The sequence below is a fragment of the Mya arenaria genome, chromosome 15 (genome assembly GCF_026914265.1).
Source record: "Mya arenaria isolate MELC-2E11 chromosome 15, ASM2691426v1".
NCBI lineage: Eukaryota > Metazoa > Mollusca > Bivalvia > Myida > Myidae > Mya > Mya arenaria.
Window position 1 is genome coordinate 56,848,252 of NC_069136.1, and position 72,089 is coordinate 56,920,340.

At 34.0% G+C, this 72,089-nt stretch overlaps 2 protein-coding genes and 1 non-coding gene across 4 annotated transcripts; 1 reads left to right on the forward strand and 2 right to left on the reverse strand.

Annotated features, from left to right (window-relative positions):
• The first annotated feature begins 2,070 nt into the window (after positions 1 to 2,070).
• Trnal-aag (transfer RNA leucine (anticodon AAG)) lies at positions 2,071 to 2,152 on the forward strand. The gene has a single exon. It is a non-coding gene; the product is annotated as a tRNA-Leu (tRNA).
• A 5,608-nt stretch (positions 2,153 to 7,760) lies between these two features.
• Positions 7,761 to 17,707, reverse strand: LOC128219508 (guanylate-binding protein 2-like). Its single transcript, XM_052927317.1, has 8 exons — positions 17,650 to 17,707; positions 14,242 to 14,369; positions 10,826 to 10,935; positions 10,260 to 10,693; positions 9,877 to 10,151; positions 9,476 to 9,700; positions 9,174 to 9,270; positions 7,761 to 8,177 (listed from the first exon to the last, which is right to left on the reverse strand). Exons 1-8 carry the CDS (start codon positions 17,705 to 17,707, stop codon positions 7,879 to 7,881), a joined length of 1,626 nt encoding a protein of 541 aa, XP_052783277.1. The 3' UTR covers positions 7,761 to 7,878.
• Positions 17,708 to 47,962: 30,255 nt separating this feature from the next.
• LOC128219980 (guanylate-binding protein 2-like) lies at positions 47,963 to 53,794 on the reverse strand. 2 transcript variants are annotated; one of them, XM_052928190.1, is made up of 8 exons: positions 53,369 to 53,794; positions 53,165 to 53,292; positions 51,019 to 51,128; positions 50,452 to 50,885; positions 50,069 to 50,343; positions 49,662 to 49,886; positions 49,360 to 49,456; positions 47,963 to 48,272 (listed from the first exon to the last, which is right to left on the reverse strand). In XM_052928190.1, the coding sequence occupies exons 1-8, from the start codon at positions 53,589 to 53,591 to the stop codon at positions 47,968 to 47,970; spliced, it is 1,797 nt and encodes a 598-aa protein (XP_052784150.1). In that variant the 5' UTR covers positions 53,592 to 53,794; the 3' UTR covers positions 47,963 to 47,967. The 2 variants fall into 2 exon arrangements, with proteins under 2 accessions (XP_052784150.1, XP_052784149.1); XM_052928189.1 differs by having other exon boundaries at positions 49,360 to 49,477.
• Between the last annotated feature and the right edge of the window lie 18,295 nt (positions 53,795 to 72,089).

Consider the following 72,089-nt stretch of genomic DNA (forward strand, 5'->3'; position numbering starts at 1 on the left):
TTGTCCAGTATCACATTTACAAATTGCTTTGTTTTTCTCAGCAGTTAAAAAATATTTGTTTTGAAAAATACAGGAAACTTGTATTGCTGTGTTGAGGTAGTTTATAGATACAACTAGAATGTAATGATTCGAGAATATGAGAGATAGCTTGCAAAGTAGTCATAGTAAGTGATTGATTAACCTAGATTATATATTTAGGTAACGCAGTATATAGGTATGGTATTGTTTTAGTAGTTGTCTTTATTTCTGGAATTGTTCTGTTATGTATGGTATTGTCGAGGACGACAATATTCCAGAGGAGGGAAATATGTCACAGGGTGTTTTATTTGAGTGTATTGAGATTCATGTAACCCTTATTTCCCTCATTCATAATCAACATTTAATACGTTATAATGTTCTGAACAGCATTGTGTTCACTGGGGTGTTAAGCTACGATAATACAGTATAGTTTCATTTAAGGTAGTATAGTACTTACTTTGTCACTTAATACCTGCATGCAAATACCATTGTTATTAACAGTATTATACCCTATACCTTATCACCTTAATACTACAGTGAACACAATGCTGTTCAGAACATTATAACGTATTAAATGTTGATTATGAATGAGGGAAATATTAACTCAAGAGACAATAAAATAGTTGTTTCTTTATTTCAACAAGTACAAATAAGGGTTACATGAATCTCAATACACTCAAATAAAACACCATGTGACACACTTGGTAAGTAAAACGTGTTAATCGATTAAAAAGTAAAGCATTAGACAAGGCTATGCATAATTAGTGAGTAAATTTAAAATGCTGATCTGAAAACCTCCACTATAGAAGTCGAAATAAGAAGAAGTCGTGTCAAACATATTGGCCGGCAGCCAATCAACATCCGTTTAACACTACAAGTCAAAACGGTTAGTTGCAGTAATGAAGTTCTGTACACGTGTGGACGGAAGTTTGCTTTCCTCAGAAGAATGCTCGTATATTGTACAGCTGAATGTTGGGTGTTGTTGCACAGGGCTCGTCCGAAAAGTTAAGAAGACGGCTTTGTCGGTATCTCAAACATTGGATAAGGTAGCGAGTCGGCCCCTCATGTACATAGTGGTGATTAAGTGAGATTGCGACGATGATGTTCAAATAGCAAAGTGCTTCCTCTAGGTAGAAGGCGAGTGTTATGCATCTGACTTATTCTGCTGCTGATGATCAAGTGGTGTGTTGATTATGGAACCATTCTGTTTTGAAGTTGTCGTTTAAAACCTTGCGTGTGGGAGTAGGTTGTCCGCTGAGAGCAAGTTTGTTCCAATCCCGAATGGTACAGGGTAGGAAATAGGAACCGTAGATATCGTTTAGAGTATGAAGTGTTGGAACATCGTAAGAAGAACGCAATAGTTAAGCCTGGTTGTTTTTAATTGGAATAAGATCAGAGAGGTATGCTGGGGTATTTTTTATATTGTAGAAGAGTAGAAATCTATGTTGGCCACTTCTTTGAGTCATGGCAGCCAAGTATAATCTTTTTAGAAGTCTTTAAATATTACAAAACTTGGTGGCTCCTGTGACTCTTCATACTGCTTTGTTCTGAGCGGATTCTATGACATTGTTAAGGTCAGTGGAACAGTTATCCCATGTCATATCACTGTATTCATATGATATGCATTACAGACTTTAGCGAGATAAATATTCAAAGATTTTAGGATTCTGATTCGCTTTTCAGGCATTGGTTACTGAAGACGATTCATGTGATGTCCATTTGACGTCGCCCAATAGGGTAAGACCAATGTGTTTTCGTGCTTCGATTGACTCACTGGTACTTGATCTATATCGATTTCTTAACGGGCTTGCCTACTGCGTTTTCGTGAATGTATGTGTTATAACTAACTGCTTGGCAACGCGACCATACCTTGTTTGGTAATGAGTATATATGTACTATGTGTACAATACGGACCGTTTAAAATCGCAGTATCACATATCAGAACCAAACTCCTGCATAGATGAAGGTAGCAGTATCACAAATAACAATGAAACTCATGCAAATATGAAGGTAGCAGTATTACATATAACAATAAAACTCACGCACATATGAGGTAGCGTGGCCGAGCGGTCTAAGGCGCTGGTTTAAGGCACCAGTCTCTTCGGAGGCGTGGGTTCGAATCCCACCGCTGCCATTTATTTTTTTGTGTTTGCTTGTAGGCTTTTAACGTGCTCGTGATCTTGCATCTTGCATTTTACGTTGTACATATCATGTGATTTTGTCACATGTAAACATTATGATATTTCGGACATCTTTAAGGCGCGCAATTGCTTTCAACTGATCATTACTTCCAATGAATATGCAATGCTAAAAACTAAGCGTATGATGGTTACATACGGCATACGGCATGCGTACGAAAAAGCACATTAGGTACTATTCAGAAGTTTAACCGAGGGAGTTCGTCAAGGAATTATTTTTTTATTTCAACCTATTTGTCACACGTTCACACGTTGAATTATGTTAATATGTGCCCGATGATACCAAAAATATATGCGGTTGTCTTGCATTTATCGTTGTCGCAATAAACATCTTTGGAAAAATGTTAAATAGAGCAAATAGATTTTGTCCGGCAGTATCCGAAAAATCTAAATATTACTTTGTAACAAATGGCATGTACACCGTGATAAGCCGGATTTAGTATGGGAATTTAATACATTTAAAGGTAAAAGACCAAGAGCATATTCTATTGCTTTAGAGTTTCCTGTGCATTTCTATGTAAAGATATTATCATTGACCAAATGTAGACTTTGAATACTATACATATTCTTTATCAAATCATCTAAGGTCTTTTGTATACATAATTAATTTTCATTATGTTGTCAACATACCATATATTGGTTAGTTTTCTATTTAAAATTATTTGATTTGTTAATACCATTCATTCGAAAACTATTTACCAATCAATTAACAGTTTGGTTTTCTCTGACCAAACCAAAGAAATAACCATTTGTGTACAATTGGCTGCTGACCTTTACTTAAAGCAGATAAAAGGGGGTCATATTATAAAATCACAACGAACGGAAATAGCTATAACGTAATAGTAAAGTCAATTCTATGTACTCTGTTATCTGTAAAACTGACGCGAAGATTTACCAGTATCATGTTTTTGCTGCCAACAGCACTATAGCGTGATTACGTTTCAATAGATGTCCTTGCATTGGTATCAAGGCTAGTTATTTTATAAGTGATTAATACCAGTTTCGATTGAATGTACAAACGTCTGCGCGTAGTTATACACTTTTTTAAATAAATTTCAAATCCATTGAAATATCTTTTGCTAGCCGTTTGACTTCCAACTTCAAAGAAACTGTGTGGCACTGAGTGGCACTGTGTGGTAGCACTGTGTAGCGGTATGACTTCAGCTTTACTTTGTTTTTTTAGTACTAAATAAGCATGTCATTGGACAAGACAATGTGTACAGTTTTGCAAACAAATTTGGTGTCCTTGGTTAAACTTTGTCAAGATTGTTTGAAATACGTTCTCATCATAAAAGCTAGCTACAGCAATCAGCAGCAACATATTTTCAACTGATAATAAGAAACAACATTGCACCAGGCGTACATTCCTTACAAAATATTTTACCAGTGATACATTTGAGAAATATGTTGGTGTCATTGGGGGATGTAGGATTATTCTATAATATCACTTGCCTTTAATTCATTTCGTTGACATTAATTGTGAGTATCAGTCCTCCCGGGAAACGATTGTGTATTAGTTGTGAGGCTGCAGTTCATGTTGTTTATACATCAATACTGATATTTGTCAGTAATCAATCAATGCGATTTTAATGCTCTGTTTTGTAGACATAAATTACATATACTCAAAACCAAGCTGAATATTATATCAGGTAGCGTGGCCGAGCGAATCTTTGGTTTAATGCAACATATTCGCAGCGGTTCGAATCCCACCGATGCCACCAAAATCAACGGATATCCTTATCGTTATCGTTACTCGTCAAGTGTAAGGAGAACGGATTGAAAGAAAACGAGGACGCAGATGAAATCATTGATGACCATGTAACGACCAGTTCAACATAACTAGTATATGTTCTTATTGACAGAGGTTTTGTCCAAATGTTCATAATTATAATTCTTTGTGAAAAGGGGCATACTAACATGAGATATATTGTTTGTTATACCTATTCATGGACACCATCAATGTGTCTTATATTCTCTCCTTAAGCTGAAAATTTAGTCAAATGAATGTACTCAATTGTAGACATATCAAAGGGACTAAATCTTGATTTGTAAACTGCACGTACGGATGGCAAATCATTTGGAGTGTTAAGACTAAGATACTGACGACTGGAACCCCTTTATGATGGAAGCGTTGTCAGATGCATTACCGGGAAAACACCTTTTCGATCACAGAACACGAGCGTTGAACTTTAAAGGTAGTAATTTGTTTAAAGTTATTTTTTTTAAAAAACACGTTAAACAGCATAACGTTAAACAAGCGTATGTAGGTAATTACTGTTATAAGCTGAAGAAAGAAATGTACAAGTATCAAGAACCTTGGTTGTCCAGAACTCTGAACAACTAGAGAACCTCGAGCACTTTCATTCATTAAAAACCTTTGATATTGATGGCAACTGTCAAACGTTAAACATGGATAAATTAACACTTGTGTTTAATGTCATATTGAAAAGCTATGCAAACTATTTCCAATTGTACAACCAGTACCATCATATTGCGTTAAAAGATGTCATAATTCACTAAAATGTGTCATATTGCAAAATATCAATTAATATTATAATGTACTATTCAGTTGAATACTTATATGTATGGGAAATTTATCAGTATTGTCAGTGTCTCCGCCAAGAATTTCCAAAATTTCATTTTATACTAACTTTTTTTTATTTATTTGATACCCTCATAAATCTATTTTACTGTGTGCTTTGTCATGCTTTTGCGATTGAATATCGCCAACATATAAAAGGTTCTTGTTATTATTGGTAAAAACGATAATTTAACAGTAAAACATAAAGTGAAGGTATTGCTTAAGAAAAAAATTCTTATCCTTAATAGGGTTTAAACTTGGATGTTCTACTACTTGGGATGTCCCTGTAGTGTTCCTTTTTATTTTAAGAAACTGCATTTTTTTTTCCTGTAGAATAATTTTGTTTTGGAATAATGACCATTTTGAAAGTTAATAATGAACATTCTTATATTGGTTGGATAATATTCTTTAAGAAGTGCGCTTCTAAATAAAGAAAACACGTACAACGTGTTCAATCTCTTTTGAATACGTTAAGCTTTAAATGGATTGATATTGAAATTGAGAATGGCTTAAATATTGTGAACTTCAGACACTTGATAAGAAGTTGGCGACTACCATGCACAATAACAGTATGTTCGTCAGTATCGTCATATCGCATTTCTTCAAACATAGGCTAGTAGGGTAGGTCAGTTTTTATACCATTTACCCCCTAAATTCTTTCATTTTACTTAGCTTCCTGCTTCCTGTATTTAAGCCCAAAAGACTACATGAAAGCATTATTCAAAACCATAAAAAAATATTTGTTTTCATTTTAAAACCAAATAATGGTCATGAGCATGACTATGGTATGTATTTATTTTATCGTTTCCGCGGAATTTGGGTTATGGTACTAAACTGCTCATATTTCTATTACTGTTCATTAAAATTACTTACAATTATAATAATTTCGGATACTGTCAGTGGTGGCTTTAACCTTTAATGTATTAACGAAAAACATACATTCATTTATGGCACGAACCTTTATTTGATTACATGTTATAATTATTCCGAATATATTTATTACTTTATCATCCCTTTAACCTATCATTAAGTGCTATAATCAAACAACACAACTAGAATAAAACATACACAATCACAAACAATAACACGCACAACCATAACATATACTGTACTGCAATAGCTAATCAAAGAAGTGGTAGGAATGTGCATTCCTGTTGGTTGAAAAGTGAATTAAACAATACCTTTCAGTTAAATATATTTCTAATTATTCAGTCCAAGCAGTTCTTAAATCCCCTTCTTTGACAAAAAACATCATGTTGAATATCATTAAAAAAGTTGTACCTGTTCTGCACCATCTTTAAAATATCGTTTAACCAACCAAACAATATACAATTTTTATGTACAGTTTAAAAGAATACAGGTTATGTCAGTGCTTTTCAATTCTAATTAGATAAGTTTTAGAACAAAATGTGGAACATAATATAAAGACGTGCAGACGCATGTATATCTTTGTTAAAACTTCTTTAAAAGGTAGAAATAGTCAAATCTAAACAGAAATGATATATATTGTAAATATGTATTCAATCAAAGTTTATGCAAAAAGCTACAGAAACAAGCCCAGTAGCAAAAAGTTAACACATAAACACTTTAAATATCATATTCTGATTATATAAACAACAGCAAACTTTATGTAGTAATAAGTAAGTAAAACAAAACAATGAGTTCTAAACAAGAATTAAATCAACACCTATCTTACATCAAATATTTAATTTCCGACTATATTTTTTTTAAACGCAATCCAATATGATTAAATTCTGATTAAATGATAACAGCAAACTAAGTATTGATAAGTAAATATAATAAATAATAGATTATAAACATGCATTAAATCAAAGAACTGATAAAATCAAACAATTGAATTCCGATTATATAAATGAAAGCTAATTTTAAGTAGCAATACTTATGTTAAATAAAATCAAAAGTCATTCAAGTTTATATATTCATGCAAATGACGGCTGATATGGTACATCATGTATGTATAATAAGCGCATTGGTAACACTGAGAATTGGTTTTATAACGAATTCAATTTTGCAACAATGCTTTTAAATGGTCATATAATTGAAAGTATACTCGTGATACAAAGTGCAATATATCAGAAAAATATGCTTTATTAAAATTGTTGGATTAACTTGGATTGTACATTTGTGTTAACAATCACTCTTTACCTAAGGAATTTGAAAACTATTTTATTGATAAACATAGTACATACGCTTCACAGAGCTAACAGTTACGTAATAAATAAGCAAATATCTTTGTGATATCTTGAATGGCATTTAAAACTTCCATTGCAAGGGTCATTATCAAAAAGCCACTGAACATTAATGCAGATTGATTTTGAAAAATACCATTATCATCCTAGCCCATATTCACATTTACTGATTAATTATTACCTTTGTATAGCCTCATCGTTAAACTTGATCAATTTAAAAGAATCTTCCATCAACAATTGGAAATACATCCCAAAAATTGCAAAAACTTAACAAAATAGGCCAAAACAAACACTAATCAAGAAACACAACTCTACCAGAATGTAACAATACATTGTTATGTAACAACAACTTGCACTATTGGTAAATAGTTGGCTTTGAACACTTTGCAAGGGTTACACATTATGTTTTGTTATAAATGCGTTTGCGTGTTTAAAACTTAAGCACATGTTCACAATAAATAGTTAAACAGCTAACAAAAGGATTTCCCTGACCTTTGGATAATTCAAACGTTCCACATGCCCTATCGTACAGACTGTATATAACGAAATATATTTTTTAACATGAGATAGGAAGTCATTTACAGCATTTTCTTTTGCAGTCTTATCATTTCTTTCGAATTAGTATAACGATACTATTCAGTTGATTGAACATTTGTTATTAAATAAATTATAAAAACAAGAACATATCATTAGCGTTACTTACCAATTTCTTCATCATGATGCGAAGAAAGCTCAAAATTCCCTCAAAAATAAGTAAAAAATGAAATGCGATCAAGTGGTAACAATTCAAAAGATGATCGTCTTCATTATAATCATTACAATTTCTTATGAATGTTGATCAAGTCTGAACTTGAGTCCGCCCTTCAATATCTTATTGAACAACACAATCACGTTTGTGGTGTATAACTTCATGTACAACAGGTGGTCTATTTTTGAGCTCTTCTATTTGCCTCCCCTGCTCTCTGATCATATTCTCGAGATCAATGTTACGGTCTGTCAAAAACTTTCTCATTTCCGCTTCATGAGCTGCATTTTCTTCTTCTCGTTGTTCGTTCAGCTTTTCTTGTTGTTGTCTGAATGTCGCCTCTTGTGCGCATAAGGCGTTTGCAGCATCCTCTTTCATCTTATTAGACATCGCTTGAAATCTGTCTTCCTGTTTTTGTTTCTCCTCTGGAAGTGAAGAGATAAACATCATTGCTATGTCTACCAGTCCCTATATTATATGGTTGTGCAGCATTATTTACTCCAGTTATCCACCATACAGGGACTAATATCACCCAACCGTTGTATTGTTATTCGGAATAGAACGGTTAAGTATCCATACGTACAGGCATTCATATCGATAGTTTCTCTATTATATGTGTCGCTCGTTTAGAATGCCTTTTTAAACGTTCATGGAAGTTATTTTCGAGGTAATTATGAACAAAATAATCATAAATAAACATTAAATGGTTTTGTCCAAAAGGAATGATATTTCTTTTATTGAAAACAGCTTAAACGATAGTTTTATGTATTTTATGCTGCATGATTTCGCTATAATGCTCTCTTAATCTCATGAAATATTTGTCGGACGTTTTAAGCTCAATGTCTGCATAAACTGATCCCAAGCCGTTATATGTTACACGAAAAGGGCAAAGAAGAGAGTCTTAGAAAAAACAACAGCATTTGTTCTAGTTGCTTCTCCTTCTAAAGAGTGTTTACTATTAATATCAGTTTTGTTTCTATTATATTTAAATTTACTACACATCATTTTCTATCGTTAATCATTATTTCAAACGCTAATGATTTATGTACTACTTTCTCAATTGAATACTGGTGAACCCATAAAAGCAAATAGCTTTAAGAAAGACCAAGTAGTAACCTCACAAAATTAAGAAAAGGCTATGATAACACACATCATATATTACCTTTCTGTTTGTATGATACAGTGTTCATATATAGAACGTTAAAGTCAAGAAGATTTAAAATCGTTATCATTTCTCAAGCAATCAATAACATTATCTCGTGAAAATCTATTCCAATATATCATGTTTATAATAGTATAACACATAAAGTTTTATTATAATGTGTGATATATATGTTTATTTAGATATGTTTAAATTTAATGTATTATTTTTGTCCTTACATAATTAAAGCAACATTGCAAGACATAAAATGAGCATTTACTTTTTCTTTCCTCTTCACTCAAAGATTCGTCTTTGCCCATGATAAACACTTCTTTTGATTGGATACTCTCCAAGAACTCACTCCAGGCGACCATGTACTTCAACACATTAAATTATATCTGGTATACACATGTACATCCTATTATTTCAAAAAATATATGAAGTAAGTTGTACGACTTGTTGTAATAGATTTTTAGTGACTACCAGAAACAAAGTCGAAACCCGGGAATTAGTTATATTTAAAATTACTTCAATAAAATGCAACAAAATAAAAACGACCATTCCAACAGCCATACATTTTACCTCATGTTCATCGTATCCAGCAAATGTACGTTTGAATTCTATTTCCACAAGCTGCAAACTCTGTCTAAACTTCGAATAACCACCCGCTACTTCAAACTCTTTTTTGTCTAACTGTGTTTTAAAATCTACCACCCAATTTGATGTTTCGAGTGCTGCCTTGCATTTTTCACGTATTAAACGCAAGTTTTTGTCTTTCATCGACGCCCAGAAAATATCCATATTCATCTGCAACATAGATAGTTTACACCTACTAACTGCCTTAAGTTGAATCAGCATAAACTATGAACCGATACTAGATAGAGACATTGCGTTATTTATAAACTTTAAATGACCATAACCGGTGTATGGCGAACCAGTAAAAATAACGAGAAACAATTGTAATTTCGAAAAAGATCTCAAACCTGAACTTCCTTTTCCACAATGTTACCGTCATCAAACACGGCGTTTTTCCTAAAGTGCGCCAATGACGCAAGTTCCGCCTCTCGATACTGCGCCTCAAGCTGCTTAATTGGAGCAGGAACATTGTATTTCGACATTAAAACTTCAAACATGTCAAGTGTTCCCCTTTTCACTTTCTCATTTTCGGATTTCGCCACAACCGCAAATGCATCCGCAACATCTGGTACTCCACCCCTGCTGATAGCTTCAACATATGTTCTTGTTAATTCCGCAAACACTACAAAGAATAAATTGAATTACTGCCATAACTTTATTAATGGGTTTCTCGATAAAAATATTCAAAAGATTAAGTACAGCTGAGGTTTTCAATAAAATGGAAACTTACTAGAACCATTGACAGGTTTGCTGACAACGAGCTGTTTTGGAGGTTGTGCGTAGATATATGACACGAAATATGTTGTTTGCTCCTGGAACCTTCTCGGTAAATCTTTGAATTTCAACATCTCAAGTTTTTCAATGGTTTCCAGGTCCCCAGGAGGAGGCAACAAAAAACATTTGCGTCTTGAATTCGGGAAGTAATTTCGAATAGACGCTCTTGCGCGATTGTTTATCTCATTCTTGGACTTTTCCTTGTAGTCAACATCTTGAAGGGATTCTTCTAAATATTCGTCCGCCGTAATGTTTTTGCCGCCTTTGATCAGTTTCAAAGCAAAGTCTCTAACGACTAAGACGAAACCTGGCATAATGCATTGAAGAGCTGCCATTTCATCCACAACCCTCGTTCCAAGTGATATATTTTTCGATAGTTCTGTCACAAAACTGAAGAATACATGTACATTATGAATTAATAATTCCTTAAAATTGATTGAATTAAATATGTAAACTATTGAATATACTTCCGGGTATCAATTGCAGGCCAAGTCTAAGAAAGGGTTTGATAAACGATATTACGTGAGCTTATTTACAGCATCCTGGTCAAAAACCCCTTTCATGTTATAAACAAGTGTGCTGCTCAACAGGGTCGCTAGCGTAAAGAGTTTGTTGTCATGAGTTGGATCTCCCTGTTTGAATATAAATATAAAGAGTGTTTTGTTTCATTTTATAAAAATGGGAATATATGTAGTAATACATCTGTTGTATCGTCACGACCTTATTTTTGACTTATGTCGTCATACAGAGCGTTTAAACACGTTATAAATCACCAACAAAGGTCGAGAATTGAAAGAGAAATATCTGGACAGAATGGCTATCAATATATAGGCCTATGATACTTTACGAGTATGTACGAGTGTCTTCGACAGTAATAAGGGACTCCTTCGATATTTCTTTTCTATCGACATCAACATGCAAAACACGAGATGGTCCAACATGTTTATCATAAGGTATCAGCTACTACGACTTTAGCTAGGTAGCCACAATTGTATTTATTTGTACGATATGGTACCCTGTGTCATAAGTTCGTAAGAAAGGCTACTTTATAAGTTATAATGAAAGTTCTGTTAAAATGCTGATCATTTGCACATAAAGACGTAAACATGATTAATACTGACAAATCGAATGTGAAATTTAAATGACAAATTCGCTATTATTATTTAAAGAAAGAACGTGATGAATCGGTCATTGTCTCTCTCTGTCGTTAGAGTCTTCTTTTCACCCTTTGAATTGTCAATTATAAAGCATATATTTTGTTGAAATCTTGCTATTTGTTCATATTACATACAGTCATGAAAGAAATTAAATACTTAATCGAAATGCAGAATTCCTGCTCAAATCGGTCTCAAAATTCGTTATAAATGCAGCCATGAAGAACCAATGTAGTATTTTGGTAATTTTATATACTCATTTTATTTGCAATCTTTCAAACAATTTAGTTTTCAAAATTCGATGCTCTGTATTACGTTTGGTCCCAAGTAAATGTTTTAGATTTTAACACATCTGAATGAAAACTGGAACCGGAAGCTAAGGGGTCTCATGAAAAATGATTGCATTTATAAAAAAGAGGGCCATGATGGTCCTAAACTGCTCACCTAAGCAAAGGGCCATAATTCTGTGATAAAGCATTAATAAAAATGTTGCAATTTAAACATATCTTTACTGATGAGCATGCCTTGTTTATATTTGTAAAGGGTCATGCAATGAGGCTGCCTGTAAAGTTTCATTGAATTTGGCCTTGTAGTTTCCAAAGTTTTTTTTTAAAGCAAAACAGTAAGTCGGCCATTTTTGTTGTTGTTGAGAATCAGTCTCAATGCCTTGTTGTATTTTTGTATAGGGTCAGGCAATGAAGCATCCTGTAAAGTTTCAGTGAATTTGGTCTAGTAGTTTCAGAGGAGATGTTTTTATGGCAAAACAAGAAGTTAGCCAGATTTTTTTTGATCAATTGCGACCCCTTGTTGTATTTTTGTGAAAGGTTACCCAAGGAAGCTTCCTGTAAATTTTCATTCAATTTGGACTGGTAGTTTTTGAGGAGAATTTGTTTTAAAGTAATACAGGAAGTTGGCCATTTTGTTGTTGTTGTTAATTAATCGTGACCCCTTGTTTTTTATGTAGAGGGTCACCCACGTAAGCTTCCTGTAAAGTTTCATTGAATTTAGAGTGGTAGTTTCAGAGAAGATTTTTTTAAAGCAAAACAGGAAGTCAGCCATTTCGTTGTTGTTGCTGTTGATCAATCGTGACCACTTGTTGAATTTCTGTAGAGGGTCACCCAAGGAAGCTTCTTGAAAAGTTTCGTTGAATTTGGACTGGTAGTTTCAGAGGAGATGTTTTTAAAGCAAAATAGGAAGTCTGCCATTTTGTTGTTGTTGTTGTTGATCAAACAGGACCCCTTGTTGTATTTTAGTAGAGGGTCACCCAAGAACGTTTCCTGTAAAGTTCAATTGAATTTAGACTGGTAGTTTTAGAGAAGATGTTTCTTTAAAGCAAAACAGGAAGTTGGCCATTTTGCTGTTGTTGTTGATCAATCTTGATCCCTTGTTGTTTGGTACAGGGTCACCCAAGGAAGCTTCCTATAAAGTTTCATTGAATTTGCAGTGGTAATTTCAGAAGAGATGCTTTTTAAAGCAAAACAGGAAGTCACCCATTTGGTTGTTGTTGTTGTTGTTGTGGTTGATAAATCGTGACTCCTTGTTTTATTTTTGTAGAGGGACACCCAAGGAAGCTTCCTGTGAAGTTTCATTGAATTTAGCCAGGCAATTTCAGAGGAGAAGTTATTTGAGCAATTGTTGACAGACGGACGGACTTACTGACGGACAAAGACCGATTACAAAAGCTCACCTTGAGCTCTTCGTGCTCTGGTGAGCTAAAACGCATAGCTATATGATCTTGTAGAATGCATCCTCAGCACCCCAGCTTATTATATACTATATGATAATCTGGGCAAAACAGCTGTAAAAATCTGGTACTCATGTATGAGAAATAAGGTGAAAGGGGTAAAATTAGCAGTTCAATGTATTAATTCTAGTTTATTCAAGTTATAAAAATGTCACTGACCCGAAAACTACAGTTGCAACATAAGACTTACAGATTTATCATGTTCAACAGATTGTATAAGTATGTTGGTAATTTCAATATTGTTTTATTATTTTCAGTCGAAATAAGAGTGTTTATCATCTGAATTATTACCAGAAGAATATCAATTAATAATAAATTGTCTTAGAATAAAATTGAATTTAGGACATTGAGAGAATGCACGTAATTCACAATCAAAACCTGTAAACATAGATTGAGACAAAACATACAAGGTACCTTATCTAGTGAGAGATGTTGAGAGATGTAATACTCTTCCAAGTTCCATGCACAGTGCATGATTTGATCATCGAAAAAAAAAATCAAATTTTAATTGGATTTCCGGATGTATGTATATTTATGCATATAATAATGCTGTTTAAGGTTATTCAGAATTTCAAGCATCGTTTTTTTCCATTTCAGTAAGCAACACATACCCAAAGTATAAATAAATATACCTTTATTTCCAACATAGTGTGCAATCCGAATCAATCTAAAACCGTATGTAAATAATAATAATTGTATGTTTGTAAACTAACCATTTCGTCTATTTTTGCGATATTTGTCGCAGTGTTCAGGTTATGTATGATTCGACAGAGTTTGTAGCTTACACTGTTATTGAATTAAATTAATAAAGTAAGTAGCACTTAGAAGAAGAGGTCGACCTAGAGTTGTACATGTATTCGTAGTTGTTCAAACATACAAAAGGCTCTCGCAAACTTTGTTTGATCTAACTCTAAAAATTTTAACCACAAATCTGCGATCTATAACACAACCCTGGCTTAGAAAATTTCTAGACGAGTTGTGCAGCCAATTACGATTACAGCGGCGGAGCTAAATGTAAACAAAGTCGCATAAACAACTACCTTAGCAACGTCGCCAAGTCCTTCTGTGTCCAGAAGAATCAGAACTGTGTTTTTCTGCTCAGGGTGAACACGGCACCAGACCCATACACCTTTTGTTTTTGACTCTATTGTGTCTCCAAGAGCAAAACCTGTTGATAAAATACAAATGAGTAATATATCATTAATTGCCAAGTTTTCGAATGCATGTAAAATCAATATGTTTACCTTTGTTTTGGTCAGCGAGGCAATTCATCAAAAATGATTTCCCTGTTCTGTAAAGCCCGGCAATTGCAACAACTACACACGGTAAATCAATTTTGGAAAGCTGCTCAATGGTGTCCACCTCTAACTTCAGTTCATTTCTTGGGCCAGTACTGATTAAGCAAAGTGGTCTTTTAAAGACTTCAAGGTCGTGGGGAGACACATATCTGTTATGAAAATCGTATACATGTAAGTTCATTTGGTAAGCTGATAATCAAAGCAAATTTAGGTTTTTAGAACAATATTTTATGAATCAAGTTCATGTATACCATCAGGATGATTAGTAAATACTACAGAAGCGAACGGCATAGTGTAACCATTCAACGGTTGTTTTTCCTTACTTAATGCACATCTCCAACCAATTTTGCTTCTTAATACTTCTGGTAGTATCGACTATTATTAAGTTAAGCAATACCAATTGAATTATCAGCTAAATACCATCACAAAGACATAGTTAAACACAGTTGAGTTTAACAATTAACCTAGTTAAATGCTCAAATAATTTCTACAAAATATCCCCTTTAGAGGGGTCAGGTATAAAATATTAAAAAAAAGAAAATCAGTGGAAGGATATTGAGCGTTTTCGGACAATATTTATGTGAAAAACTACAGAAACAGTAGCAGAAAGTTTAAACATAAACCCCGATTAATGGCACAGCGTAAACGCCAACAACATAGAACACAAAACAAAACAAAATTATAAACAAGAAACATGGAACAACAGCACAAAACTTCACAAACAACACAGAGAATGTATACTATTAATGAAATAGGTATGTTTATCGAGTTTACCGCCTTGGAACGGTCAGTAAAATATCAATTTGGGGGTTATACCAGTATACGTGCATTAACCTCACTCTTATCGCAACAATCCTGAATAAAGTTAAAACGTAAAAGGTAAGTCTTATTAAAGTATGCATTAACTTGAGGAGCTTTATGATAGAAAATATAATAATAAACTTATAGGTAAACGCAAAGTGCTTCAATTATTAGGGATCCCAACTTTATCTGCAGACGGAGGAATGCAATTCAGAGTACCTAATGCAAACAAACTTTTAAATGATACGATGCAGTTATTGTTTGAAACTATGAGCATCACACACAGTCTGCGTTAGCAAATAAAAGGTTAAAGACTGGGAACAAATAAAGACAATATTATCGAAAAATTAAAACGACATGCATTAGCTGAACTTTGCTTCCAAATTTTACCTATGTAAAAATATTTTAAGAAAAATACGTCACATGCCGGAACATTTCTAGCCAGCAAAAGACGGTTTAAGCGTTAAAGATAACTTGAATTTGCAAAACTTTTCATAAAATCAGAGCACTTAAAGTTTAGTTATGTAAGGACGCTATATTCAACCTTATATTTTATTTGAGAAATTCAACTTCAAGAATCCGGTGGCAAGTACTATAAGGTATTGCCCCCGTTATATCCACGGTTTAATTAAAATCCAAGTAATTCATTTATTTAATCTGCTCAACTACCTGCTGGAAACTTTTTAATTTTACGAAATTTCTTTAAGACATCACCATAAAAATCGGGGTGATCACTACAATTAGCAATCACCGATTTAAGACGACTATTGTACTTTGTATATAATATTAAAACGACCATTAAAGAATTTTGAGAATGTTTTTCTTAATATAGGATATCTGAAACCCTGTTTTAGAAAGTTTTTCCGTCATAAGTTTTCTGCGTAATGCTAGGATTTCATTTTAATTGTTGTTGAGTTGTTTTCCAAAACACAATAATCAATTTGAAGTAAATACTCATAATTAAAACGTAGGTACTTGGAAAAATGAAGGCAACTAAATAACGTTATAAATATTGACAACTGTTGTAGTCGATTTCAAGAAGTCACACACCAATTGCATGAACGCACTTACCATTTAAACGAGTATATTTGCAAATAAATAAGTCAATTTTGTCATTAGAATTATTTTGGTTGTAGCAAAACTACATGGATAAACTAAGCAAAGTGAAAAATTAAATCGGTAAATGCCGGCGTGCATGACAGATCGTAGAGAAGCGATGCCAATGGATGGCCATTGCAAAAGCTGTCAGACCCTACTTTGTCTTTTGCAAATAGCTGCACGTTTGTCACAATTCAAATTGTTTCACTAGAAGTCGTTGAAATAATGAAACGGGTGATGGTGGTTAAGTGGTATAGAATTTGTGGCTCTGATCCCAATCAGGGAAAATTACACATGGCTTTTCAGATCAGTATTGGATTTTACCTATGGAACGGACTCCAGGGTTAATCGTGTCAGCTTTTTTCGGTCTTTACAAACGAGCTGACATATATTTGTATAAATTTAAGAAATAACGTTATATGACCAACATTCTAATTAGTCGTGGTTGCCGGTAGAATAGAAATAATTAAATAATAGTCTGTTATAGAACTTCGGGTGACTCTTTACTGAAATACATGATGAAAGCGTTTTGCTATATTGAAAACAATCTATGAATACTCGTAAATGTCGTTAGTAAGAGACGTTTCCGATATGAAATAATATAAAGTGTACATTTTGCTGTCTCATTGAAAAGCAATGTATTTCAGGTCATTTGGTGTGTGCAAAGATAAACGAGTGCGTCATGTAAAGTTAACTCGTGATAGACTAGTGATATAATACATTCAATAGAAAAAGTTTCATAATTCAAACTAGTGCATCTACGTTATCTCATTCTGAATTTGATGTGCGCGACCACTTGATATGTATTTGGTTTATTGGAACAAACGACATACTTTGATAATAAAATATTTTAAACAACTAGCCAAGTTATCTTATTTTCCCCTACATTCTAAATAAACACATGATTATATAAATTGCCTAACTTTTTTATCAATGAATGACAACACTTATTGTTACATATACACTAAATTGTCGGGGATGGGGAGCTTCACGCCCTAAAAGTGTCAAAGTACACCATTTTAGACTAACATCAGCCAAATTGTTCAAACTTATTATGCTTGCTGTTCGTATGGAAGGAGTGTACCCACTTCTAACGTCTAATCCTTGATCAAACTGTTATATCGGACAATAACAATACAAGATGTACCTTTCATTTTCAGAACTTTCCACAGAAGATTGTTCACCTATCTATGTTACTTACACTTTAAACCTACGGAATTTAGGTAAATTTACTCAAAATTATTGTATTACCCATCTGATTTGGATTCTTGACCACGCTTAACGTCCGTTCCTTTTTCCAATGAGACATTCTGTTAATAACGAAAATAAACAGTATAATCAGGATGTATTTAGATAGCCTTGTAAGAAATCGTACTAAGACATCTGCGTTTAAAGCTTGAATAAACTTGTTCGTTCCTGTTCAGACATTTTTAATCAAACATATTTAAACTAGTTTGTATCATCAGTTCCAGGCTTGATTATACGTACAGTTTCAGACTTGTCTATAAATACAATTTTCAACTTGTTTATACATGCAGTTTAAGACTTGTTCATACGTACCGTTTCGGGTGTGTCTATTGTTGTCCCTGTCTTGACATCCCGTAAGGCAGCAGAATCAACTGGGACGTTGTTTTCAGCCATGCTCTGTTTTTAAATAATAGTTCTACTTTTGCATTTAAATGTATTGATTCTAATTTATCAATTGATATTTTGATGCTTGTGTTTTGCTTAGGTCTTTCACACTGTTTTCCCGTAGAGTTGGTATATTTCTTAATTTATGTCACAAATAAATAATGCCATTCAATATATATATATCTAATAAGCGATAAACATCGTTGTAAAAGGAAAATTTTCAATTCAAAACTTTCAATAAATATTTTAAGATGTTACACTTTTTAAAATGCCTTTAACGTTTTTGCCGAAAACCATTTTCATAGTATTTTAGCTAAACACATTTTGAAGTTCCTGCACAACGCGGACTTTTAGAAACAGCTATCAGAAATAGCGCATGTTTATAAACAACTATCAGAAATAGTGTACACTTTTAGAAACAAGTAACATAAATGGTGCATGATTATGAACAACTTTCAGAAATAACGCACACTTTAAGAAAAAATATCAGAAATAGCGCACTTTTAGAAACAACTATTAGAAATAGCACACGTTTAGAAACAACTATTAAACAAAGCGCGCACTTTAAGAATCAACTATCAGAAATAGCAAGCACTTTTAAAAACAAATATCAGACATAGCGCACACTTTTAGGAACAACTATCAGAAATGGCGCACACTTTAAGAAATAACTATCAAGAATGGCACCCACTCGTAGAAACAACTATCCGAAATAGCATGCACTTTTAGAATCTACTATCAGAAATTGCACGCACTTTTAAGAACAATTTTAAGAATAATAGAAAACGAAAAGCAAAATAATATTGCTTATTATATATATCATATTTACAGACGGTTTACAACTCTGAATTAGCACATATAATGAAATAAATGAAGTTTGTATACATACCATTTATGTCCTCCTTTTTTGAATCTTGTCTAAACCATCGTTTTAGCAAACTGAGCGAGTGCATCCAATACGATAAAATATGACTTAATCGCAAGCCATGTGTCGTAATCTCGCATTCGTATGCTCGTATGATGTACAAACAGTGTGTTACGTGATTTTCGACTTGTATTGTGACTTTTCAACTATCCCTTGAGCCTGCTACTCATATGCCTACCAACTTTAAATAATATATAATAAATGTATCAAGTATGGGCCTTTACACCAATAAACCTGACACTTGAAACTTTCTGCTCATTTCTGATCAAATTTAATATTAAAAACGGTATTAAAACAGTAACTAACAATTATACAACATTCATGTATGTGTGTTTAAAATAAGGACTACTTTCTTTGACTAGTGACCCTGCCATTTGCCTGGAAAAGACGAGTTTGTGATTGGACAACTAGTTTTCGATTAACATGTCAAATTTCACCAGAACGTGACCAAACGGTGTTCGCTAGTCTTTTTTATAGCCAAATTGGACGTTTCCATAAAAAACATACATAAAAATAAAAACTAAGAGATGCGCAATACTGTCTTAGTAGTCCTTTAAATATTTCAAAGAATGAACATTTTACGTATTCTATGGTTTATTCTGTATTCATTGTTTTCTCCTTATCCGACGATGGACTTATAATAACCCCTTCTATCTTTATAAGTGATCAAACTTCTGATTATTTTATGTGTAAGATCACAAGACATAGATTTATTGTTGATTAAACAAAGTTCACCATAAGCCAGCCATCGCCTGATCAGAAGTGAATTCATGGTATTTTAAGACCAAAGCCTGACCGTTTAGTGTAAACTCAAACCATATAAGCTTCCCTAAATGGTAGATATTATCCTTCAACATAGTTATAAGTCGTTAAATGATGTGTTGAAAGTCCAAGAAACGAGAGTGTTGTTATCGTTATCATACATATATTTGATTATACAAGATAACTAATGTTAATACATTGTGGTGAGCTATCACAATAGGTCACTAATTAAACCGTTATGAAATACCAACGACCGTCTCATTTCACTCAGTTTTATCCTTATGATCACCTTCTTGTAATCATCACCTTGAAAGAAGTAATCTGAAACCCTTATTTATCTCATAACTAAATAAAAAAATAAATCGCCTTTTTGAAGATATAACAGTCTTGTTACACAAGTTGAAGCTGTGCGTCAAGTAGATCCCTGTCTCAATGATATTTTGTCCTGGATGCACCACAATATGCTAAAATTGAATGCAAACAAAACAGAACGAACTTACACTGTTTAGCTCAAAGCGCAGTGCAGATTGTATCCTGGACCTGACTAAAAAGATTCCGAGATAAATCCAACATCTTGCGTAAAAAACTAGGGTTTTTTCTGGATTCCAAAATTGACATGAAACAACACGTGAATGCTATTTTTTAGATCGATCTTGCCATGTTCAATTACGACAAGTAGACCACATCAGACAATATCTGACCAGTAATGCAACGAAAACCTACAGCTCGTATCAATATCGTGACTCTTCGATTCAACCACATCACATCAGTGCTAAACGAACTTCACTGGCTTCCTGTGCATAACCGGTTTGAATTTAAAATATTGACACTTACCTATTATGCCCTTAATGATCAATCGACTTGCTACATCAAAAATATGTTAAAGATACAAAGACCACAGCGTGTTTTTAGATCCCAAAGTGTCACTTTAACTCTTTTGATACCAAGATCCCGTACTTTTACAAATGTTGATCGTTGCTATGCAAATGCTACTCCAAAGGTGTTGAATGCGCTTTCACTGGGAATACGGAACTCAAACACGTTTTGACTCTTTTAAAACACCTCTGAAAACTCATTTCCTTTTGAAAATATAAGATAACTGATGATTTCAATTATCTGACATATCCATGCCCAAGCTTGCCCTTGTTTTATTTTCTTATGAAGATTTTACTTGGTTTGTGTGTTTAAATATGTTGGATCTTATGTGCAATATGAATATTTTTTTTTTTAAATTTCCTATGATAGTTTTATGTTTAACGTATGTATTACACTTGATGGTGTTTTTAAGCTATATGCCTGTATGTTTAAAAATGTATAGACGTTTTACTTGTTAAGCACTTTTGAACGCATGTGCCATATGAAAAGAGTGCTATTTGAATGTGGAATAATAATAATAATTATAATAATAATAATATTAGTATTATTTGTAAGAGTAATAATAATTGTTATTCAATATTTCTATGAGTTTTACTATTTTAATGAAATCAACAAAGGGTTCAAACAAATTTTCATCAGCTAACCCTATACCTTTAAGGTGACGATGTTATTGCCAGAATAAACATTTATTCCGAGGACATTTCCGTTGTCGAAAGCGAGAACTATTGGCAGGAAGCAGTAGTCTTTCGCAAATGAATCGGCAAGGCAGAGTTTGAGCAGGAGCGGATGTGGGTGTGGCGCAAGTGGGACGTCCGGCACTATGGTAACACCAGGGATGACAACGATTGTCAACGTCACCACGGCAACAACCATGATCAGTCTCAAGGAGGCTCCTTCAATGACGATTGATACGACCGTGGTTACAACCGGGACGAAAAGGACGAATTGGACTCAGCCAGGGACGAGTATTAGTTCGATAGTGTTCATTACCTGACCGCATCTAGTTCATATATTAACTTACAATTACCATGATCAGTGTTAACACAATACTAGTAACAATTATGATTTTAAACATTGCATGTTGGAACTGTAGAGGCATTATGTCATCTGCTTTCGCGTTAAACACTATTTTATATACGTATAAGGTGGACATAGCACTTATTAGCGAACACAAATTGCTTCACAGATCTCTAAACTTCTTTGATTCTATTACAACTAATAATATTTCATACGTGAATATGGACGATTCACTAGATCCCTTAAGTATGTCACCTTGCGGAAAAGCTGGTAACGCGATTATAAGCACATATGCAAGTATGTAACAAAACTAGATAATATTAACAGCAGCCGAATTCTCGGAATTGAACTTAAGATAAGTATTCACCTGCCTTTATTTATAATTTGTATTTATATGCCTGCTTGTAACGATATTGATCGTACAAAGAAACTTTAAACATTGTAAACGCCCTGTATGCATTCTATTCTAGAATAGGCACCGTTATTCTAGCAGGTGATTGGAGCTGGCAAATAGGTGTCATGTCACCTAAATCTGTACTGCTAAAAAGATTTGTGCATCACAATAATCTGAAATCTGCTCAGTGTTTGGATGAATCAAACGCTGACTTTACGTTTATTCCTAATCGTACTCGACCATGTATTTATTGAGAAGTCAACGATCAACGACGTGTGCTTATACAAAACTCTATCGCATACAGTAAAACTGCGGTTTTTCGAACAGGCGGTTGTTCGAGATCCGGCAGTCCCTCGAGGTCGGAGCTTGGTCCCAAACATTGTCCTTCTAATTTCATTTAGAATATACTGACGCTGCAGTCGAAACCAAAATAAGTCGAGGAGTCGAGCACTATAACCGGTCCCAAATACACAAATCATGCACAAAACCTTATTGCTCCCTCGAGTTCATAATTTCACACTTTATCTCGAACGCGTGTTCCAAAATAAGCAAACAATTGCTAGGTATTTTTGCAAGTTGTAAAAATTGCAATGACAGTTAAAAGGAAATTTTATACGGTGTGAACAACCGTTTATAACTGTTTACGCATGACCGATGATAGTTGATCAGGGCATTTGAGAAGATACTTATGAGTTTAAACAATTCGCGAGACAGACAAGATGCGCCAATCATCAACCTTGATTTTGCGAAACATAAATCTGATTAATGCCATAATATGCACTGTCATATCACAATTTTGCTTGTTTAGAAGAAGTGCTTTTTGTAAAAATAAACATAACTTTTTATTCATTCATAATTGTTTTTTGTTTTTTTTGTATACGACAGCCTTTGAACATATAAGCGATTTCCACAACGCAACACAGTCGATTTAATTTAAAAAACACTGAAAGATATTTCATAACAGACTGGAAAATTGAATCATCGGTTCCATGAAGGTTTCAGTCCGGACCCCGGCGTCCTCGAGCGATCGCAGTGTTACTGTAATCAAATCTTAACGTCAGACCATCTGGTTATATGAATTTCTTTTGAAATGCAAGCGTCAATAAATAAATCAGATAAGATCAGTAAAAGACAGTGTATATCATGAGCGAAGAGCACAGACGCTCCTTTGGTAAATTACAAATAATTTATAGCCCATACCCTTATTGACATACTCTGTAACAGTACCGTAACGTGCGATCCGGGCGAGTTAAACGAGAGACTCGTCAGTGCGCCACATTCAGCCTCGGCACACCTTCCCGTAGACACCTTTAACGAGCACGTGAAACCATATTCGTCTGCGGAGGTAAAGCATTTCTATGCGCATGCCCGGTGTGCAAAGAAAGAATGGTATGATCAAACTGAACCCCGCGACATCAATTTGCAGAATTCCGGGGCACACAGCTACAACATCGTGATATGTACGATAGGAAAGTGTTTGATGACCTTAATAAAGCTGCTGAATTGGATCATAGAACATGTGGGAATTATTGCGAGCAAGAAGTGGCAAAAACCTCGAAAAGGGTAATTGTATTTCCGTTGTAAATCTTACAAACACGAAGAGGTCGTCGAGGGATTCAATCACCATTTCTAGAAAGTATTTCGTACGATACCATCGGCTAATAAACTAGATACAAGGCAACAATACGAATTAAATCACTATTTGCAAGAAGATAAGTATGCCACGAACATTATTACTAAAATAATTACATTCACAGAGATGAATAATGTCATAAAAGGCCTTGCACGAAGAAAAAGCCCAGGTTTAGACAACGTATTAAATGAACACGTAATTAACGCAGGCGCTGAGTTCACTTCGGGATTGACCTTAATCTTCAATAGCATTATCGCGAAAGAGCGCGTCCCGTTATCGTGGCAACGAGTGTTGTCATTCCCGTCTACAAGGGAAAGGGTAAGGATAAATCAGATTCCGCTAGTTATCGGCCAATTTCTTTGAAACCCTGTTTCTCTAAAATATTTGAAAGTGATATCCTCAATTGGCTAAACACATTCACAAAACTAATAAACATTTACTTCCCTTGCCAACTACAACACGGATTCCAGAAAAACTTAAGTTGCATAACAACGTCCTTTAACTTTCAAGAGAAGGTTCTGTACAATATCAAACTTTCGGTACCTAACAATCTTTGATAAACATACAAAGGTTTTTATATATAGTGCTGTTTGTGGAGTTTTGTGCTGTTCTTTCATGTTAATTGTTTTTGATTTTATGTTCTATGTCTTTGGCGTTTACCCAGTGCCATTAAACCGGGTTTATGTTTAAACTTTTTGCTACTGAGCTTGTTTCTGTAGCTTTTCGCATAAATATTGGCAGCAACGTCTACGTGGCGTGTCTGGACCAGCGCGCCGCCTTTGATACCGTGCGGCAGGGGTAAGCCCCTTCGCCTGCTTCGATCGTCAAATAACAACCTGCGTTGCGTCCTCAGATATAGCGGCAAGAAATCTAACGCTTTCGAAATCGTGCGCGGAGTCCGTCAGGGTGGGGTCATGTCAACGTTTTTGTATCTAGTCTACGTCGACGAGCAACTCTATACTCTAGAAAAAAGCAAATATGGTGCATGTAAATGTGATGTCTTTTAAATGTAACAACCCTACATTCAGAGAAGACATTTCCCCCAAGCAGTCTGCAGAGTCAAGGTGACGTCGTATATAGATACTGTCGTCGATAGAATATTGAAGTTAACGTAACAAAATCGTCAACCATATCATTTTCCAAACCCTCCAGATAAGTGTAGTCTATGGCGACGCTCTTATTTCAAATGCACCTTCTGTAAATCATCTCGGGATACTTTAACAGTCGAATTTAAAAATAGGCGAACGAATAAGCGGTCAAATTCACAATAATCAATGTGAAAATCGATGTGTATGTCAAAATTGTCAATAAAGACGTTATATTATACCAACTATAGCATTGTGTCAAATGCCTGTCGAAATTGAAACAAAACAAAAAACATCGTCTTTAAAATTGCAAATCATTAAGCGTCGTTAATGTTAAGCTGAAAGAAGCAATGCAACCGAATTAAAGATGCGCTCATACTCCAAAAAAGTGTGTATCACAATAAGTACAGTTGTTTTAATCTACCGAAAAAGATGAAATATAAATATAGAAAAGCAATGGTTCTGGTAAATCCCCATGATCGGGTGATTCCCGGAGCAATGATTGCCAAACGACTACCCATTAGTGGGGCAGTACTCAGATATCTCAGCGCCTAGTCCATTTCTTAAACACACTAGCGTTATAACTTCATTGGAATCCCTTGATTTAATGTGTTCCGTATATTTGGCAGACATTTTTAATTAAATCCCATATAATCATATATTTTAGCACCGTTTCTACGCTTATAACAGAGAATTCCAAAACACGATGTCAAGTTTGTTAGTTTCATCTTTTGATTGGAATTCAAGTTTTTATGCCGAGATCAATATTTATGCCAACAACTTAATTGATCAACTTATGGCTTTCAGTTAAATATGAATACCTTAAAAAATTGTAAGGATGAATACAAAAAACCATCCGTGGTTTCGTAATGAATAAGCAAATTACTACGTCAGAGAAAAAGTGTATACAGAAGATAAACAATGACCACCAGTGGCTAAAAACAATCAGATTCTCATTGATGTCACTCTTGGCATCAACACTTTTGAAAAGTACTCTCTCTTCATCACACATTTGGAAAACTGTGAGGAATAGTGCTAGTAATACGACAACATCTAAAGACCTCCCACCTCTCATCCCTTATGTCACTTTTATGTATGAAATACTGATAAGTCAAACATTTTAAATTACTTATTCCAATCTCAGACAATCACGACAGTACCGAATAGACATCTACGAATTCTATTGGTTCCACTTCTTAAACATCATTAAAAACCGGTAAAGCAGCCGAGCTCGATTGTGTGAATGGCTATTGGTTATGGGAAATGGCACCGACAATATTACAGCCTCTTTGAGATTTCTTTAATTACTCATTAATTTTTTGATCACGATTAAAAGTTAATCATGTCTGTGCAGTTAATAAGAAGTCAGATGCCTAAAATGTCGGTAATTATTGTTCAATATCCTTATTGAATGTTCTAAGTAAGATTTGAGAATGAATTTTGTATAAATATATTTTTCAACATACTACACCATAATGAGTTCAACTCCCTTCAAATCAGGCTTTATTCCAATGGAATCCACGTTCAATCAGCTTGTATCAATCTATTACTCGATCTGTCTTGTTTTTGATGATGGGGGATTGTTTCTGTGGTTCACTGCTCTCCTCTGCGGAATACATATACAAGACGATTATGACTTAGTGTAGCATGCATCTCCAATAATTTGAAATCGGGGGCCTGACCGCGTTCGGGTCTTTTGGACAGGTTTGGGAATTTGAGTACCAGCTTCAGTTTCTTTTGGCTCCGGCACGGAGATAAAAAGGTGCAGAAAACGTCAATGGTTTTTTATAATACATTTTTTTTGTTTAAACAGTTTACATGTGTATGCAAAAAAACAATCGATCCATATTGCAACCAAAATTAACTTTTTGGAGTAATATAGAATCGCCTTATTTACTCTTTAATATTACAACTTTCGTTATAAATTCGTTTGTGAAGTATTAAAAATCGCTTGATTCGGAAGCCGACGGAAACGAGGCTCAGGTGTTATGGCCGCTCAAAATTTGGTTTGTAAACAATCATTTTATTTGTAAAATATAGACACTTAAAAGGAACGTACGATTACAACAATATATTTGACCAAAATGCTGATTATCAACCCTATGGCTTCAACTTTCCCTGGTACCCTGCCCCTACAACACCGCCACCGGGTCACCTCTTGATGATGCCATACAGTATGCCATCAGCAGCAGACCAAAATACCCAAATGCGTATTGATCTTGTCAGCAAAATGAACGATAGACTCTCAGTGATTGAAAACAGCTGTTCTAAACTGTCAAACATGAAAACAAATGTATCAAAAATGATCAAAAACCTGAAATTGAAACCTTGCAATGAGAAAATCAAAATCTGTCGACAAATCTGAATGACCTATCAATCTCAGCAGGAACTATGCAAAACCATTTAACTGACCTTCGGTGTAAATCCCTCCAAAACAACCTTGTATTCACAGGCATCGCAAAAGATCCCGAAAATAATCCAGATGAAGCTCCAGGCAAGCAAAACTGTGAAACTACACTAAGAAATTTTATCACAAACAAACTACAAAATGAGACAGAGGTAAATGTAAACAAGTTAGATTTATCAAACATAACTTTAGAAAAGGTACATCGAATTGGAGGCCCGAAATATCCTAAACGCCCGATACTGGCAACTTTTCAAAGTTCCAACGATAGTGATCTCATTCGAGAAGCAGGTGTCAAATATAATATGAAAAGAATGCAATCAGTATGTGAATAAACATTTTCCATATGATGTCGATCAGAAGAGGAGGAAACTCTTTCCCGTGATGCGAATACTTAAACGAAAAGGTGACAAAAATTAAATTGTAGCAGACCGCCTCTATGTTGATGACCAATTGTATGATGTTAATAAAAACAATTTGCATCTGTACGAGAATCTCCCACAACAAAGCGACGTTTTTGCCAGACCTGCCGCACAATATGACCGCGGGCGATCTCGACAAAAAACCTCGTACGAAAGATCTACGGGTCCTTTGAACTTTGAAATTCCGAACAGATAAGAACCTTTTCGTGAACGTAGTCATAGCCAGCAAAACAAACATAAAACATCTTCCCTTGAGGAGACAGGAGTTAAACGCGTCTGTGACAATGTAACGATGTAACGACCGTGACCTCGCCCGAACCTCAAACGAGAAGTGTGAATAGCAGCGAAACGTACGAGGAGATTAACAGTAACATTCATTAGGACAGGCCGGGAGAATATCCCGTTAGTGATCAAGGTCAAATCAATGACAATAAAACATGTTTTCATAAGCTTAGATTTTTTTCTTTGAATGTATGCGGACTAAAATCTAAACTTATAAACCCAGAATTTATAGAATATATAAGTGATTTTGATATAATTGGTTTACAGGAAACTAAAACTGATTCTTGAGATACTGTTGATATAAATGGTTTTCGATTTTGTTTAAACATAGAAAAGAGTTTATGAAAAGAAAGTCTGGGGGTTTAGCATTATTAGTTAAAAAAAAATCTCGAAATATGTTAATCTAGTTGAAACGGATTCTAATTAAACGCTTTGGTTTTCATTTTCAAACTTGATTCCCCAAACAAAAGATACTGTTTTTGGCGTTGTGTACATACCACCTGAAATTTAACTTTTGCATCAGATGATCCTTTTTTGGAAATCAATAACGACATAAAACTGTTATCGACAAAGTTTAATAACGTATATATGTTTGGAGATTATATATTATATATATATACTACCATTTCGTGAGCGTTAGAACTTCAATTTTGAAATACCTGAATTTGACGTTACAAGAAACTTTAAAGGCATAGGAAAATAATTGAAATAATTTCTGCATTTGCGCCTGTTCAGGTAAATTGCCTGTCACTACCTTTTTAAATATGTTTGATATGCATTATAACACTTTAAAGTCACAGAAGGCTTCATCATAAATGCATGTTTCGTATTTTATGAACACTCGATTAGCACAACCGATTTATAACATTGTTCAGAGAACTTCCACAAGGGATGTTTGTATCACAAGTTGTCAGGGACTTTGCTTCAAGTGAATCAGACTTAGAAGCAACACGACAACAGTTATTTGATGGTGTGAAACCTTGCGATGATTTTCCGTTTCAGGAAACTTCTGAACTTAAACGTAAAATCCCCTCTCGTAGGGGTGAGCGGGTAGCAGTTAAGCTAGTTAATGATATACATGTTCTCATTTTGGTGTTAGAGGAGGAAGAGTATTTAGTGCTTAAAGACATGATTAGCAATGCTAGAAAAAGTAGATCTACCCTTGTACTCCAGCCGCAAAAACACATCAACATTCCCAATGCAGTTGTGAGTTTAATGTCACTTAAATGAAGTTTCTCAGAGACACTGTATTGTCATTACAAACTGATGTTTTAAATGTAAAGCAGACTCTTGCCGCGTCGGAAATGATTCGTAAGGAGCAAACTAATTGTGTTATGAAATCTGTCAATGATATGAAAACGGACTTGTTTAATTATAGCAGATTGTACTACATGCTAGTGTACATGATGTTAAGAAACATGTCCCTGAATTCGAACGGAAATAAACTCCTCTGAAAGAATAAGCGCAAATTCGAGCGATGCACGTCATCAGTATTGAGAACTATATCGGAAAAGGTGTACTGGTTGTGGACAAACTGAATGAAAAATGATATTCAACACCCAATGAGCAGCAACACGACCCTGAGGTGCCGTCCTCACTAGGGTCTAAGCAGCTACAGGTCAGTTTTGGACCAAAACGGTACAGCTAGGTAGTCGCGCCCGTAGCGGAAGTTACGGAAAATGAAACTTGCACGATCATTGACCGAATTACCTCGAAAGAACAGCACCAGGGGACTGGTCGCGAATACCCGGATGTACAGTCGGGCAGTGCCACACACTTCACCGAAAGCATAAGTGTTACTAATGTCATTGATAATTCAACAATTGACATAAAAATATATCTGTATTAATAACTGGACGGGCCGGGGACACTCAAGGTGATAACGACGGTTTTAGAGAAATAATACGCCGATATACAAAGCGTTTCGTTATTGGTGGATTCAAAAAGGGCGTTTCAATTGATGAAGTGTCAAGATATGTTCAAACCAATATAAACATTTCCCCATGCAAGAATCCAAGAAGAAATGTGATCATCCGGTTAAACGTTCAAGGTGACGCAAATGCCGACCTAGTATTAGATATTAACTTTTTGCCTGTTTTTTAACACGTAAACCATGGCTTTAAGGCTCGGACCTCAGGCATCGACGTCAACCACCAACTTTGCGGAACGATACGAAACGCCAGAGGTATCTGTCCTCGGGGTGCCATCACCAGGGGGCGTCCGGAAGTGGAGCGGTGACAGTCGGGTGAATGCAGAAGATGCGTGGTGTGGTCCTCACAGTTCGTTTCAGTCACACAGACACCAATATTATATGTTTTAAAATCAGAACAAAGTATGTAGTCAGAAGTAAAATGGTACGACATACAAAAAAATATGTTTGTTTTGGCCCTGTTATTAATAATTCAACTAGCATATATTAGTATCTTGAACGCGATACACTTGAATATTGTAACATGGAAAGTAACTGGTTTATTCTCTAGCTCATCTTATTTATCCGACGCCTTACTGCAAGAAGTTGCTGATATTTGTGGCATTTCAGAACATTGTCTTTTCCTCACAATGTGCATTTTATGGATTCTGTTTTTACCAGTTATGATAACATCATTAAATGTGACAAAAGGGTGGGGTTGCAATAATATGGCATGAACGGTTAGACAATTCATTGTTTCGCTTGAATTTGACGACGATATGACCACAGGGACGCAGTTGCAAATAACACTTACAGAGGACATGTTTTTGTACAGATTTACCTACCTTGCTCAAATTAATCATATGCCCACTATCATGAGTTCATAGACAAATTATACGATATATGGAATGTATACTCCCAGTGGGTGTGGTGTCCTTCTTAGGCGATTTCAATGCAAATTATGATATTGAGGGCTTAAATCTTAGAGACAATGTACAGTTATGTAATGATTACAAATGTACTTCCTTTGAACACGTAACCGCTTTGTACAGGTGCTATGTTTTCGTACGTTTTATATGATGATAAGTATCAAACCCTGATTGACTTTATATGCATGCCTATTGAGGTTATTGATATGTGCACTTATTGCAGTGGCGTATTCATAAATGAAGACTTAACACAATTAAATCTTCAAGTCTTAATGTGTGTTAAGAAGAAACTGCCAAATATAGTACAGGACGCATGGGCCATCGGGGGAAAGATTCTCTTCCGGAATGATACTGGGCGAATTCAGGTCGTGAGATATGACAACTATGCGTATTGGCTCGACATGCCGTGGCCAGTCGTCGCACGAACAAGCCGCACCGGAAGTACAGACAGCACTCACTAACATTTTGTACGTTAAAGACTTACTCCAGGGCAGTTTCTTTTTTATGCAGTGTATTGAATGTCCACTATACTATACTCCTATTGATCATTTACATGTATAAAGCTTTAACAGTGTGGTAGTATATACTGATAATCCGGACTACCTGTGAAGGTTTATTGAATTGATACTTAGGCTAAACCAATAATACCTTAAGTTTCCTGTACTACATTGTATACACATTTAAATAGGTGTATTTTTTTTTATCTTTCTACATAAACACTTATTTGATATCATTAATATATAGCACACACATTATGTTTACACACACCTTCAATCTAGTGAGGGGTATAGTTAAAATAGCTCTCATTTGAAAACATTTATTTTTCTGTCTCAGAAGTTTTGTCTAAGATATTATATTTATTTGGCTGTGTATTGTGCTTAGTTTTTCATGCTGTAGTGTTATACTTCATACTGTACCTAGAAACTATAATATACAGCATACGTTGCCTTTGATATACAGTACATATGCACTACCAATAATTGTTTAATACAATATGTATTAAGTGTTAAATGTCAATGAAAAATGCATGCACTTATGTCAAACAAACATAGTTATAATGTTGTTTTTATGTACATTTAGAAGTTGGTATTATAATACACATACTTTTTATAACTCCTAAAAATTGTTTAAAAACATGTATTTTTGATAGCCTTACATTACACTATTTTCAAACAAACATAGTTACAATGTGTTTTTTTATGTACATTTAGAAGTTGGTATTATAATACACATACATTTTAAAACTCATATACATTGTTTAAAGACATGTATTTTTGATAGCCTTACATTATTTAAAAATATCATAAGTGACCGACACAAACATATAAAATTTCATTATTTTATTCTTGAAATTTAAGAATAATTACAATGCTGGACAACAATTTTAAGGCTTAACCCAGACTTTTAAGTTAAAGTACAATATATCTCCCTACATGCAGTTTTGGTGTTTTTCGAGCATGCATTCATGTTTTTCGACCAAAATATGCGTACCTAGGGGAGTAATTATTAAATAAGCCTCAATGTTTTGAAACATGTATAATGTTTGATAAAAAGATATATTACTATATGCATTGTTATGATGCGATAAAACATTCAATATATAAAAATATTTGTAGTTACAAGTGAAACATTTTTCTTTCTTTTTCCTTTGTACTATATATGTTTTAGTACTACACTGCCCTCTTAAGATGTCAAACTAGTAATTAAATACGTGTAATTCTCTTTATGTTTGTATGCATGTTGTTCATTGTAATTTTGGCTAGCATACGTTAAGCGTTTATAAATAATACATGCACTAAATGTAAAATATTCATATATAAGGTGTGCATATTCAAGAAGAATGATAATGACAATTCATTTCACCACACTTCCTATCTACATAAGTACATTTTCTGTGCTTTTGCTTTTGTTTTTCACTTAATATGATTTTTAGTTATCACAGTATTTTTTGTAGTACTAAGTGGCTTTCATTCGTTTGCAATCTACGTCTAAAGGAGTGTGTTTTGTACTTGACTTTCTATATAGGTAGCATTAATACTTTTTGGTCTTCACTTTTTAAATATTATAATCAGCACAGTTTATTTTGTATTGTTAAGTGGGTTTCATTCGTAAGTATACTTCGTATAAAAGAGAAAATTGTGAACATGAATACCAGTTATAACAACCATGCCTGTAGATGTATGTACTTTTAATGTTAATGGCATAGGTTCTCGATCTAAGCGCGAAGAAGTTCTAAGCTGGTTAAAAACAAATAACTTTTCAATATGCTTGCTACAAGAAATACATTTTTCACATACAGTAAATAATGTTGATGACTGGAAGAAACCTTGGGCAGGCCCGTGCTTTCTTAGTGGAGACAGTACAAATAGTAAGGGCGTGGGAATTTTCTTAAATACAAACATCAATTACACAGTTGAAGAATATAAAGAAATAATACCAGGCCGACTACAGCTTCTAAATATCAAAATAAATGATATGAGTATAATAGTTATTAATGTTTATGGTCCGAATTCAGATGATTTAGAATTTATACAAACTTTAGAAGAACATATTGACCTCTACAAGGATAAAACTCTTTTAATAGGTGGTGATTTTAATACTGTTTTAGACCCTAAAGTAGATAAACTTAACGGTAACATAACAACGCATAAAAATTGCAGGAGACAGCTTAACATGATACTAGAAAGTTATGATATGTGTGATATATGGCGCGTCAAAAATAAAGACAAACGGAGGTACACATGGCACTCTAATAGCAAACCAACAATTTTTTGTAGACTTGATTACTTTTTGGCATCAAATGAACTCTTAAATAAAGTTATCGCATGCAAAATAAAACCCGGTTTTAAATCTGACCACTCACTAGTAAGCATACAAATTAATTTAATTGAAAATAACCGAGGTCCAGGATATTTTAAATTTAATAACTCAATCCTTGCAGATAACAATTTTCAAAATCAAATCAAGCGATGTATAACAGAGGTCGTAGAATTAAATAGAGAATCAAACCCAAATACCCTATGGGAAATAATTAAAGGCCGCATCCGTGATGAATCTATAAAGTATTCAAGCAATAAAAAGAAAACAACAATAGAACATGAAAAAGAAATTTTGAAAAACATTACTAAAATTGAACAAGAACTTCTGGAATCGAACAACGCCGAAATACTGGATAAACTTAATCAAGAAAAAGAAAAACTCGATAAAATTAATGAAGAAAAAATAAAAGGTATATTACTACGGTCTAAAGCAGAATGGATAGAAGGTTTTGAAAAGAACACAAAATATTTCGCTAATTTAGAAAAGAAACGTGCACAGCATAAAACAATCACACAATTAAATATTGATGAAAATATTGAAACTGATAAACGTAAAATATTAGAGTATGTAAAGTCGTATTATGAATATTTATACAGACAGGACGAAAATATAGAAGACTCTATTAATTCACGATTTCTGACAAACATTACAAACACTATTACTGAAGAAAACATGCATCCCGAACATTTATCAGAAACTGAATGCTATAATGCTCTTAAAGATATGAAACTTGATAAAAGCCCAGGGTCTGACGGTTTGACTGCAGAATTTTACAAAATGTTTTGGAATGAAATAAAAACTTATCTAAAAGCCTCACTCAATTTTTCATTAGACAACGACAATCTTACTCAGCTACAAAAACAAAGCGTCATAACACTTCTTCCAAAAAAAGACAAGGACACAAGTAACATCAGTAACTGGAGACCTATTTCCTTATTAAACATTGACTATAAAATCGCTTCAAAAGCAATTGCTAATAGGATAAAACCCCTGCTAAATAATATAATCGGTACTGAACAAACAGGATTTATAAAAGGAAGATATATTGGGGAAAATGTTCGTATTTTACAAGAAGCTATTAATTTTGTAAATGAAAATGATATAAATGGCCTCATATTTTTTTCAGACTTTAACAAAGCATTCGACAGCTTAGATCACAAATTTATGTTTGAATGTCTTAGAAAATTTAATTTCAGTGAAAATATAATTAAATGGGTTCGATTATTTTATAAAAATGCAATGGCTTGTGTTACCAACAACGGTTATCTTTCTGACTTTTTCAACATTAAAAAAGGTGTACGCCAAGGATGCCCGTTATCTCCGTACTTATTCCTTATCTGTATAGAAGCGCTTGCTGTTGAAATCAATACAAACAAAAATATTAAAGGTATAAATGTATATAATACAGAACTGAAACAAACCTTATTTGCTGATGATGCCAGTTTCCTTATGGATGGAACACAAAAATCTTTCGAAGAGCTTATGATTAGTCTAAACGATTTTGGAAAAGTTTCAGGGTTAACATTAAATAAAGCTAAATGTGCAGTTTTACGATTAGGTCCACTTAAATACGCTGACATACCGTTTTGTAAGAAATATAATTGGCAAATCACCAAAACATCTGCGCTAGGCATTACATTTACCAACGGCACAGTTGAGATGGAAAAAGTAAACTTCACTGATAAGATTTTAGAATTTGAGGCATGTCTTGAAAAATGGAAAAAATGGAATCTTTCGTTACTTGGCAAAATCACTGTAATCAAAACGTTTGCGTTCCCAAAACTTCTGTTCCCACTAACTGTCTTGGAAACACCATCTGAGACATGTTTAAAAATGATACAAAACAAAATGTACAAATTCTTATGGAATGGAAAACCCGATAAAATATCAAGAAATCAAATAATTCAAGAATATGAAAATGGTGGTTTAAAAATGCTCAATATATCTATTTTTGTCAAAGCAATTAAAGCAAGCTGGGTAAAAAGAATTGTTTTAAACAAACAATCTATATGGGTTAAATTATATATGCAAATGACCAAACAGTTTGGAGAAGATCTAATTTTTAAAAGTTGTATGGATCCGAAAAGCACTCAAAATCTTAAATTAAAATCTGTTTTTCTCACAGAAGTCATACAATCATGGGCATCGTTTACATATAAGACGGATACTGCGATCGTAGCAAAAGAAATTATATGGAACAACAGCAAAATAAAACTCCCTAATAATAAAACATTTTTTTACAAAGAATGGCATAATAGGGGTCTAAAATATGTCGAACATTTGTATGACTACAGAAAAAAAACTTTTTATGACTTTAACGACTTATCGAGACTATACGATCTTGGTACACACGATTTTTTGAAATACCATGCTTTAATCAGCAGTATTCCTGATGACTGAAAATTCAGGTTGAAAAATGAAGGCATATCATATGACACACCAACTTACTTTGTAGATAAAATGGAGGAAAATACAAAAATTAGTAAACTAGTCTACAAGAATCTTATTATACAACTTAAACCTGAAAATAGAACTCGAGAAGAAAACTGGGAATCTCAATTTGATCTTAACTCTATACAATGGAAAAATGTGTACACACAGGCGCTCAAACTAACAATAGATACGAAACTTCGGGAATTCCAATATAAATACATAATGAATATCCTTCCAAACAATGATAAGCTGTACATGTACAATATTGTTGCATCAAGGTTATGTGATTTTTGTGTAATGAACATCGACTCAAACATCCATATGTTTTGGGAATGTCATATTTCGCAGACGTTTTGGGGTGAATTTAGAACATTCATAACAAACTCTTTCAATGAAGTGAGCTTTAGAGAACTATCATATAAAACCATTAGCTTTTGTGATTTAATGCCAAACAATGAAAAATTTGGTTATCAAGTAAATTTTATGATACTTCTAGGAAAATATTTCATTTTTAAATCAAAATGTGAAGGAAAAATACCAACATGTGCCATGTTTGTCCAATATCTCAATAAACGACTAAAAATAGAGAAAACAATAGCAACAATGAAGAATAAAATCAACACCTATAATAGACGATGGCAACAATTAGAACACTTATTATCTTAGTAAAACAGCTCCATTATATAGTAGTATTGTAAAAGCGCATTTGAATGAAATATCCACCAAAGAACTGTACTTTATAAGATCCATTCTTTTAAAGCAAGTAGGTTTTTTAAAGTTAGTAGGTGTTTTTTTTCATTTTTAAATTTAACATTTATATTAGGAACACTATTCCGAAACATCAAATACACACCACCTCTCCCATTTTTTTTATTTTTTTTGTCTACCTTTTTTATTTGAAAACAAGTCCCAAACGCTAATAGGAATTTTCAAACAAAGAGTTAGATCAATATTTATTTGTTCACATTGATATTATTTAGTATAACGGTTTGTATTAAATGGTATGCATATATAATTATGTCATTTATAAATGTTTGTATGAATGAACATTTGGGCAATAAAAAAACAGAAACCCGAAAATTATTGATGATCATTGTCTTAATGTTTCCAGACATAGGCCAGTATTTGCAATTTTGCATGAACCATTGAACATTGGTTATGATAACTGCGAAAATGATGAAATGGGTAATACGCTGAATTGGCAAAAAAATTGTGGAACATCACATAGTAAGATTTAATGATTTTATAATAAGTCATTTTGATCTGTCATATTTTGAACAATGCAATATGAGTATTTCTGATATTGATAACGCATATGCTATATATTAACTATATATTAACTAGCAAGTTAAAAGACTACTCGTTTAAGCGTTCCCAAAGAAGAAATATATAGAACATTTGAAACCATATTGGAATACCGAGTTAACAGCAGCGCACGCGGACATGGTGGAACGGCGGCGCGTGTGGTGCTACGAGGGAAGTCCGCGCTCCAGTGAACACTTTGTTTATAAACAGTATAAAGCGGCAAAACGAAATTTCCGCTAGTTGCATATAATATGTGTTAATACATATCTCAGGAAACAATACTAGGAATTAAATTTGACAGCAATCGTTTCTGGAACATTGATAATAGGAAACGTAAAACTACTTACAAATTAGGATCGGGAATGAACATTTATGGGTCTGTTGTTAGAGACCGTGAACATATAACCACGCAGTGGGGATTGTATTTTAAAAACTTGTATTCGCAATCTGAAAATGTCGAATTTGACAACCAGTGGAAACGAACCTTGTCGTCCATGCTAGACAACTCCTTACGCGAAATGAAAGCAGATCCAACAGTTACCGTTCTTCCTCAAGATGTCGAAACAGCAATACTCAAGTGTCCAAAGGGAAAAGCTTCGAGCTCTGATGATTTGTACTATGAACACATGATATACGCTAAGACTACACTTTTTCCAATTATTGCTAACATATTCACTTCAATGTTAGGTTTTGCTTATGTTCCAGAACCTTTGAAAATGGGAGTTATTATTACCTTATACAAAGGTGGCAACAAACTGAAGGATACTTCTGACAATTACAGGGCAATAACTCTTTCTTCGGTTATTTTCAAACTCTTTGAGATGATTGATTCGAAGCGCTCCAAAGCGGATATAATGTCAGTGATAAGTAAGCAGCAATGTGTAATGTGTGTAATGACGTCTTTATACTATGCGAAATAGTTTTTCATGCTCATGAAATAAACTCAAAAACATATGTGTGTTATATGGACTGTAGAAAGGCCTTTGATTCGGTATGGCACGATGGTCTTTTGTATAAAATGATTAATGAATGTACAAAAGACCAAACAAGTATCCTCGCGTACAAGAACATGAGAAGTTGGGTGAAATATAAAGGAATGACGTCGTCCTGGTTCGACTTACGCCAAGGAACTCGACAGGGAGGAAAAACCTCACCGATTTTGTTTGTCCTCTTTATAAATGGATTAATTTATGAGCTTGAATCCAGTGGACTTGGCATTTGCTTCTATAATGTTAAAATTGGGTATCCTACTGTTGCTGATGATATGGTTCTCGCATCATTATCCGTAAATGGACTTTACACAATGTTGGAAATTTGTAAGAAATGGAGGTACCAATACAATGCTTCAAATTTGCTGTGATTGTTTAAAATGAGCGTGGATGCATACAACGTAATAAAACGTTTAAACTTGGTCAAACGCTGATTTAAGGGACTGATTGCTACACTCACATTGGTGTCAAGTGTGACAGTTTTCCTACCACTACTAAGCTTGTATCGGATGCCTTTGTTAAATTGAGAGGCACCTTATTGTCAATATGTAATTGTTGGTTTAATCAGACATCTGTAAATCCACTTACATTGAAAAATATATATAACAGCATAGTGTTACCCAAAAGTTTGTATGGCTGTGAGCTATGGACAAACCTATGTAAAACAGACATCTTTAAACTAGAACGAACGCACATGTTTTGCATTAAATTTATTCAATCGTTTGGTTTATGGATAAGTACGGATTTTGCATTATGTTCCATTTCATTTCAACGTGAATCGATTATTAGAAACTTCGGCCAGCTTTCTCGCCACCCGAACACATATTTACCAAAGACAGTGTTTAATAATAGACTCATAAGATATATGAACTACGAACACCAGTGTAAGGGTTATATCCCCGAGTAATACAGACTCTTGCAAACGTATAGATTGCTTGAATATCTGGGCATATATATCAGACAAGGAACATTTCCTACTTAGCACGTCTGGAAAAGAAAATTGCACTCGTGTGTGAATTTGTGTGAGAAACGTGAACGTGCGACGAGACTCTTTAGCCAACAGCAGTTACAACAGTTACTCCCATACGTGTTGAATGAAACACAACCTTTATTGCTATGGACAATTGCGAGAGTAAACGACAAAATATTGCTGAATTATCTAAAAGAGTACTTCATACAGTGGGAAAATTATCATTGCGAACTTTTCAACATCAGTGCTCAAAGTGTCACTGCATTAATGACAACTTTGTTGTTCATCGCCTGTGCTATTGTCCACAATTAAGCGATCTTCAAAATAAAATATAGCAGTATTTGTATAAAAAATATGGATTCATAAAATACAAGACATTTCTGAAATGTAATCCCCTTGAACAATGCATTATAATAATTTGTGTTGTTGCAGGTGAACTATGCACGACTCCGTCTAGTTGTCTCTTTCTGTCTCGTGCACTATGTAAAATATGTTAGCATTAGAATGTCTAAAATGCCAATAGCTACATATTTGCGCATAAATTGTGGGTTGTCTGCATTAGTGATCTTTTGCCATGATTGTTTATTCATATATTTGTATGATTTAGTTTTTTTATAATATGACCTATATTTCCAATCGATGTGCACTGTTTATACACTAAAATATTCATATAATGTTCCCTTAAAGTGATATCATATTTAAACATTGGGTTCGTGGAAGGAAATTGGAATCTAAAATTTCTCTTTCGTCTAGCATTCTTACTTTGCAATCTGCTATAGATAATATTTTAATAACTTAAGTTGTTGTAACATTGATGCAAACTGAAATCTAGAATTTCTCTTTCATCTAGCTTTCTAAGATTTGCATTTTAAAATAATAAAATCCTTTTTTTGTCTTTTTTTGATACAAAAAGTATTTCTCTTTACTTACGGGTATAATTCATATTTATTATGTGCATGTATATAATATAAACACTCGTATATGGTTATATTATGTCCTTCATTGCATTTGTACCATATAAATATAAATCTGATTTTCCATTTTTGTGTATATATGTGTATTCATGTATTTGTTTTATATGCATCGGCGAAATTGTTTTTTTGTACATATGTTATACTCTTCACATATGGAGGAAATAAAAGATCTATCTATATATAAATGTAACTTTATCAATCCTATTCACTGGCAATGTTGAAAACAAGGGAACATCGAAACGATGCTATAGATTATAATAAAAGATGTTTTCATTGAACTGAACTGAAAAACAAAATCCTATTTATTGTTCGTGTTATATCTTACATCATTGTTAAAGTTGTTGTTAGATTTTATATTTTCTGTAATCTGATTTCTATTCGATAGTTGATATTTTGCTATGTGTTTAGCATTATCATTTTTTAGAATTAAGTATGTTAAGCTATGTTATATTCCGTGCTGTATTCTATTAATGTGATATTTGTTTACATTTATATATATATACTTGTTATTTTTGCCTGTATATTCGTTCAAGTCATAATGTATTTGTAGACGGGCAAAACGTGACATTTCTGGTGTTTTAAGAACGATAAGCTTCCCCCTGGCAAATACTTTTTCAAATGATGCATACTCACTAGAAGGAATTTTCATCGATCCAGAATAAAAAAGTGCGAAATGACTTAATCTGTGATAAAGAAGACAAGTTTCGAAACAGAACTTGTATGTAACATTGTAAATGAAGCGTCAGTTGTGTTTAACAGTAAATTTCAAAATCTTACGTTAAAGCTTTACTTGTAGGCTTGGTGATAACCGTGAAATTAATTCCACGTGATATGGTACGCATATTTCATTGTAAATTTGCATTATTTAAACACACCTGTTACAATTGGTGTTTCTCAATTTTCTATTATATAAGTCATGGCTCGTATAAACTACGAGCTGGTTTCGATTAACACGTTCAGCGCTTTGATATTTTTGCCGATGGTTTAGTTTTTTCCTTATAAGTAAATAATTGATAAAAACGATTTCATAACGTCTAAAACTTCACAACGACTGCTACTTTGGAACAGCTCACACAACAGCCGGATACCAAAGGCGATGTTGAACACATGGTGTTTTATGCACTGAGCGTATGAGGCCTTCCCCAAACATCCACAAAATTAATCAGTTTAACGAAATTCCGTCAGAAACGGTTGCAATCGATAATTCCAGTTCAGCTACCATGCACTTTTATGACCATGTTTAAATGCTACAAACTATTAAACGTTGTTAACATTACATTTAAACTGAACAGGCATTGCAATTATGTAAAAGAACCGAAGTGTAATCAAAATGCGATTCTTAATATAGGTTTTTGTTAATAATGCTCTATACCGTGTTAATGTGATACAAAATGTATGCTTTTGAGCACTTACCATGAACGAACACTTGACAAATATGAGATATTTTTATGTGTTTAGACGATGTACTTAATATGTATAAGTGCTAGTGAACGTTGGTGCTGTTATGTTCTGATTACTCTGCCCAGTATGTTGTTGATATTTTACGAACAAATAGTATAATTCAAATAGAGCCTGATCATAGTGACCTTTGTTAACAACCTTAATTGATTTCAGAATGTATAACAGTACAGGTTAATTTAGGTTTTACCAAAATGCAATTTATATCTACATGGGCACTCAATAGTTTGTTCTAGTAAACTTATAATGTGTCAGTGCATGCACAAGCTCGAGTTAAGGCAGGGCCAAATACTTTGTCTTCCGATTTTTGACTGTAGCAACCTCTTGCACAAATAGGCAGGGAAGGGATTCGTTCGTGGAGCTTTACGGGCCCTTAAATGCACACATATATTTAACACTTTCAATAAGTTCTATAATGAAGACAAATAAATTGCTTTTTTATCGAAGCACGATTTTCTTTTATAGTAAACATAAAATGAGCCGTCTTGACATTAATCACTTTTTTGTACTGGACTATTGTAAAATTCGTAGCCTTTTACCATTCGCTTCTCTGTTAATTTAAAATGCTTTATGAGTTGTGAGCTGTGTTTTATTAGCATTTGACAATTAAAATTGTTTAAACACACTTTACTCACATTTGTTAAATTATGTTTAAAAACGGTGTTTTTTGGATTATGTGCAATATATAAAATATATAATATTTTATCATTTTGCACAGATTAAATTTAAGTTAAGTATATTTTCCTTTTTAAACTAGTTCAGTTAGTTGTTCGTACATATTCGGATATGGATGTATTTATTAAGTTGGAAATACAAACATAAATGCATAGAAAACATTTAAGCAATATTCATGTTTTGATTCTTATCAATATTAAATCAAATAGATGAAGGCGTGTATTCTCTCAGCTGTTTATTTTTCAATTGTATTTAATTTTTGAATGTTAAGATATAATTGTATGAGCTGAGCAAATTTTAAGCCATAATAATAATAAAATGATGAAATTGTTAATAAAGCAAATTGTATAAATACAAACAACAGAACATAAGACAAAATACATAAATACAGAGAGTTCCATTAATTCCATGTAGGTTATTAATAATATGGAACACAATACATGAAATATACATATATTTCTTATTTTGTATAAAACACACACACACGCACGCACGCACGCACACACGCACACACACACACACATGCAGAAACATGTTGAAACATGCACGTTAATAAATATTTAGACATTTTTCAAATACCATGTCTAATTCCAGCAATATTAAATCTCAAATAACAACTATTTGAATCACAATTGCAATACAATTAGAACAAGAGCGGTCACAGACAGCTATATCCCCCGCCTCATGGTGCATTTTTTGTAACGAAAGCCAATCAATGGTAAGGGTAGTTTCTCAGGAACATAAGAAATGCGTAAAATTAAGAAAGGGCAATAACTCTTTCAAAAAAGGTCAAATTGCAAAAGCCTAACAATATGCGCTGCATCACTTTATAGTCATAAACGTAAGGGGAGTTTCGAAGAAACCAATTTTAAATGTAAAATAAGCAAAGGGCTATAACTCTTTCAAAAATAGTCGAATCGGGAAAGCCCGACAATATGCGCTTCTTCACTTTATGATCATCAATCTGTAAAAGTTTGGTAGAAATCGCATGAGAAATGTAAGAGGAGATGCAAAGAAATGAATGTGGGCCGGACGGACGGACACACACACACACACACATACACACACACACGGAATCGCGCCTACCATTACTATATCCCCTCGCCTTTTCAAGGCGGCGGATAATAAGAATGAAAGAAGCAAATACCTTCAATATGATTTTTCCCTCGAAATGAAAATTTATAATATTAAAGAAACCAAATTCAGAATGTTCATGAGAATCATTATTTGTCCAAGATTTACCAAAAGCTAAAAAAAGACATTCATTGGTTAAAAACTCATAAAAACATATACCTATTGGTAACTAAGAAAGAATGAATATTAATGAGAAAAAAACCCATTAAAAACTGTTTGAGAACCAACAATTCCATATTTATGACATGACTGTTCAGGGACCGGAATCATCAAATAACCAGGGGGTCCAACGTGTTTTGTGTTTGCCGAATTTTAAGTGAGGGAAATGTGTGATGTGGAATAGAGTGGCGGTGTTCGAAGAGATGTTGGTGCTTTTGGAAGATATTTGTCACCTGGTAAGTAAGTTTTATCACTTTTCTCGCAATATAAATACGCCTACCCGTAGGCCATACGTGTGAGTTTTTCTCTGTTTTTTTAACCTATGTTTCTAGAGGCATTAACAAAAAGGTTATTGAATGTATAAGCTGAGCGATTAGTTGTTTACAAAGTGAAAACAGAAAATTGCGTGACTTGAAACTGTGTTTTTTAGTCAAAGTGCACCTTTCTTGTACCTATTTTAGCTATATTTTGATGAATGTTTTGCATATTTTTTTATTTTCGACAGTATGTGTACAAACCAGTTTATGTGCACAAACCTCACTCTTATCCCAAAAATTCGTAATAAAGATAAAACGCAAAAGATAAATCTTATCAAAGTATGCATTAACTTAAGGAAACTTATCAATAAAACAAATAATAATAAAATACGAAAAGGTAAACCCCAAGTACTTCAATGATTAGAGATCCCAACTCTATCTGCAGACGGAGGGAAACAATTCAGAGCACCTAATGCAAATACTTTTCAAAGACACGATGCAGTCATCGTTAGAAACCAAAAGCTTCACACACAGTCTGCCTAAAAAGGTTTAAAACTGTGTGATCATAGAATTTCATAATAAAAAGCATCATTGTACTAAAACTGGAAACAAATAAAGAAAAACATAATTAAAAATAAAAGCGACTAGTATATGTAAAATATTTGAAGAAATTTCAGTCACAGCCAAAACACTCGGAGTCAGTCAACAGTTGACCACATACCATATTTTGGTCATTCTAAAATTATTTGATTTGTTAATACCTTTCATTGGAAAACTATTTGCCAATTGATAAATTGTTTGGCTTTCTTTAGCAAAATCAAAGACGTAACCTTTTGCATACTGCATATTGGATGCTGCTGACCTATACTTAAATCAGATAAAAGGGGGTCATATTATTTGTCCACAACGGAAATTGATATAACGTAATGGCGAAGTTAATCCAATGTACACTTGAATGTGCAAAACTGACTCGAAGATTTACAAGTATCATGATTTTTGCTACCAACAACACTATTATGCGATTAAGTTTCAATTGAATTAAATTGTCCTTGAATTGGTATCAAGGCTACGTACTCTAAGTGATAAATACAAGTTTCGACTGAATGTGCAAACGTCTGCGCGTAGTTATATACCTTTTTTAAATAAATTTCAAATCCAATGAAATATCTTTTGCTAGCCGTTTGACTTCCCACTTAAAAGAAACTGACTGCAGCCATCAGTAAATTCGCGTATACTGACGTATCACCAGTAACATTAGAAGAGGCGGGAAAGAATCCATTCATGTACAGTTTTAATTGGTTTCACTTCAACCGACCAATTAATATTCAGTTTAAATTTTGCGTGGGAAAACAGGGCGATGAAGTACGAAGTTGTTCGATGTTACAAACTCACTGTTCGAAGCTGATGCTAAGACGGTACATCTAGGAACCGTCTTTTCGATTCAAAATGGGATTGCGATTATCTTGGTTTAACTGATTTACCTGTTCGTTTTTACTAATTTATTTGTATGTTTCATGTTGAAAATAACCTATGGTTTGCGGTATATATGTTCTGAAGTGTTTAACGTAGTAGTGTTCCTTTTGATTGTAAGCAACTGCATTTTTTGCTGTAGAATAATTTTGATTTGGAAAATTGAACAAAGTATTTAATGAACATGCTTATATTAGTTTGATAATATTCTTTAAGAAGTGCGCTTCTAATTAGAGAAAACAGGTAAAACGTGTTCAGTCCCTTTTGAATACGTTCAAGCTTTAAATGAGTTGAGATTTAGATTGAGAAATGGCTTACCATGCACAATAACAGTATGTTCGTCATTATCGTCAAATCGCATTTCTTCAAACATGTACTGGTAGTCTCGGTTTTGTTACACCCTAACTTCTTTAATTTCACTTAGCGTCCTGATGGATGCAGTGATCCATTCTGATCAGACTACACGAACCGTGTAGTTTTATCTGTATTTAAGCCCTTAAGCCTACATTATTCAAAGATTATTCAAAACCATAAATATATTTTATTCATTTAAAAACCAAATAATGGTCATGGGGATGACTATTACATGTATTTATGTGTATAGTTTCCGGGGACATGGGGTTATGGTACTAAACTTCTCACATTTCTGTTACTTGTAAATTTCATAAGTATATTTGTAACAAGATAACATTCTTAAAAATTACCTGCGTATAATTATTTCTAATACTGTCAGTGGTGGCTTTAACCTTTAATATATTAACGAAAAACATACACTTATTTATGGTACAAACCTTTATTTGATTAAATGTAATAATTACTCCGAATATATTTATAACTTTATCATCCCTTTAACCTATCATTAAGCGCCATAATCGAACAAAACAACTAGAATAAAACATACACAATCACAAACAATAACATAAAACCCCTAACATTTGCTGTACTGCTTCAGCGAATCAAAGAAGTGGTAGGAAATTGTATTTCTGTTTGTTAAAATGTAAATTTAACAAAAACTTCTTTGTTAAATGGATTTTTAATTATTCAGTCCAAGTAGTTCTTAAATCCCCTTCTTTGACAAAAACATCATGTTAAATATCATTAAAAAAGTTGTAATTGTTCTGTTACATCTTTTAAAATTTCGTTTAACCGATTAAACAATATGAAATGCTGATGGGCAGTTTAAAAGAATGTAGGTTGACCAATAAAATCATAAGTCAGTGCTTTTAATTGCTAATTAGATACGTTTGATAACAAATGCAGACTCATGTATATCTTTGTTGAATTTCTTTAAAAGGTAATACTAGTTAAATCTAAACAGAAATGATATATATTATAAACATGTATTCATTCAAAGCACTTCAAATAACAAATTCTGATTATATAAACAACAGCAAACTTCATGTAGTTATACGTAAGTAAAAAATAACAATGAATTCTAAACAAGAATTAAATCAAAGCCCAGCTAATATCAAATCATCAATTGCCGACTATATTTTTGTTAAGAACAGTAATCCAATATGATTAAATTCCGATTAAATGATAACAGCAAACTGTGTATTGAAAAGAAAGTAAAATAAATTATAGATAATAAACATGTATTAAATCAAAGCACTTCTAAAATCAAACCATTGAATTCCGATTATATAAATAAAAGCTAATTTTAAGTAGCAATACGTATGTAAAATGAAGTCATTCCAGTTTATATATTCATGCAAAGGACGGCTGATATGGTACATCAGTATTAGTATGTATACTAAGCGCATTGGTAACACTTAGAGCTGGTTTTAATTCGAATTCAATTTTTAAATTATTTTAAATGGTCATATGATTTATAATATACTCATGATACAAAGTGCATTATATCAGAAAAATTTGCTTCATTAAAATTGTTATTAACTTAAATTATACATCTGTGTTGACAATCACTCTATACCCAAGGCATTTAACAAACTTTTTATTGATATACATAGTACATACGTTTCATAGCGCTAACAGTTACGTAATAGATTAGCAAATATCTTTGTGAGATCTTTAATGGCATTTATAAAACTCCAGTGCAAAGATCATTATCAAAACTGACAGCGTTAGCGTTTATTTTACCTTAAAGAACCACTGCGAATTAATGAAGATTGATTTTTAAAAAAATACCTTTATCAACCGAGCACATATTCACATTATCTGAGTATTACCTTTGTATATCCTCTTTATTAAACTTGATCAATTTAAAAGAATCGTCAGTTAACAATTGAAAATACATTCCGAAAATCCCAAAACTTTGGCTAATTGAAACGTTCCACATGTCCTATCGTACAGACTGTGTATTAACGACATATCTATTATTGTTCAACATAAGATAGGAGTCATATACAGCATTTTCTTTTGCAGTCTTATCATTTCTTTCGAATAAGAATAACGGCCCTATTCAGTTGATTGAACATTTGTTTTTAAAGAAATTACAAAAACAAGAACATATATTTAGCGTTACTTACCAATTGCTTTACCATGATGTAAAGAAAGCTTAACATCCCTCAAAAATGAGTAAAAAATGAAATGCGATCAAGTGGTAAGAATTCAAAAAAATGATCGTCTTCATTATAATCATGACAATTTCTTATGAATGTTGATCACAAGTCTGTACTTGAGTCCTTCAATATCTTATTGTACGACACAATCACGCGAACGTTTGTAGTGTACAACTTCATGTACAACAGGTGGTCTATTTATGAGCGCTTCTATCTGCATTTGCTGCTCCTTGGCCATATTATTGAGATCATTATTACGGTCTGTCATATCTTTCCTTAACCTGGCTTCACGAGCTGCATTTTCTTCTTCTCGTTTTTTGTTCAGCTTTTCTTGTTGTTGCCTTAATGTCGCCTCATGTGCGCGTCGGGCGTTTGCGGCATCCTCTTTCATCTTATTAACCCTCGCTTGATATATTTCATCCTGTATTTGTTTCTCCTCTGTAAGTGCAGAGATAAACAAATATACCACGTAAGAATAGATAACTTAGTTATATGTCAGCTTAGCAACATATCAGCTAGAAAAAGAACTGTTTGTGATCTAACATATGAAAACATGTATTTATTGACATGCAATAACAACAAATCATACAACTGTTTTTCTTTTGTTTAGTTGTTTTAAAATTTCAAGATCCAACTGTGTTCATACATTCTCGTGAACTGTCGTGTTCTTCATACAACATGGTTTGAACTTGGTTTCGGTATGCACATTTTAGCATGAATTGAAACATTTTAACGACATTATATGGACGCAATTTTTCCTGAACAAGTGTGGCATAAAATCAAACCCGATGTGCGCATTTATAGATCCTGCAAATAATTTTATCTCGAAAATAAAATGTTTGCTTTTGTAAGTTAGTTTGTTTTGTTTGGAACATTAATGAAATGTTTTAACTCAAACTAAAACTATAACAGCAATACACTTTGTTTCATTTTCACATCTCGTCAAAATATCTTAGAGCAGTTCCATGTAACAAGCAAAAACATATATTTTTCACTTTTACTCTTTTTTATGCACTGATCCATACAACGCAATAGCGTAACGGTATATTTATTGCTTCGACCAGTGTTCATTTCTGAAAGTAGTGTCGGACATTTAAATTCAATGTCTGCAAAAAATGAACCGCTGTTAGATGTTACACACAAAGACACACAGAAGAGATGCTCAGAAAATAACAATTGTTGTAGTTGCTTCTCATTGTGAAGAGTGTTTACAATCAATAGCATAGTTGTTCTATATTATATTTGAATTCTATTATACATCATTTTCTTTCGTTAATTATTATTTCAAACGCTAATGATATATGTATACAATCTGAAATAGATCCTGGTTAAGCCATAAAGGAAAATAGCGTCAATGATGATTCAACATCGATATTATTCCTCAAGCCATCAATTACATTATTATCTCTGCTTTCGTTAAAATACATTCCAATATATCATAATTATAATATTAAACCACATACTGTTTTATTATAATGTGTAATAAATATGTTTATTTATCATAAGACATAAAATGAACACTTACTTTGTCTTACCTCCTCACTCAAAGATTCGTCTTTGTCCTTGATAAACGCTTCTTTTGATTTGATGCTCTGTAAGAACTCACTCCAGGCGACCATGTACTTCAACACATTAAATAATATCTGGTCTACACATGTACATCCTATTATTTCGCAAAGATATGAAATAAGTTGTATGACTTGTTGTAATATATTATAATTGACTTCCTAAAACAAAGTCTAAACACGGGAATTAGTTATATTTGGAATTACTTTCAACAAAATGTAACAAAATAAACACGACCATTTAAACAGTCATACATTTTACCTCATGTTTATCGTATCCAGCAAATGTACGTTTAAATTCTATTTCCACAAGCTGCAACCTCTGTCTAAACTTCGAGTAACCACCCACTACTTCAAACTCTCTTCTTTCTAACTGCGTTTTAAAATTTACTGCCCAGGTTGATGTTTCGAGTGCAGTTTTGCATTTTCCACGTATTAAATGCAAGTTTTTGTCTTTTATCGAAGCCCAGAAAATATCCATATTCGTCTGCAACATAAAATGTTTACACCTTCTAACTGTCTTCAGTTGACAACACCATAAACTAACAATTGATACTTGAAAGGTACATGAAATTTTTTACAAAGTTAAAATGACCATAAACGGTGTATGGCTTACCAGTAAGAATAATGAAAAACAAAGCAATTGTAATTGCGAAAAAGATCACAAACCTTAACTTCTTTTTCCACAATGTTGCCGTCATCAAACGCAGCGTGTTTCCTAAAGTGCGCCAATGACGCCATTTCCGCCTCTCGATACTGCGACTCAAGCTGCTTTATTGGAGCCGGAATATTGTATTTCGACATTAAAACTTCAAACATGTCAAGTGTTTCCTTTTTAACTTTCTCATTTTCGGACTTCGCCACAGCCGCAAATGCGTCCTCAACATCTGGTACTCCACCCCTGATGATAGCTTCAACGTATGTTCTTGTTAATTCCACAAACACTACAAAGAATAGATTTAATTACTGTCATAACTTCATTAATGGGTTTCCCAATAAAAATATTCTAAAGATTAGGTATAGCTGAGGTTTTAAATAAAATGGAAACTTACTAGAACCATTGACAGGTTTGCTGACAACCAGCTGTTTTGGAGGTTGTGCGTAGATATAGGACACGAAATATGTTGTTTGCTCCTGGAACCTACTCGATAAATCTTCGAATTTCAACATCTCAAGGTTTTCAATGGTTTCCAGGTCCCCAGGAGGAGGCAACAAAAAACATTTGCGTCTTGAATTTGGGAAGTAATTTCGAATAGACGCTCTTGCACGATTGCACTTCTCATTCTTGGACTTTTCCTCGTAGTCAACATCTTGAAGGGATTCTTCTAAATATTCATCCGCCGTAATTGTTCTGCCGTCTTTGACCAATTTCAGAGTAAAGTCTCTAACGACTAAGACGAAACCTGGCAAAATGCATTGAAGAGCTGCCATTTCATCCACAACCCTCGTTCCAAGTGTTATATTTTTCGATAGTTCTGTCACAAAACTGAAGAATACATGTACATGTATGAATTAATAATTCCTCAAAATTGATTGAATTTAATATGTAAACTATTGAATATACTTCCGGGTATCAATTGCAGGAAAAGTCTAAGAATGGGTTTGATAAACGATATTACGTGAGCTTATTTACAGCATCCTGGTCAAAAACCCCTTTCATGTTATAAACAAGTGTGCTGCTCAACAGGGTCGCTAGCGTAAAAAGTTTGTTGTCATGAGTTGGATCTCCCTGTTTGAATATAAATATAAAGAGTGTTTTGTTTCATTACACGAGAATGGGAATATATGTAGTTATACATATGTTGCATCGTCACGACCTTATTTTAGACTTATGACATCATACAAAGCGTTTAAACACGCTATTACTCACCAACAAAGGTCGAGAATTAAAAGAGAAATATCTGGACAGAATGGCTGTCAATATATAGGCCTATGATACTTTATGAGTATGTACGAGTGTCTTCGACAGTAATAAGTGACTCCTTCGATATTTCTTTTCTATTGACATCAACATGCAAAACACGAGATTGTCCAACATGTTTATCATTAGGTATCAGCTACTACGACTTTTGCTAGGTAGCCACAGTTTTATTTATTTGTACGATATGGTAACATACCCAGTGTCATAAGTTCGTAAGAAAGGCTACTTTATACGTTATAATGACAGTTCTGTATAAATGCTGATTATTTGCATATAAATGTTAACATGATAAATACTGACAAATTAAATGTGAAATTTAAATGACGAAATCGCTGTTATTATTCAAAGAATGAACGTGATGAATCGTGTCTCTCTGTCGTAACAGTCTTGCTTTCAACCTTTGAATTGTCAATATAGCATATATTTTGTTTTCATCTTGTCACCTATTCTTACTACATAATATCATGAAAGAAATAAAATACCTTGTCAAAATTCATGCTTAAATCGGTCTCAAAAATCGTTATTAAATATAGATGCAGCCATGAGGAACCAATGTAGTATTTCCGTAATTTTATATACTTCTTTTATTTGCAATCTTTCAAACAATTTTGTTTTCAAAATTCGATGTAGTGTATTACGTTTGGTCCCAAGTAAATGTTTTAGATTTTAACAACTCTGAATGAAAACTGGAAGCGGAAGCTAAGGGGTCTCACAAAAAGTGATTGCATTTATAAAAAAAAGCATAGCTATATGATCTTGTAAAATGTCTTTGACTTAAAAACATGTCAACATGTTATTCTATTTGTTAGTGTGCCATTGTACGTTTGTAACCCAAGGTCTTCGACACATCCCCTAGACATAGACAATTCCTCATTTGTAGTAAAAGTTCTGACAGTAAAAAGGGGTAAAAATAGCAGTTCAATGTAATTAATTCTAGTTTATTCAAGTTCAAAATATGCCACAGACCAGAAATCTACAAAACTACAGTTGCTACATAAGACTTACAGATTTATCATGCTCAACAGATGGTAAACGTATTTTGATAATTTCAATATTTTATTATTATTTTCAGGCGAAATTAGAGGGTTTGTCATCAGAATTATTACCAGATGGATATCAATTAATAATAAACTGTCTACGAATAAAATTGAATTTAGGACATTGGAAAAATGCACGTAATTCACAATCAAAAACTGTCAAAATAGATTCAGACAAAACATACAAGGTACCTTATCTTCTGGGAAATGAAATAATCTTCCAAGTTCCATGCACAGTTTATGATTTGATCATCGAAAAAAAAAAAATTTCTTAATTTAATTGGATTTCCGGATGTATGTTTATTTCTGCATTTAATAATCCTGTTTAACTTTATCACCGTTCAGAATTTCAAGCATCGTTTTATTTTCCATTTCAGTCAGCAACACATACTCAAAGTAAAGATACGTATGCCTTTATTTCTAACATAGTGTGCAATCCGAATCGATCTAAAACCGTATGTAAATAATAATAATTGTTTTTTGGTAAACCAATCATTTCGTCTGGCGATGTTTGTCGCAGTGTTCAGGTTATGTATGATTCGAATGAGTTTGTAGCTTACACTGTTATTGAATTAAATTGATAAAGTAAGTAGCACTAAGATGAAGAGGTCGACCTAGAGTTGTACATGTATTCGTTGTTGTTCAAACATATATGTTTGATCTGATTCTAACCTTTTTAACCCCAAATCTGCGATCTATAACACAACCCTGGCTTAGATAATTTCTAGACGATATCTGCCGAGTTATGCTGTCTATAACGATTACAGCGGAGAAGCTGAATGTAAACAAAAACGACTAAATAATTACCTTTGCAATGTCGCCAAGTCCTTCTGTGTCCAGAAGAACAAGAACTGTGTTTTTCTGCTCAGGGTGAACTCGGCACCAGACCCATATACCTTTTGTTTTTGACTCTATTGTGTCTCCAAGTGCAAAACCTGTTGATTAAATACAAATGAGTAATATATCATTAATTACAAAGTTTTAAAATATTGTAAAATCAATATGGTTTACCTCCGTTTTGGTCCGCTAGGCAATTCATCAAAAATGATTTCCCTGTTCTGTAAAGCCCGGCAATTGCGACAACTACACACGGCAAATCAATTTTGGAAAGCTGCTCGATGGTATCTTCCTCTACCTCTAGTTCATTTTTTGAGCCAGCACTGATTAAGCAAAGTGGTCTTTTAAAGACTTCAAGGTCGTGGGTAGACATATCTGTTATAAAAATCGTATACATGTAAGTTCATTTGGTAAGCAGAAGATAAAAGCAAATTCAGGCTATTTAGAAGAATGAAGTATGAATCAAGTTTATGTATACCATCATGATAATAAGTAAATACAGCAAACGGCATGGCGTAACCATTCAACGGGTTCTTTCTTTACCTAATGCACATCTCAAACCTACTTTGCTTCTAAATACTAGTGATATATTATCGACTATTATTTACTTTAGCAATACTAATCGAATTATCAGCGAAACATCATCACAAAATCAAAATTAAGTCCAATTGAAATTTGACAATAAACCTCGTTAAGTGCCTAAATAATTTGTACAAAATATCCCTTTAGAGGGGTCAGTCAATATATATTAAAAATATATAAATCAGTCGATCATGCATTTTCGGTAAAAAAGGTTATGTGAAAAACAACAGAAACAGTGGCAGAAAGTTGAACATCAACCCAGTTTAATGGCACAGGGTAAAAGCTATAAACATAGAACACAATAATAAACACTCAAAAACAGGAAACATGGAACAACAGCACAAAACTCCAAAAACAACACAGTGCATAAAAACTCCAAAAACAACACAGTGAATATAAACTATATAAAAAAACTAGGTAGGTTTATCCAGGACTGTTAGGTACCGCCTTGGAACGGTCAGTAAAATGTAAATTTACTTGGGGTTTAAACCAGTATACGTGCACAAACCTCACTCTTATCCAAACAATCCTGAATAAAGTCAAAACGTAAATGGTAAATATTAACAAAGTATGCATTAACTCTAGGAAACTTTATAATAAAACAAATAAAAATAAACTAATAGGAAACCCCCAAGTATTTCAATGACTAAGGATCCCAACTATATCTGCAGACGGAGGAATACAATTCAGAGTACCTAATGCAAAAACAACTTTTCAATGATACGATGCAGTTATTGTTTGAAACTATGGGCATCACACACCGTCTGCCTTAGAAAATAAAAATTTAAGACTCTCTAATCATAGCGTTTCATATTAAAAAGCATCATTGTATTAAAACGGGGAACAACTATCATTAGCTAAACTTTTATTCCAAATGATAACCTATGTATAATATTGGAAGAAAAAAAAGATAACTTGAATCGGCAAAAAATTCATAAAATCAAAGGACTGAAAGTTTAGTTATGTAAGGACACTATATTCAACACTATATTTTGTTTGAGAAATTCAATTTCAAAAAGTAGAATGCAAGTACTATTAAGTATTGCCGCCGTTATATCCACGGTTTAAATAAAATCCAAGCAATTTATTGAGTCAAACTGCCCAACTACTTGCTTGAAACATTTTAATTTTACGAATTTTCTTGATAACATCACCATCAAAATCGGGATGATTATTACTAGCAATCAGCGATTTTAGACTACTAATGTACTTTGATATAATATTATAATAACCATTAACAAATTTTGAAAATGTTTTCCTAAATTTATAATATCTGAAACCCTGTTGTAGAAGTTTTTCCGTCATAAGTTTACTTTGTAATGCTAGAATTTCATGTTTGTTGTGTTATTTTCCAAAACAATTAATTTAAAGTAAACACTCATAATTAAGACGTAGGCACTGGGGAAAAATGAAGGCAACTAAATGTTATTCGTATTGACAACTATTGTAGTCTATTTAATTCAAGAAGACACACGCCAATGGCATGAAAGTACTTACCATTTAGACGAATGTAATTGCAAACAAATAAGTGTCATAAAGTAGTATGCATTAATTGGCGGGTCGTCAAATCCATAATTCAAGCAAATATGTAAAAACTCGACATTGGCTTAGCAACCCTCAAGACACTCTGGTCGTTAGAATTATTTTGGTTGTAGTAAAAGTACATGGGTAAACTAAGCGAAATAATTTTTCTAAGTGAAAAAATAAATCGGCAGATCGACAGATCATAGAGAAGCGATTCCAATGAATAGTCATTGCAGTAGCTGTCAGCCACTACTTTGTCTTTTTTGCAAATAGCTGCACGTCTGTCACAATTCAAAATATTTAACTAGAAGTCGCAGAAATAATGAAACGTGTGATGATGGTTTAGTGATATAGAGTGTGTGGCTTTGATCCCCATCAGGGATACTTACGCAAGGCTTTTCATATTAGTATTGGTTTTTATCAATTGAACGGACTCGATGGTTAATCATGTCAGCTATTACCGGTCTTTACAATTGAGATGACATACATGAGTATAAACTTAGGAAATAACGTTATATGACCAACATTCTAATTAGTCGTGGTTGCCGGTAGAATAGAAAAAAATAAATACCAGTCTGCGTTAGAATTTCGGGTGAGTGTTTACTAAATGAAATGATGAAAGCGTTTTGATACATTAAAAACAATGTATGAATAATCGTTAATGTAATTAGTAAAAGACGCTTCCGATATTAAATTATATAAAATGTACATTTTGCTGTCTCATTGAAAAGCAATGTATTTCAGGTCATTTGGAGTGTGCAAAGATAAACGAGTACGTCATGTAAAGTTAACACGTGATAGACTAGTGATAGAATGCATTCAATTGAAATAGTTTCAAAATTCAATCAAGTGCATCTACGTTATCTCTTTCTGTATCTGGTGCGCGCGACCATTTGATATGTATTTGGTTTATAGGAACAAACGACATACTTTGATAATAGAATATTTGAAACTACAAGCCAAGTTATCTAATTTTTCCCTACATTCTAAATAAACACATATTTATATATAATGCCAATATTTTTTTTTATCAATGAATGACAATAACTATTGTTACATATACACTAAATAATCGGGGATGGGGAGCCTTCACTCCCTAAAAGTGTCAAAGTGCACCGTTTTTGACTAACATCAGCCAAATTGTTCAAACTATTATGCTTGTTGCTCGTATGGAAGGAGTGTATCCACTTCTAACGTCAAATCCTTGATCAAACTCTTATATCGGACAAATACAATACATGATGTACCTTTCATTTTCAGGACTTTATACAGAAGATTGTTCACCTTTCTATGTTACTTACACTTTATACCTGAATTTAGGTAAATTTACTCAAAATGATTGTATTACCCATCTGTTTTGGATTCTTGACCACACTTAACCACCGTTTCTTTTTCCAATGAGACATTCTGTTATAAAGAAAAAAAACAGTATGATCAGGATGTATTTAGACAGCCTTGTAAGAAATCGTACTTAGACATCTGCGTTAAAATCTTGAATAAACTTGCTGAAACCCCCCTTAATCTACACTCATCAGTATTTATGCAAAAAGCTGCAGAAACAAGATCAGTAGCAAAAAGTTTAAACATACACCCGGTTTTATGGCACTGGGTAAACGCCAAAGACATAGAACATAAAATCACAAACAAGAAACATAGAATAGCAGCACAAAACTCCACAAACAGCACAGTGCATGCATACTATATATAAAAACTGGGTATGTTTATCAAGAATTGTTAGGTACCGCCTTGGAACGGTCAGTAAAATGTAAATTTATTGGGGGTTTAAACCAGTGTATGTGCACAAACCTCACTCTTATCCCAACAATCCTTAATAATGATAAAACGCAAAAGTTAAATATTATCAAAGTATGCATTAACTTGAGGAAACTTATCAATAAAACAAATAATAATAAACGAATAGGTTAACCCCAAGTACTTCTATAATTAAAGATCCCAACTCTATCTGCAGACGGAGGAATACAATTCAGCGGACCTAATGCAAAAACTTTTTAAACCATGAATTTTCACATATTCATCGAAAGTGGCAAAACATAGATGCTTAACATGTCTCTTAAGTAAGTCCATTTTACCATTCTTACACTGTCTACATTATTACAAGCGTTAAACATCGCGGTCAAAGGAAAATTTTCAATTCAAAACGTTCAATAAATATTTTAAGATGTTGCACTTTTAAAAATGCCTTTTTTTGCCGAAAACCTTTTTTATAGTACTTTAGCTAAAAACATTTTACAAGTTCCAGCACAACGCGCACTTTTAGACACAGCTAACAGAAATAGCGCATGTTTATAAACAACTATTAGAAACTTGTTCATGAACAACTTTCAGAAATAGCGTACACTTTAAGAACAAATATCAGAAATAGTCCACTTTTAGAAACAACTATTAGAAATAGCAAACACGGTTAGAAAAACCTATCCAAAATAGCTCGCACTTTAAGAATCAACTATCAGAAATAGCAAGCACTTTTGGAAACAACTATCAGAAATAGCGCACACTTTTAGGAACAACCATCAGAAATCGCGCACACTCGTAGAAACAACTATCCGAAATAGCGTGCACTTTTAGAATCTACTGGCAGAAATAGCACACACTCTTAACAACAATTTTAAGAATAATAGAAAACGAAAAGCAAAATAATTTTGGTTATTATATATATATGTATCATATATACAGATGGTTTACAACTCTGAATAAGCACATCTATTGAAAAACAATGAAGCTTTGTAAACATACCATTTATTTCCTCCTTTTTTGTATCTTGTCTAAACCATCGTTTTAGCAAACTGAGCGAGTGCAATCAATACGATAAAATATGACTTAATCGCAGGTCATGTGTCGTAATCTCGCGTCCGTATGCACGCATGATGTACAAACAAAGTGTGTTACGTGATTTTCGACTTGTTATTGTGACTTTTCAACTGTCCCTTGAGCCTGCTACTTATATGCATATCAACTTAAAATAATATGTCATAACTGTATCAACTATTGGCCTTTACAACAATAAAACTGACAATTGAAACTTACTGCTCATTTCTGATACAAATGTAATATTTATAACGGTCTCGAAACAGAGTAACTAACAATTATACAACATTCATGTATGTGTGTTTAAAATAAGGACTACTTTCTTTGACTAGTGACCCTACTATTTGCCTGGAAAAGACGAGTTTGTGATTGGACAATTAGTTTTCGATTAACATGTCAAATTTCATCAGAACGTGACCAAACGGTGTTCGCTAGTTTTTTTTTATCGCCAAATTGGACGTTTCCATAAAAACATACATGAAAATATAAACTACGAGATGCGCAATGGTGTCTCAGTAGTCCTTAAAATATTTCGAAGAATGAATATTTTACGTATTCTATTGGTTTATTTTGTTTTCATTGTTTTCTCCTTATCCGACGATGAACTTATAATAACCTATATAAGTGTTCAAACTTCAGATTAATTTGGTTTAAACAACATTCATTTCGATATAATATTTACAATTAGTTTAGTTTAACAAATTTGAGCATAATCAACGTTAACAAAGATTACTTTATGTGTAAGATCACATGACATTGATTTATTGTCGATTAAACAAAGTCCACCATAAGCCAGTCATCGCGTGATCAAAAGTGAGTTCATAGTATTTTAAGACCAACGCCTGAACGCTTAGTGTAAACTCATACAACAAACCATAAAAGCTTCCCTAAATGGTACATACTATCCTTTTACATAGTTGTCGATAAATGATGTGTTGAAAGTCCAAGAAACGAGAGTGTTGTTATCGTTATCATACACATATTTGATTATACACGCTACCTCATGCTTGTACATTGTGGTGGGCTATCACAATATGTCACTAATTAAACCGTTATGAAATACCAACGTCTGTCTCATTTTACTCATTGTTATCATTATGATCACCTTGTTGTAATCATCACCTTAAAAAGTAATCTGAAACACTTATTTATCTCATAACTAAATAAAAATAATAATTTAAACCGAGTTTTTGAAGATATAACAGTCTTGTTACACAAGTTGAAGCTGTGCGACAAGTAGAAGCCTGTCTCAACGATATTTTGTCCTGGATGCACCACAATATGCTTAAATTAAATGCAAACAAACAGAACGAACTTACACTGTTTAGGTCCAAGCGCAGTGCAGATTGTATCCTGGACTTGACTAAAAAGATGGGCGATTCCGAGATAAAACCAACATCTTGCGTAAGAAACCTAGGTTTTTTTTCTGGAATCCAAAATGAACATGGAACAACACGTGAATTCTGTTTGACGATCGATCTTGCTATGTTTAATTACGACAAGTAGGCCACATAAGACAATATCTTACCAGTGATGCACCCAAAACCCTTATGAACTCTCTTGTACCATACAGACTTGACTACTGCAACGGCAGCTCATATCATTATCGCGACTCCTATATTCAACCACATCAAACCAGTAATAAAGGAACTTCACTGGCCTCCTGTGTAATACCGGATTGATTTTAAAATATTGACACATGCCTATAAAGCCTTAAATGATCAATCGCCTTGCTACATCAAACACATGTTAAAGATACATAGACCACAGCGTGTTTTAAGAGCCCAAAGTTACACTCTAACTCTTGTGATACCAAGATCCCGTACTTTTACATATGCTGAACGTTGCTATGCAAATGCTGCTCCAAAGCTGTGATCTGTTCTCAAACACGTTCGACTCTTTTAAAAGATCTCTGAAAACACATTTATTTTTGAAAATATATGGTAACTGATGATTTCAATTATCTGACACATCCATGCCCAAGCTTGCCCTTGTTTTATTTTCTTATGGATATTTTACTTGGTTTGTGTGTTTAAAAATGTCTTATATGAATATCTATTTTTTTAAATTTTCAATGATTGTTTTATATTCAACGTATGTATTACACTTGATGCTGTTTTTAAGCTATATGCCTGTATGTATAAAAATGTATAGACGTTTTACTTGTTAAGCACTTTAATAATAATAATAATAATAGTAATAATAATAATAATAATAATAATAATAATAATAATAATAATAATAATAATAATAATAATAATAATTGTTATTTAATATTTCTATGAGTTTTACTATTTTAATGAAATCAATAAAGGGTTCAAACAAATCTTCATCAGCTAATCCTATACCTTAAAGGTGATGATGGTTCCGTTACATTTCATTTTTGATCTGTTGTTCATTAAATACAACCCACAGAAGTACCAAGAGGTGTTTCATCGTATTTTTATGAAAACGAGAATCTTTTTATCATTATTTATTTTTTAAATAATAAACAAATAAATCTCCATATACAGCGCATTCGGCACAAACAATCCGATTTAAAAAGTATAAACTATTTATCACAGTGTAAAGAGCATTTGGCTTTATCTCCCTTATTTGCTAAGATAACCCCTCTAATAGCAATATATGAAGGCTAGTCCTAAATATTTGACGTTCCCTACCGTTCTCTTGTCAAATAAAAATTGTAAAAAACTATGGAATAGTATGAAGGGTGAATGTAGAGTTCACAAAATATTCTTTGTCTCTTTTAAAAGGGCAAGAATAAAGATAGTGCGAAGATCCATAGAGCGTAGGTAAACACCAACTGTATCAATAACAAAATATCGTGTGAAAATGATATGTCATATCGACGACGTCTCCACTTATCACCTACCCTACACACCCTACACCTACTCTACACACCCATCACCTACCCTACACACCCATCACCTACCCTACACACCCATCACCTACCCTACACACCTATCACCTACCCTACACACCCATCACCTACCCTACACACCCTACACCTACCCTACAAACCCTACAACTACCATACACACCCTACACCTACCCTAAACACCCATCACTTACCATACACACCCATCACCTACCCTACAAACCTATTACCTACCCAACACACCCATCACCTACCCTACACACCCTATATCTACCCTACACACCCATCACCTACCCTACACACCAATCACCTACCCTACACACCCTACAACTACCATACACACCCTACACCTACCCTACACACCCATCACCTACCCTACACACCCATCACCTACCCTACAAACCCATTACCTACCCAACACACCCATCACCTACCCTACACACCCTATACCTACCCTACGCACCCATCACCTACCCAACACACCCATCATCTACCCTACACACCCTATACCTACCCTACACACCCATCACCTACCCTACACACCCATCACCTACCCTACACACCCTACACCTACCCTACACACCCTACAACTACCATACACACCCTACACCTACCCTACACACCCATCACCTACCATACACACCCATCACCTACCATACAAACCCATTACCTACCCAACACACCCATCACCTACCCTACACACCCTATACCTACCCTACACACCCATCATCTACCCTACAAACCCATTACCTACCCAACACACCCATCACCTACCCTACACACCCTATACCTACCCTACACACCCATCACCTACCCTACACACCCATCACCTACCCTACACACCCATCACCTACCCTACACACCCATCACCTACCCTACACACCCATCACCTACCCTACACACCCATCACCTACCCTACACACCCATCACCTACCCTACACACCCATCACCTACCCTACACACCCATCACCTACCCTACACACCCATCACCTACCCAGCACACCCATCACCCACCCTACCCTACACACCCTATACCTACCCTACATACCCATCACCTACCATACACACCCTACAACTACCATACACACCCATCACCTACCCTACAATCCCATTACCTACCCAATATACCCATCACCTACCCTACACACCCTATTCCTACCCTACACACCCATCACCTACCCTACACACCCATCACCTACCCTACACACCCTACACCTACCCTAAACACCCTACAACTACCATACACACACTACACCTACCCTACACACCCATCACCTACCATACACACCCATCACCTACCCTACAAACCCATTACCTACCCAACACACCCATCACCTACCCTTACACACCCTACAACTACCATACACACCCATCACCTACCCTACAATCCCATTACCTACCCTACACACCCATCACCTACCCTACACACCCATCACCTACCCTACACACCCATCACCTACCCAGCACACCCATCACCTACCCTTCCCTACACACCCTATACCTACCCTGCACACCCATTACCTACCCTACACACCCTACAACAACCATACACACCCTACACCTACCCTACACACCCATCACCTACCATACACACCCATCACCTACCCTACAAACCCATTACCTACCCAACACACCCATCACCTACCCTACACACCCTATACCTACCCTACACACCCATCACCTAACCTACACACCAATCACCTACCCTACACACCCTACACCTACCCTACACACCCTACACCTACCCTACACACCCATCACCTACCCTACACACCCATCACCTACCCTACACACCCATCATCTACCCTACAAACCCATTACCTACCATACACACCCATCACCTACCCTACACACCCTACCCTACACACCCTACACCTACCCTACACACCCATCACCTACCCTACACACCCATCACCTACCCTACACACCCATCACCTACCCTACACACCCATCATCTACCCTACAAACCCATTACCTACCCTACACACCCATCACCTACCCTACACACCCATCACCTACCCTACACACCCATCACCTACCCTACACACCCATCACCTACCCTACACACCCATCACCTACCCTACACACCCATCACCTACCCTACACACCCTTCACCTACCCTACACACCAATCACCTACCCTACACATCCATCAACTACCCTACACACCTATCACCTACCCTACACACTAATCACCTACCCTACACACCAATCACCTACCCTACACACCCATCACCTACCCTACACACCCATCACCTATCCTACACACCCATCACCTTTTGTTTCTTTTCATGTGCTAATAGCATTTGAGGTTTTCTAGTGTACAACTTAATGTCCACTTGTCGGAGATGAACTGAACACTCATGATAGGTGCTTGCTTATCAGAATTTCCTTTCTTGGTTTCTTTTTTGGGATTATTAAGTAAACAAATAATTGTTTTTAACACATACTTTCCTTAACGTAACTGTGCAGATCATCATACTCTTTTGACCATCTGTTTTGCAATATGTTGGTATAGTGCATGCCCGTTACACCCGCTATGAAGATGTGTTCCATGCAAAGGGTGTAAGTTTCTTTTGTTTTATCATGAACATGATTATTAGCTTTTTTCTTTTTAAGTATATATTCAAGATAACTATATACGTCAATATCACCTTTACGGCTTATATCACCATACTGTTAAAGTCATTCTGTGTCAGTAGGGCACTGTGAGCGAGTATGAAACAACTCCTGTTTAAGAGTTTACCTCACCAAATGTCAGATGGAAACGTCAATGTCCTCTGCATACAGCCTCTCTTCAGTAGTGGTAAGTATTCATACGATGATATCTTTAATTTGTCGCTTTTCTTTATATTAATGTTTATAATTGCATTATCTACTGCATTTATGATGCTATCGTATGCTATATGCATACCATTATATAGACGATTTTATCTTGTTACAGCAAACGGCCATCCACATGGAGGTGATGTGCAGATTGTCACTGTAAGCGGCTTTAATTTCTTAAATGAAACTTTTTAAAACAGGATATCTTGTCATTGGTTAGTTGTTTTTATTAGACCTTGAATAAGGCATTGAACTCATTTCTCAACACCAATAAACATCCTCAAACATGGTTCGTATGTTGTAGATGGAGGACATGCCTTCTACTGAAGATGCAATGTTGTACGCGATTCCGATATGTTGCATCGATAACTAAGATATCAAACAAGATTTTAATATTATTTTCTTATAACTACATCAGATATACAACAAAAATCTACATCCTCATGCTGTATTTAATTGAATACAAAATCAGAAAAACCATCAACAGAGATCATACAGATAATAGCTACAAAATGTAAGTTGATATGTTGGTACTAAGTGTTTTTTGTTTTGTTTTTAAGATGACAATTCATGACTGAAAGAATAGACCAACTGAAATGATATGTACCTCTTCATCAAAACAATAAAACACTCATTTTTATTGTGTTTTATAATGTCCATAAATATTTCTTGTCATCAAACCTTGATAATCCTACTTTGTTGATTGTTTCAAGATAGATCTTAAATTTATGACTAGTAATGAATGCATCTTTGAGTACATTTGAGAATCATTAAATAATACATGTTTATAATTACATAGATATATTTTTGACAACCGATTTGGAAATGCCTTTTGCACGTTTGTCTTCTTTGCTATCACAAATAAAGACCGCAATATTCTGATATACATTTTTTTCATTGGTTTCACTCTTCATTTTCACAATGACGTCATTGACGATAGAGAAAGTGATATTAAGGGAAATATGTCAAACAAATGAGAGTAACTCAGTAACCCAACATATCTTGGAAGATGCCTGCTGTTTTATACAACACAAGAAATGACATTTCAATCCCATGACTTTTTAACCCCTTCTCAAAACGAAGTCTTTTCAACCCCTCTTTTAAAGACATTTCAACCCCTAGTTGAAATATTTTAATAGCCATATTGAAGACTTTTCAACCCCTTTATCAAAAACATTTCAACCCCCTTGTTTTTTGTCAGCCAGCTTTTGTCCATTTTATTGTATTTATTTGCAAGAAACTTAACTTATTATGATTAGAATTCAACTAAAGATTTGTTTGTGTTTTCGTTACACTATTCTCAATAGTATGATGAAATTCAGACAAAAGTGTTGCATTGATTTACTAATCACTTGTTTGATGACGGCATATGCATACACCTTCAAAACATTGCATATAAATGACAATTACTATCGGCCTTCTTTTTGTCAGCTACCATATCTACTTGGATGGCTCTATAAGAAGGTGTTCGTTATTCTCCGAATTATTAAAATATAACCTTAACAAGAACAGAGCTACAGTACCCAAGTTCCATAATTACTGTGATCAAAAATTGAGTGTTTTATGCTACACTGCGTAAGCACATTAGCAGTCTTAACGAACATCTGTTTTTCCAAAAACATTGTTGATAACAACCACTGCCATTGCAGAAAAATCTAGAATACATACTATTTCTTCCTCACCTGTCCACTATTTCTTGCTCAAAGATATCATCTTTGTCCCTCCAAATGTTTCTATTTGGAAGTTACTCTTCAGACAAATATAATGATATTCAAACAAGTTCAAAACTATAATCGACAAACAAACAAGGTCAGAATTTGGAACAAACTTGAACCCACCATTGACCTTACCTGTCGACATCCCTTACTCGCACCGCTTCCCCGCCTCCATCTTCTTATTATTCCGATATATCACTTACTCAGCTTAACCATTCTCTTGCCTCAAATATTTCGATCTTATTCATCATATCATTTAAATAATATTTGATTAAACAAAACAAAACAGCCTTTACAACATTTCAAGCAGCTTGACATGATGACAAAAGCGAGACAATAAGTATCTTCCATGGCCGAGAGTGTAAGATAGGTTCATCTCGACCCAAGCATAGGGTGTTTTGCGGAAACGAGGTTTACCAAGTTTCCCCAAAACACCCTGCGCGAGGATTGGGATATACCTATCTTACACGAGCGGCTATGGTTGATGCTTTTTCTCCCACCTCAGTTAAACAAAATTAAGGAAAAATGTATTTTTTGCTGTAATTCTTTTGTGCGTAATGAAAATAATTGCGTATGGATATGTGATAATTCGTGGTTGTCATGGATATGCGCGCAGTGATTCAGATTATGTTAATAGTCAAATCGGTCTTTAAATAGTTCTAAGGAGAGTGAAGCATTATTTATTGAAAGGTGCATGAACACTTTTTATGGTGACATTTGAAGTGAGAAATCATTAATTAACATTCTAAATATTGCCACAAGACAATGTTCCTATGATGCTACAGACGACAGTCTTTAACAAGGGAGGTAATTACAATGTAATGACCATTAAAAACGAGTTCCATACGGGTACTGGTTTTATCTTTGCCCGTGGGCAAGATAAGAATTTCTAGCATGGTTAAATTATTGGATCTACTTATCTGAGGTGGTAGAAATAAGCTTCTGAGGTTTCTTCTAAATTATGTCTATTTATTGTTTATAAGTATTTTCATTCAATGTTACCAATAGAAAACAATTGTTTTTATGCTCAAAACGTGTACATTTGAAATTGTAATATCTTAATAAATAGTGTTTAAATCATTTTTTTTAAAAACAGTACGAGAAAAGATTTCATACATATATCACACTTCACCATAAGGCAACAAAGTGCTAAGAGAGTTTATTTGTGAAGAGGTGTTTGAAGTTTTATGTTCATGAACCAAAATCATTGCGAAGTATTTTTTTGTTTCGGGGTAAATAAAAGTGCGAATGGTTCAGATGATTTGAAAAGATAAACTTTCTCAATCCGAGACCTAGTATTCCATTTATCCTGTTCCTTTGTTATAAAAACACCATAAACAACCTTTAAACCTTTATAAAAGGAGGGACATTGTTTTCCCATTTCCCATTGACATCGGCATACTACATGGGCAGTGTTTAAATGTGCCAAACATATTTCTCCAAAGTGTTCAAATTAATTTAAAACGTATATAGTCAAATAAATGCATTGTTAACAGTTCGATATCATTTCAAAACGGAAGAACTAAATGTGCATAAACGTGGAACAATCACCAAACAATGATCTGGACTTGTAACAACTTCTCTGCAAGTTACGGTCATTTGAGGTCGGTCGATGGCGGACCATTGATACAATTATCGAGTACGGTTTGTGCTTTTCCTCTGACATTCAGAACTGAGAAGAAGGCCGTTTTCGGTGTAACATGACCAACTGACTGCAGATAAACATCACGTGGTAAACTATCCTAAAACATCAAATTTTACCCGGCACCTTGTTACTGGATCTGTTTGTATGCAAGTGACAGGATAGATAATGCTAAGGCACCTGTTTGGAAAAATAAATTTAGAGATAGTTTTGTTGATCGTTTAGAACATTTTGTCATTCATGCCATGCAAAAATAACATGATAGTATGTAGAATTAAATATCGATGAAAAATGCCTGTATCCATGGGCTGCGAAACTGAAGTCTCACGTTTCTCAGTATGATGTCCGGGTGAACGGGTGCGTTGTCCACAAAGAGAAGGATGTGTCTGATCGCAGCCCTCATTTTTCGATCAAGCGATTTTACTCAGTCTTCGAAGCACCAGTTGTGCATCCATGTAGTTTTGTGGCTGTAGTATTTGACCGGCATCATCCTCCGTGTAGTTGATGGATCTGGATGATTCCCTGTAGAACAGTCAAGATTCATCCATGTTAAATATATCCTCAGGAGCCAGGAGCATAGCCCTCACACAGTGATGGAATCTGGTCCAACCACTTGGCGACTGTGGTCTGGTTAACTTCGCCACGCTCACCACCTTGTTTCTTAAAAACAATGTTGTGTCTAGTAAGGAATGACTCCAGCCTCCCATTGCTAGCCTTAAATTCAGTAAGACATAAGTCTGTTGGGACGGTGCTTTTGTCACTAGTAGTATGTAACCCAGCCGACTGTTAGGTAGGGTTTTTAGAGCTGCGCATGCGCTCTCTTGGATGTGTGCTTTGGAGTACAGTGGACGTGTTAGAAATTTGAGAACAAGAAGAGCAAATATAGAGTGTTCTAGTGGGGTTTAAAGGGTTCAAGTTTACTGATAAAGGGTATTTAGGACTAAGGGAACCAGGACACCCCAAAAAAACTTCAAGACCTAAGCATACTTTTTGGCTTTGGTCTGAATGAATGGTCCCGAAAAAGTAATAAGACGAGCACAAGCGTCCAAAAACCATGCATACACGAGTTCATTGAGTTCCTCATTTTGTAATTTTCCTTGTCTCTTTGCGTTTGGGTTTCTATTGCACATACATTTCTCCTCAATATCACGCTTACGCTTAAGCAAGAAATTGATTTGAGTCCGTCCACAGTTAAATTCCTTGGCAACACTTCTTGCACTACGAATGTTTTCTTATAATTTTATACACTCGTTCTTTTAGAGTTGAACACTTTCGATTTGTCTTATTTTCAGCCATAATCAAAGTTAAAAAAATATCAAGAGCAATGCAATGTAAATATCCGTTCGTAAAAATATTAGCCCGTGAACTTTGAAAGTTAATATGGAAATGAATACAAATACAATCGCTTCACACCTTCGAGTAAAAATGCAAACTGTAAATTCATTATAACCGGTGTTTTTGTGTATTTGACAATCGTGTGATGCAATATGCATTTTCATTGGATGACGGAAATAGCCGCGGCCGTCGTTTTTTCCAATTAAACTTTAGCATGCAATTAGTGGCCGTGGCCGCGTTAGACAATTGGCCGCCTAGTGCACGTACTTTATATAGTAAAATCTTATGGGGGGATTTTGGAGTGACCCGATACGGCAGGTGACGCTTTAAAGCAGGCAACCTTTCAGATAGATACATATAGGAAAGTCCAATATTGGACACGTTTGATACTTAAGTTGATAAAGTCAGAAGTTAAAATAAGATCAGTTATAGATATAAGGTCTATGGACCCTAAATCCGATTACGACTTGTTCAACAAATATGCATTGGAAAACAAGGCGGCAATTAGTAAATATTTATCATGTTATTCACGAACAGTTTTTAAAGCAACACGAGTAAATGCGAGGTAATCTGAGAATGTTGATAATGTAAAATTTGGATAAGATACATTCTAGCAATGACATGCTGAATACGTGTTTTACTTTTAGCGATACTAAGAACGCTATAGTTAGTTTAATTTAAAGAAATCAATAAAACTCCATCGTTGTTTGACGATATTTTGAATAAATACTTTGAATTCTCAAATAATGGAGATTCGGTAGATGTTGTTATATTTGTATCATGTTTTCAAACGCCAAGTCACGTGTTAAGGTTAACACTGTTTACCGACTTCTTTACTAGTCTGATTTGTGTATGACCAAGGTAAAACTTCTGTTTCAAATTAACTTTTTATAGGTTTACATTCAACGAAATAAAGCCACATTTGATTGTTTATGTGATGGTGGTTTAGAAGTTTATCCCAGAAAGTCCGGCTTACTTTATGCATGCCATGATCTTCAAAAGGCATTAGATGTATAATAACTGTTTGTTATGGAGGCTACACGTAAATGCTGCTAAAACTAAAGTTATTTTAAATTCTATAGCTAAACTCGACTTGAGAACATTTTAAGCTTCCCTCATTGTAAATTTTATTATAGAAATAAAAGACGGAGGTTTAAACTAATCATGTTGAGATACAATAATAGTTCGGAATATTCAATATATATATATATATATATATATATATATATATATTGAGACAAGTCTATGTTGAGGTAGATATTAACTATGGTTTTCAATAGAAGAGTTTGCAACTCGATGTTTGTGTTTTCGTTAAATTACACATCTTCATTAAATCCCAAATTAATAGCAGACGGCTCATACACATGTATGCTATTATTGTTTAATCATGTACTCTGTTTGAAAAATGACACTATGAAATATGCAATTATTTTTAATATTGTATTCGGCTTAAAATTTACCAATGAATTGTTTGTAGTGAGGAAATTATTTTCTGTTGGACGTCAGCTATGTTTTTTTTGTATTCATTATAAACTAATGAAATGGAATTCTATCCCGCTTCGTATTGTAATGAATACATTATCTTGTCATTAAGATGACCATAGGCAAATAAGGTTCTACAAAAATATCGAATTTACTAAATAAAAGTATTATGTATCAAACAAACAGGCTAATGCCTACGGATATTAAAATGAAATTACCTGGTATCAATCTGAATGAAAAGACGGGCTTTCAATTATATCTTATAACAGTTGTTCTCAATTATAAATTTATACGTGGGTTGTCCGAAAATTTGTTGAAGCCAAAAAATTGTTGAACCGGTTTCGTTATTGTTTCAACATCGCTATACTGATGTTTACCAAACATAAGCAAAACACTGGCAATGCACAACCTTTGTAAAGTAATGGCACTTTTTATGGCCATATGCCGGTGAAGCAGTGGATGACTATCTGAAAAATTACACGTAAATAATCATATCATAAATCAACATCATGACATAGATGATTATTTCTCTTTCATACTTTGTCACCTCATATCTCCGTGATTTAGTATTTATATTTCAGCCTGCTCATGAATACCCTTTGAAAACATAGTTTTGCATAACATCTTCTTGTATCTATTTGCATAAAAAATAAAAAAAATGCCATAAATGATAGCAACTTTAATAAATAGGGGATATGATAATCGCTTTTTTTCTGATTACATGTTTCACATCGAGTTCGGTGAGTAAACACGTATCAGTTGAGACCTGATGTACGTCACTAGAAAAGTTACCTATTGTAATATTCCATATATTATATCCCTTTTCTATTTATGCCTCTTTTATTTTTCGGTGTCAATTTGATTTAATTTCCCGCTTTATGTCAATTTCTCATCTATGAAATAGGCAGGTTACTCCAGCGGAACAAGTGAACTGTTACAAGTCTCATGAAAATTAGCAAATTGAAAAGCATAAACAGTCATTAAACGTCACAGCTTAAAAATAACAAACATAAACGGTATCATGTTTGACGAGTAAAATCAAATTGTAATTTCCTGAGGAGATAACGAGGCCATTTTAACGACAAATATTCTAAAGATGATTATAATTCATGATGTTCGAACAGTTGACTAGTAAGATTTTGAGCTTCATCCTTTTCTTTATGTTTCTTTGAATACCATGTGCCTGCGTATTTACATTCTGCCGGTGGTGTGAGTAAATTAAAGAAAATAGTATGTATCTAAAATTACACAGGTTATCCCAGTTATTTTAAGCGGCGCGAAAGTAGTTCCTAGACTACACCTTACTAGCATGATACGGGATAAGAAAACGACAGTTTATTTTTATTTTATTTTTTAATACCACGTACTGTATTTTCACTGTTATATACGGGAAAAGGATATTTATAGGCATATAATAAAATTAGAAATACCCATACAATCAAGTCTCACGTAAGTGTTATGACAAGGGGCGGATTTCAGTGGAAAAAAGAGTAATAATGGCATAACAAAATGTTATGCACTGTATTTTCGAAAAAAGAAATGGAAACGGAGTAACCTTAAACGTTTCAATATAACCTTTCTCTACATTGTTTGTGTAATTAAACGAAATTTCGGGTGCTAAAGCTTTTTCATATCTTGCAATTGAACTATGCAATAAGAACCTTCTTATATAAAAATACTTTCATAGCAACAAAATGAAATATGAGAAAAGCACTGCAATGATCATGGTATAAGTCTTGCGTTCAAATACGAATGAACTATTTACTTAAAAGGTGTCTGAACTTCTATAACAACCCTTGTATAGATGATGATTTTTTTCGCTATATAAACTTTTGTCTCAATACCTCTAAGTAGATATCCAGTGTTGGCCACAATGTCTTGGCTGGTTGTTCTCATTTCTTTAATATTATTGCGCCCTCAAGTTGCGGTACATGGGTTATACACCACACAGGATGTTTTGGAAATACTCTCAAACGTATGTCCGTATTCCAATATTTGTAATAGAACAAGCAATCAAGATTTTAAGTGGGATACCGATAAATATACTCCATGTTGCCAATCATGCAGTTGTGACTTCGACTGCGCC

Coding starts and splice junctions, on each gene's coding strand:
- LOC128219980 (XM_052928189.1), bottom strand. CDS start 53,591: ATGTATACGATTTTTATAACAGATATGTCTACCCACGACCTTGAAGTC. Junction 53,293..53,368: donor CCTAGCGGACCAAAACGGAG/GTAAACCATATT, acceptor TTTAATCAACAG/GTTTTGCACTTGGAGACACA. Junction 50,886..51,018: donor GATGCTGTAAATAAGCTCAC/GTAATATCGTTT, acceptor TGTATTCTTCAG/TTTTGTGACAGAACTATCGA.
- LOC128219508 (XM_052927317.1), bottom strand. CDS start 17,707: ATGTCTCATTGGAAAAAGGAACGGACGTTAAGCGTGGTCAAGAATCCA. Junction 10,936..14,241: donor GACTTGGCGACGTTGCTAAG/GTAGTTGTTTAT, acceptor ATATTCAAACAG/GGAGATCCAACTCATGACAA. Junction 9,701..9,876: donor TTGTGGAAAAGGAAGTTCAG/GTTTGAGATCTT, acceptor TCTATGTTGCAG/ATGAATATGGATATTTTCTG.